Source organism: Tubulanus polymorphus, chromosome 2 (genome assembly GCF_964204645.1).
Source record: "Tubulanus polymorphus chromosome 2, tnTubPoly1.2, whole genome shotgun sequence".
In the NCBI taxonomy this organism is placed as follows: Eukaryota; Metazoa; Nemertea; class Palaeonemertea; order Tubulaniformes; family Tubulanidae; genus Tubulanus; species Tubulanus polymorphus.
Window position 1 is genome coordinate 25,206,518 of NC_134026.1, and position 72,089 is coordinate 25,278,606.

Below are 72,089 nucleotides of genomic sequence, written 5' to 3' on the forward strand. Positions count from 1 at the left end.
TGTAACTAATTACATTCACTCAATCGCAAGTACGCATTGTCTTTCATTCTAGAATTGCGGAATTGCTAACTTGAACATCTGTAACAAATTTTTCAAAGCGAATTAATCGGCACTGCATCGATTAATGCACTACTTCAGAAACTAAGAATGGAGAGAAATATATTCAACCCATAAAGTATTAAAACTGTCAAGAATTTGATGCCATATTACATCGTGGTTCCACATCTAGAATGTACCCAACGTTCACGGAATCTCGCCGAGACAACACAATTACAACAGTTTAAACAATAGTTAATTACTTCTACGTGTTTACTTGAAATATTGCACGCACAATAGGACGACTTGTGAATATCTCATGAATATTATATTTCATTGACATAGGCTTTACTATTAAACCCCAAATACACCATATCCGCATTCACAGTTTCCCCAGTCATATCGAATTCTCAGTCAAGATATGCAGCTTACCTTTCTACTACGTATGATTCCATTGTGGATGATGATTGGAAAATGTTTTTCGGCCACCACTTTTGTCGTCGTCCCTAACTTTCACTTGATTACCAGAAATGTTTCGTCCGATGGAACGTCACGGATACTGAGATGTGCAACTTTGTGTTCGATAAATGGAAAATGTAATTATTTTGCTGCCGATGAGGTGAATTCGTGTGGTGTACCTCATGAGAATTATAGGGATATCATTCTACTTCAAAAACAGCCCCTTTCCAATATGCATTCATTTATAGATGCTACTTTTCTACGAAGTAAGTTTTACATTCTTTAATTCCGGAATGGTAGTTAGTCTATACTGAGATATTGGTAAGAGAACCGCGATCTTAAATTTTTAGGTGCATGGATTCTCGTTTTCATATCAAGTACCGGTGGGCCCTGGTCACGGGTAGAGAATATATACGAAGCATGGTTGGGTCCAGTTTCTGGACAGGTACCACCTCAAGGGGGCGTTGCAAAAAGATGTTTGTGCACTTGGAAAAGTTCACTTATCGACCAATGGACCTCGCTTAATGTCAAACGAGTAAGTAGACCTAGATAGTTGTAGTCAGACCAGAATGTGAATATGACCTCGTTACATTTATCAATAACAATCTTTTTTGAAAAAGGTAAAGCTTAGTTTATTTGAAACTGATGCTGAGGTAGCCTACGTTGAGTTTGATGGATTAGGTTCGAATGAAACGAACTGGTTTACTAGCGATCGGTTGATGGCTTCATCTTGGGAAGATTTGACCAATTCGACCACCGACGTTTTTAGAATGGACGGGCCGTAAGTTGACCAATAATCGGTCGATATTTGTTCAATCATATCTTGAAAAATGTGATATTTCCTGAGAAAAACTAAAATATATATCTTTAGTTCATTCATTTTCTAGTTATCAACGCAATTTCGTTATTAGCCATTCGATGAGTGGCGATTGTATGTCTTCGACTGCCGTATGGATGATCGTCGCAGATTATGACAGTGACTTAACACGCATTGGACCATGTACATACGACAGAGCAATCTATGCTCCGCGTATTTACTATTCGCCTTCGACCAAGATGGGTAATTAGAATGTATTCTATAAGCTAATGAATGTTGAAACATTGTTAAAACTAAGTTTTCATCGTTTCAGATATATCAACATTACGATCAGCTCAACAGATGGCTATTTATGTTAAAATCTGAGATTCGAATACATAGAGCTAGAATCCCACACGGATATAACGAGGAAGATGAAGTCTGAAAGTTTTCATTAAAGCTAATAATCTATTGATGTTTCGACGTTTCGACTATATCTATAGTCATCTTCAGGAATCAATCAATGAATTATTCGAATCAATATTTTATTAGCTTAAAGGAACTTTTCGGACTTCATCTTTCTTTCTCGTTATATCAGTGTGGGATTCTCTTAATGGTTCGATTAGAATATCCAACAATAGATCTATGAATCGTTCACCTAAAGGTTTCTGGTTTCAAAGGGTCAATTCGTATTATCCACTCGAAACAGCATGGAACCCTCGATATATCGACATATGTTTTATTGCCTATAAGCTAGATATTCTTAATTGTCTAAGTATAGTTATAATTAATAAATCATGCTCTTTTTGCATCCTTGAAAAACGATGAAGTAGTTGATCAATTCCATCTGTCGTTTGGTTCGTGTGTATAAAACATTGGGAGTCTAACTTTGGGCCGTAGAATCCGCAGGTGAAGGCTCTGAAATAATTATTTAGAAAAAGTTCAGGAGTCACGATGCAGGGAAGTACTGTATCTTTATTTGCTTTAGTCATTATCGCAATAGGAATGACAGGTAAATAGGATATATAGGCATAGTTTCAATCTTTCATGAGAATGAACTGGGAATTGAATTCAAAGAATGAGCATTTTTCCTTTACGTAGGTGTTACAGCTCGCAGGAAAAGCAACAGTAAGTGATATTTGAAGGTATAAATTGGTGTTTTTTATATATACGTGCTGTATTTCATCTAAAACGATGGTTCACTATTACAATTTAGGGTGCTATTGTGGAGCGAGTGGTGATCCTCACTTCAGGTCATACGACGGATACGCCTTCACTTTCATGGGGGTTTGCAAGTATACGTTGTCAAGGTCACAATTGGAGGATGACGATACTTGTTCTTTTGAGACAGAAGTTAAGCTAGACAATGTACCGAATCCGAAAAAACGACCCATTGTAACCTTCGTTCGTTTGGTAGATATCAAAATGAAGAATATGTTTATTCGATTCGAGAGGAAGGGAAGAACATGGAAAAATCGCGGATTGAAAGCGTCGGTGAGTAAATCATGCTACTCATTATGGACTTCTGAAACAAGTACAAATTAACAAAATGACAGAATTTTGTCCCAATATAACCCGCTTATTTGGAATTTTCCCCTGAGTGAATCTAGGTTTTTTAGCATACATTTAATCTTTGAATCTTCGCACGTTATTACTCATTTCACAGAATAATGAACCCATGTTTGATGCTACCGCTTTTAATATATTATTAGAGAATTATACACGTTCGTATCATTAAAGTACAAATCATATTTATTGCCCAGCGTCTGAGAAACTAATGGCCCATCTATGAGAATCTAATTTTCCAGGTAGATGGAAAACCGATACGGTTTCGGTATACCGATCGTCCGAAGCACATTCGAATCAGATATGCTGGTTCGAGATTTATATTTGACGACTACGAATGTGGTGTACACGTCAAATACGACGGCTGGACTAAAGTGTCCATATCTGTACCGAAGCAGAAATATGGTGGCAAGTTGTCCGGTTTATGTTTCGATTGCAACGGCGATAGAAAAAATGACGGGTTGTTGTTGAATGGTGAAAAGCCACCGAGGAACATGAATTCACGACAGAAAGCGGAGTTCATGGCTGATAGCTACCGAGTAACTGATGATTCTGGATACAAAGTGTAGGCTATACCGTTGGAACAATTGGTGCAGTCGTAATTGTATTTGTGCTCTAAAATTATGCAACTGAAATTTTTCAGGTGTAAAACTTCAGTGCATCCGAGTAAAACTTCAGCTATGAAAGTGGAAACACCAAAGCTCACTGGCAATAACAAAGTACCTTTGTATCCAATGTTGACCGATGAGGAATTCACGTGTAAGAACCGCATGAAGCTAGCATTTTTCGCGGGCAAATCTCTATGCGGCATGCTCACACATCCGACGGGTGTATTCGCCGAATGCAGCGCAAAATTAGGGGAAACCATGATCGGAAAATTCTTCAAGAGCTGTGTTTTTGACGCTTGCTCCAGGGAAAATGAGTTAGTTGAAGCTAAGGAAGCTGCGTGTACGATTCTTACTAGCATGGTCGTGAAATGCTCGAAACTTGACGTGAAGATAAAGCCATGGCGAAAAAGTTACCTCTGCCGTAAGTAGCCCAAAAATAAATAAGGAAATTGGTAGACAGGATTGTATTTTTCTTTATTTGCAAATACAGCTGTCGATTGTGGGGAGAATTCTGAAGTATCAGAGGAAGCTAATCCCTGTCCTGCAACATGTGAAGACCAGAATCCAAATCAGGAATGTGATATGATGCCAACTGAAGGCTGCCAATGCAAATCAGGCTACGTTCTGCATGAAGATGTTTGCATAAGTCCCTCAAGCTGTCGTAAGTATCAATATATTGAAATCAGGAAAATAACTATACCAAAGTCTATACTAATAGCAAACTAACTGTTTCTCATGAATCTTTTTTGATTTATCTTAACCCTATGATTATTTTTGAAGCACCCCTGAAATGTGATGCCGGATTCAAATTACAAGGAAAACGATGCGTTTGTACGTAAATATGATGGAAATTACATCATTACACATATATATCGTTAACATGTATGAATTCATCAATTTTTCCGTGCGATTTTAGCAATATGTGACACGTCCATGGGTTTGGACTATAATCCAAAAACCAACAAGTGCGAATGTAAGACAACTTCTCAGTCTAAACCTGATTCAAATTCAAATCGAGAATAGATATTACCTGAATTATATTTCTTAATGTAGCATCATGCAAAGCTGGCTTTGTCTGGAAATCTGGAGAATGTTCACGTAATTAACTGCCCTTTCTTGATTATCATTACTACCGGTATTTTGATATAATATGATATTAAAATCATTTCATTCGATTTATCATTTAAAGCTAAATGCAAGCACCCTTATGTCTGGAATGATCAAAAAGGAGAATGTAGACGTACGTATAGTGTGTAAACTCTCAAAGTATCACTATGAGTGATAATTTAAGTGTTGGGTCGTAATACTGTACCTAAATTTTCAGCGTATAATGAATGTCACTCACCATTAATATGGAATGATCATGCGAAACAATGCTTAAAACGTAAGTGACGAACTTTTTTGTATAAAGGCCATAGAAAGCTAATCAGCGATAATTTGGTTCGATTTTAATTCTTTTAGCTACTCAACTTCAGCCCCAGTCACCACAGAATCCAAATGATGTAAATCCCCAAATTGTCAACATTAAAGAGAAGCAATCTACAGTAGAAATTCCTTCTGGAACAGGTGATCACAAGTTGCATTCCTCTGCAGTATAAAAGTATAAATACGATAGTGACTTACACCAAAAATTCATAAAGACTAAGTCTTTATGAATTTTTGCTTACATGTACAATATGCTTGGATTTTTAGGATGCCTATGCGTAGTTGAAGGTGATCCGCATTACCATACCTTCGATCACGAACGCATCGTATTCCAAGGTACGTGTAGATACCTACTGACTCAAAGTCGTTTGTCATCCGATGAGTGTGGTTTCGCCGTTGAGGGAAAGAATGCCGCCCGATGGGGAACGAAGGTTTCCTTCTTAGAGACTGCTTATGTCAAACTATTTGGCGTGACAATCACACTTTTGAAAGATAAATCGTTCAAAATAGACGAAGGACCTACGCACGATCAAGGCTCATACCATGATCCACAAAAGCGATTCAAGGTATTCATATATCGTCACTAACATATATTTTAGATATTTGCAATATTCCTTATCCATTTTTCGTTTTACCTTTCACTGTAGATTCGACCCAGCGGAAAATATATTCTAGTGGACGCCCTTGATACGTGCGGTGTCTATGTAGAGTGGGATGGCGATGCAGAGCTGAGAATCCGCTTGGCTGATAAGTATAAAACACATCTGAAAGGGGTATGCGGGAACTGTAATGGTGACCCAAGCGACGACTTCACGACAGCTCTAGGCAAGGACGTCAGTAATCAAAAGGAAACCCGTGATGACTCAGTTCTCAACAGCTTCATGGTTAATGACGAAGAATCAAAAGATGAAAAGTAAGCATTTTTTTGGTGTGTAGATAGTAAGTATGGAGAGCCAATATATTAGTCTAGTTCTTATTAATTTCAGATGCGTGGTACCCAAAGCAGAAACTCAAATTAAATGCCAGGACCAGGCAAAGAATAATTTTGTCAGGAGCACTTCGCTTTGTGGTATCATCATTGATAAATATGGCCCATTGAAATCGTGCATGGAAGTCGCGGATGAAGCGCAAGATTATTTCGACAGTTGTTACTACGATAGTTGTGCGTTTGAAAATGACATGGCAAAACTCGTTGAAACCGCTTGCAAATCTGTACAAGCATACGTTGATAATTGTGAAACTAAAGAAATCCAATATACTGCATGGAGAAATGTTGATCTATGCCGTAAGTATTGTATCATAGGTGTATCAATTACCTCAATGACTTCGTTTTTCACAAGTAAATGACATTCCAATCTTGACTGATGCTCTATTAAGGATCACAATTATTCTCTATACCCGATAGCCATCACATGCCCTCCAAATTCCACTTTGGTAAAAAATGCGAGTGGCTGCCCAGCAACATGTCAAGACCGACAACTAAGTCCGGCTGCTTGCGACGTCGAATCCAAGGACACGTGTGACTGTAACGAGGGATATGTGCTACACAAGGGGAAATGCATCAAACCTCAAGATTGTAAGTATGCTCTTCTTCCAGGCACATTAATTTTATCGTGTTTCGCCACTTATTACTAGCAGGAGACAACAGGCTTACGATATCCTTAATAGTGATATTGTTTACAATGAACAATATATGTTTTCTATTTTGCATTCCAGGTCCCAATCGTTAGGATGTGATGGAAAATCCAACATTACACGTTCAAGTTAGATCGATGCTGTATTTCGATTCAAATGATTCATTTACAAGCGAAGCGAATACAATATATCTTTATCGGAACTTTTAAAGATTATGTATAATTATATTTTGATGCCTTTTTCGAATTCCAGTTTCTCTTGTAGCTATGTAGCCATTTTGATCATTTACATCATGTCTGCGTGTACACAAATCTATGGTGAAATCATTGCGAAGAAACACGAAGAAACGAAGGTTCATTTCTGCGCTCCTTTTGGCGCGTTTCTGCGCGGTAATTTTCGTATCTTCGGATGCAGAAACGAAGCAATATATCTTTGCATGGCGTATTGCATAGAATATTTTTCGTCTTAACTTGGCCCGATTCAGCCACCATACAAATCATCTAATTCTTGAATTAATGTATGTACTATTATCTAGAATTTCATTTGGGATCGATTTTTGCGATATTTCGCCTAATCTTTTGAACACATACCTCGATTTGGTCATAATACGACCATTTATAATGATCGTGTGTAAAACGGATAGATATTTAACGATTGAACGAAGGTTTATTCAGATTGCGTAGTTTCACTGGTCGTATTAATTCGTGTTCAAACCGTCAAGCGAAATATGCCAAGAGAAATGCTCGTGAAATCACGGGCCCAAAACTCTGGAGAGACGAAATTTGTTGTGTAATGCCCATGGGCAGATGTGTCATGAGCGTGATGTAGATAAAATTGTACATTGCATGTCAAATATCAATACAAATTTCTGTTTTTCCGGAGATTGCCAATATGGACTAACTCTTATTTCAACATTCACTAAATGAAATATTCATACAACTCATTGGCAATGACAATAGTCATTTCAACCATAGTTTTAGATGTCACCGCAATATTTAATGATTTATGGCTCGCCTCGCGTTACAAAACTTGAAGCTTGCCGATATTTCTGCAACGAAATGGATATGGATTTTAATTTGTACCGTGCATATCCTTTTGAACAGAGTGCAGTGCGCGTGATGGCTAAAGCGCATTTTCAAATATAGGCCTGGTGTTGATGACAGTGAAACGATTAACAACTATGTATAAGATGTACAAATTCATTTCAATTTTGGTACTTTACACTTGTTTCATGGCGAGCATACCGACTCTTCAGATATCTACATATTTCGCCAGTGATCATAGATTCAGTTTAGTGACCAAAAATCTTCCGATAGCAGAAAAGAACGTTTTTCGATGCGCTACCATATGTCTACTTAAAGGAAGGAACTGTATTTATTTCACATACGATGAGGTCTCCGGATCGTGTGGAATTCCATTCGTTAATTACACGAATGCTATTTTAGCTCAGCAAGCATCCGTCCCTAGTACAGTTTTCAATTACGTTGATATAGCACTTCGCAAAGGTACGTGAAATGATCCTAATAATTCATGTTGACCACAGTAATATTAGGTACAAATAGATGGGTGTATTAAACGGTTTCAGATTCTTGGTTCGTTGTATTCATGGCAAGTTCTGGGATCGGGGAAAGTGTTTACAAGGCTTGGTTAGAACCAGCTACTGGCTCTGTTCCACCAGCAGGGGGCGTGGAAAATAACTGTTCGTGTATTTGGAAAAGTTCTTTAATCGATCGTTGGACTTCGCTCCCCATAAAACAAGTACGTTTTTTACCGCGTGCAAATTATAATAGTATGATATCAATGATGATAATGATAATGAAATAAGTCTTATTTGATGTCAACTTTATATTACCAGGCAAAACTAAGTTTTTACAAAGATCAAAAAGAAGTTGCCTTCCTTGAATTCAATGCTACTAGTTCGGATAATATCAACTGGTTCGCCAAGAACAGACTTATGAATTCATCATGGACTGATTTAAGTCGGACGGCAACGACTAATGTTTTCTCAATCGAAGGAGGGTAAAGAATCATTATCTTATCTGACATATAAACATTCAGTTCTCGACACTATGTGGTAAAATGATCTCAAAACACCTTAATCTTTCCTTCAGTGCATTTCTTTTTGGGTAGGAATGATTTTTTTTATAATGATAGTAATCTACGTAAAAATGATGATGATTTATGTAGAAATATAACACCTAAAAACTAGCAAGTGCGTTTTCATTTAAACTTCTTGATTGTTTGATGTTATACTAGAACAACTGCAATAATACTGGAACTGAATATAAGATGCATACAAATCCTCATCGATAAAATCCAGGAAAAAAAAGTTTCCAAACTTATATCATCTCTTTTAGCATATTTGGTCAAGATGTTCAACGCAGATTCTATATTAGTTCATCCTATTACGGATGTGCCGGTGATAAGATGTGGATTCTAGTAGAAGACCCCATAGTCCCTGGCCCATATACCTGCAGTTACGACAACGGTCCAGAATTCCCTATGTTACTCTACTCACCGCAGTCTTCTATGTCAAGTGAGTAAAAAACTATGGGTATGAATTAAAGAGATGATAATAACTTTCCATTCGAATCCATTCATATTTCAGATGGACCATCACTGAAGCACGCCGATCAAATGGCGGTCTACATTCGAATGTAATACAAATGACTTGATTAATTGATAAACTGGGGGATGCTTGTTCTGAAATGTATTAGTGGATATTTACAGGATAGCGACAGTACAATATTAGGAGATTACAGGATATTGGCATAGCATTTCGAAATTCATTTGAATACATGGCTCCAGTTTGTTGTGAATGAAAGAACATTACGCTAGAAAATGGTTTTTATACATTGCTTAATACATGCGTTATTTATCGGGAGTGTGTTCGTCGATATGAACTACGGCATCAATATTAGTGTCTATTAGTGTCTATATATATATATATATCCATGATTCAAGTCGATATGTTAAAATTCATATTCAAATTAACTAATGCACCACATTATCATAGTATAATATTCGTTAAATTTGTTTCATTGACGACAATATAAGCAATACATATGTATAAAATTAAGTTTTCTTGACTTTTTTGGTCTGACCGTGTTTGTTATCAGGTTTTGAAAAGTTAGAACATGAGTGACATGTGTTAGAAAATGTTTAAATGGAAATATATCGGAAGTCGGTTTACCAGTCTGTAGGTACTTGTCTACTCAAAATATACACCGGTGTCCTATAAACATAAATAGAAAATGAATAAACGATGTTTCTGAGGGCTACAAAAAATGAAATCGTCGTCAGAATGATGCCGTAAAGAACGAATTGTTCATCCAATTTTCGATCCATTTCAAAACGAGAAAAGGTTGTGGTGAAAAAGGTGTGGTTAGGTACTCATCACGTTTTAAATCTTCCGTCTGTGAACAATTTCTTTATAAATTGAAGTCCACATTTCATCTATTCAAAAACATTTGCAGCAGGAAAAATAAGAAAAAACCGAGTATGAGATGTGATTTGGTAGGCCTATTGATTACCAATATACATAACCCAATTCAATAAATGTGTTAAGTACATTTTATGAAATCGGAGATTTCAACGAGAATTACAGTATGTTAGATACGGTACACACATTGATTGAATTGATAAGAACTGCCTTAATGAATTACGCAGGCGCATTTACTTTGCAGGCCTATAGCCAATTATCAGAATCAAATATTTAAATTTCCAGTTATCGAACGTATCAAATCAGCTGATAGCTGATGATAAACCAATTTAATAAAAGCAGAATTTCGATTCTGGTCCATACCTCTCCGAGACTCTAGTGAAAACACAATGAAATCCTTTATCATACTAGCATTTTTGACGACAGCTGTATACGCAGGTTCGTGAATTTCTCAAATTCATGAAACCCTAGCTCCCAATCACTTGATTTTCAGCACGAATATTGATTTTCAGAATCGAAGTGTGAAAAGGAAAGAAGAGTTAAATTGCAGCTCATCAATAATGGCCAACGCTACGGAGGTATAGGAGGTGTCCCCGCGTGTAAGGACGATGGTACCTACTTCCGTGTACAGTGTGTGGGACCTAGGTATCAATCTCACTTCTCAATAGATAAATATTCTCTTTCAGTAAAGAAGACAATTCCGGATTGTAACAAAACACTCGATACGCCTTCGACAAGATGGACGTTTTACTTTTGTTTCAATGCTTTTTGATTTTCTCTTTAGTGGTTGTCGTTGTGTGACTAAGGATGGGGAACAAATCGATAGATATCATGTCAGCATAGTTCATATGATGGATATGAATTGCAGTAAGTAGCCTCAGAAGAGAGGTCTTTATAACACTTGACGAAATATATCCACCAGATTTCTATTAGAATGGTTACATCAATTATATAACAACACTTTTAGATTGTGCTCGAGACAAATTCGAAAACCAAAAACTAGGTTTATTAGGAAAAACATTCCGATGCAACCAGATGGGTAACTATGAGAGTGTACAATGTCACGGTTCTCGGTGTTTCTGCGTCGACAGACTCGGTGATCAGATGCCTAATACCAAAGTAGTACATGTAGGTGAAATTGAAACTTTAGAATGTCTTTTATGAAATTATGAAGTTCAATAAAGAAAAAGTTATTGTCATTTTGAATACACACTCAGTTTTCCATTATATGTTTGCGTTAACACAATATTCCCAAAGGTGCTAATGAGACATCCCAACACCGAGACGCAAAAAACCGGTTTAACACGTTTTTCGATGTATCGAGACATACGATTGATACCAAACAATAGCCTTTTTGAATGCATGTATTTTCATGGATAATTCTCATGTACCGTGTGTATGGCAGACTTATTTACTACATGTAACATCTGTCGGATTGAATCGATGTTCAGCTCGTGTATGTATGATTTCTCTAGCGTGCATTCGAGCCAAGAATATACGATAAACAACAGCAATCAACGGTGACGGTGTATTTCGAATCCGTGTTCACTTTCTATCGGGAAGTTCAGTGTTGGCAAATCCTATGCATCAAATTTCAGAATAAGCGAGTAACTTCGTCGACAGTTCTCGCCCACTGGAAGTTTCGTAACGGCTTCATATTGATCGCAGGCTTATTTGGAATCGATGACACGCAGAAAGAGAAGCTGCATTCGCATGTTTATACTGATGGTGTTATTTGGAGTAGTGCTCATTTATTGGTTTTCGACCGATGCAATGCATGAATTATTCAACCCGCTAAAAATTAACCAAATTAGATACGGACGTGTTTTCGAATATATTCATAAATTGCAAAATAGTTCGTTACGATGGACAAACAATGCAAGTGAGGGACAATTGGTGGACAAGCTCTCCTGAATGATACATAACGTGCCTGTTAATCCGAGTGATAATTCAAATGTGGAAACGGGGAAAATGTTTACTTCATCGACATTTTTTTCAAATGGTAAACATTTCACAAGCTTTCGAAATACTTAGTTCAAGATGAACAAATCCGTTTGAGAAATTAGCCTATAGTTCACATAGGCTCATGTACACAAAAATAAAAAATCTGAAAATTTATGTAACATTTAATCCTAGTTTTAGTTAGCTTGAAATGGTTTTTATCCTTATAGTAGTGACGATTAACCTAGTCGCCTGATTCATCCGGTGAAACGGCGCTTAAGATCCGATGAATTACGCAGGCTAGTTGATATGTGTATTTTGATTTCCGTTATTCATGCATACTTTTTTCGATGATCAATATATATATATATATATATATATATATATATATATATATATATATATATATATATATATATATATATATATATATATATATATATATATATATATATATATATATATATATATATATATATATATATATATATATATATATATATATATATATATATGTATATCTTTGATATTTATTTATGATTGACCTTGTAAGCTTATCGTGACAATATGGGCAGACATTTTTGTCAGTATTCATGATCAAGCACACAAAGATTGAATTGTACGTGTACTGACGTGTGTCAAGCCCGTCCAGTACAAGGTAGGTGGTACCCACTGAGATATCATCTTCCATAACAGAATTGCGACTACATTACGTAACAAAATACTTCGTGACTGTTTGCAGTACTAATTGCTGCTACTTAATTAGAATGGAGCAGGCTAGTCATCGTTAGCAATGCCACTTCTACAATGTTAGATAGTAACTAATTGAACATTTCAGTCATTTTTTTGTAGTACAGGTACTTTGCATAAACAAGTTATACGATAAATTGCAGAGTCTGAAATACACATTAGAATACCTGTGTTGTACGTTAGTTTTTAATTATCTAAATCAGTTTGAAGGGTGGGTTTATTAATTGGTATTTGAAACAATGATTGGATATTTAAACTTTCCTCTTTTAGATGAAATTGAAAATGCTTATTCGTAAAAACAGTTGGATAATTTCTAAATATATGCACTTTTCATTCATGATAGAAAGGTGAAAGGTAACAGGTAAAAGCATATAGGCAGAGAGATGACCGCCATGGATGTTTGGCGTATGGTATTGTTGATAGTAATCTGCATTTTAGCATCTTCAAGAGGTAATCTTAGAAATACTATTTCTATTCTATTTCATTTCAATATCTATTATACCCTCTTCTAGCTCCATCTTTAACGTCTTTTAACTAGCATCTATCAACTCTTTCTGTACATTTTGGGTTTATCCAACCCACTTTCATTAGGGGCCAACGGTGCATGTTCTCCGGAATGCGTTCACGGTATATGTTTAGTGAACGAGTGTCACTGCCAGCCTGGGTTTGAAGGACAACTCTGTCAATCTCCAAGTAATGGGAACTTTATCATAACTTGTTTCTATTCTTTTGAATCTTGACATTCGTTTGTCTCTAAAGCTAAAGAGTGAAACAAAACCAACAACGACAACAATTAGGTGTTCACGATTTTCTTTTTAGTAACAGCGGGTGTTCAACATGATCTGAAATTCTTGTACGCAGCATCCCAAAATGTTATAGACACCCCTAGTGGTAATTTCACGGTAAACGATGGCTTTGTATTGGTACCAGGCATATCCGGGAAAACCCTTCGGTTTACTGCGGCGCAATTTGTTAATATCACCGGGTTGAAATCAGCATGCTTGGAAACACTGGACTCTTGTGCAAACGGTCTAACAATAAGGTTTGCCATAATTTTCAAATCATTGATGTCTGATGCTATGGTCCTGCAGTTTAGCGGTTCAACTGGAATCGAAATAAGGCTCGTTTCGAGAAAGATGCACTTCTTGGCAAGAACACAAGCAAATGAATGGTCTATGTCGTCACAGCCTGTCCAAACTAACGTTTGGTACAACGTAGAACTTGGATGGACATACAATGCATCGCTGACACTGTCTATTAATAAGGGCCAAGACGTTGTTTCATCGACTCCAAAAACGATCAGTGCCACAGCGGTTACACCCGGAAGTTATTTGATCGGAAATGCAAACTCCACTAATACTAATTCGACAGTGTTGTACGAGTTAGAAGGCATGATAATATACGAAAACGACCTTGCTCATCTTCGGGATATGAACCTTTCAACTTGTAAGTTGAATTTCATAATTAATAACATGGCATTAATTGACGTCCTAATTAGCTGATTTATTAGTGCGAATTATTTTCATGTATACCTGAAGATTTTCCTGCCATTGTCGAACATCGAATTGTTGTGGGAAATAATGTCTCGTTTATCTGTACTGTAACCGTCGCTGAGCGTAATGTGGTGCTAAGCCTGGATTGGCTAATAGGTTCACGTGTTTTAAAATCGACGAATACTACCTTAAGCTCAGTGACATCGTACCTAACGGAAAATGAATTACAGGGTGCAACGACATCAATGACACACGTATGTTTTCAAACAACAACGAAGCAACTGCCTCAGATATTGAAAAACAATAAAATGGTTTCATTTAGTATGCTATTTATCACAGGGTGTTATATGTCAAGTGGCAGCATGTTATGCTAATTTGTGCGTAAACTCATCATTGTCAACTCTTTCTAAAACCGAGTACAGACCGTCTATCACGGTAAGATAGCGCTCAAAGCGCACATTCTGAATGTGAATGTGAATATATGATACATTCATTGATTGCATTTCACACAAAATAGATACGGAAGACTTCCCAAACAGTTATGTTAGACGAAGGGAAGGGTGCGGCATCGTTCGATCTATCTTCTACATTGCCATTGAGATTCCTATGCGATTGTAGCCCAACCGACATATGTTCAGTCCACATATCTGTCGCTACGTCTTCGACAAGTAAACCACCTCTGCAATGTCGATCGAAGACGGTAAGTAGTTCTGATCAGCACCTCTCTCTACACTGATCAGCACCTTTCTAGACTGAAACACTATTTATCTGATAAGAACATGCGATCAATTTATCAGTAGAGGACTTCTTCAAGATTTTCTCAAATTTTTTTCTGAAGATAATCCCACAAGTCGTGCTCGTTACAAGTAGATCATCGTGTGTCGTTAATATGGCTAACCTTTACCAGACGATTTCTATAAAGGCGAAATTAGATGGAAAATTCGATGGATCACGGCAAGGCAATATTCGGTTGCAAGCTAAATGTTTCGTTAATAACACTTACGGGATAGGCAGAATCATTGGAAACGTACCAGTATGTATGAATATCATTTTGAAAAATTAACTATCGAAAAAGTCATTCGAGATATAGATTGGCATATATTGCACGCAGGTCAATGTCAGTGACAAACGGGTGTCAGATTTAGCAAACTACTTTTTTCTTTCGAGTACAAAATTGATGGCTTTCGATAAGATAATGCAAACTGCAAACTATTCTGTTTACTCAAATTTCAGTACATAGTTAAAGATATGGATCAAGCGAGTACGTGTAAATCTATAAATGATCCACATATAACGACATTCGACGGCTGGTAAGTATAAGACCTTAAGATTTAATCAATAATTTTGTAATCTACTGTGGCCTAGTGGTTAAAATCAGGTATGAATTATCGATATAGATAAAATGAAAAATAAAAGAGATTCTTGATTTAATAAAAGAAAACTTGTATTTGCATTTGTATTTTTTCATGAACTAAATGTAGATAATCTTATATCGCTATATTTAGGACCTTCGATAACTATTTTGAGGGCGAGTTCTTGCTTTACAGACACACGAACTATCCAATTCAGGTACAGCTGAACATGTTTTTTAAGGTTCTTCTAGTCTATTTCATTTCAAAGAACCAAATGAATAGATTTTGATCAAGTCCATTTCCTGGATCCAATATATAACCTTGATGAACGCAGTTAAGCGTGCTTTTTTCACCCTCGCATTACTCGTAGGATTCATTTCTTATCTTTGATTATTCTAGGTTAATTCGTTTTATCGTGCTTGTGGTTCCGCGACTTGCAATTGCGCCGTGGCTGTTCAGTCTGGCGATGACGTCATCGTTTTGGACCGCTGTGATGACGCAACAGTGGGTGTTAACCTGCAACGACACTTCTTGGTAAAACTATACAAAAATGGCAATTTATCTGCAGGAACTCGTATCAAGAGATTTGATGGTGGATTGAAATATGAGGTAAAGATATTTCAAGCTTGCATTCACTATCAGTGTTGAGTGGCAAGCGGGTTCGAGTCCTGCTGTCTGCTTACCGTGTGAGGGCAACACTTCAAAGGCTTCCCCGTCGTGAGGTTTAATGAACTAAGATCCAAACGACGTAAAGCAAAAGAAACAAACAAATTCTGGTTGAAATGAATTACTTATTAAAAGTTACTTATTATGATACGAGAACAAATATTTTACAACGTGCAGATAATTCTACCTACGGGAATGATAGTTACGGCCAGTGCAAGCTATCAACGATTGATTAACATCTGGATCACACCATCATCACTAGACTTTAATAACACAGAAGGTACATTTCACGCCAACGGTATTCGTTTTTTTGAAATATGTGAATTATATTAAATTCGAGAAAATACAACGAACGACATTGGTCAGAACGCTGAGTACTTGATTTCGATATTATTCAACAGGACTGTGCGGGGATTTTGATAGCGATCCGACAAACGATGCAATTATGCTTAACGGTACGCTTGCTACAATCACTGGGAGAAGAGCTGATAGTTTTGCATTATCATGGAGGTTTGTGAGAACTTTCATACTTTCATGGATATCCATTTACTTTTTCAAATGAACTGATATTAATTGATCCATTTGATATTATCAGAGTGACTGGTAGGAATAGTCTCTACCAAGGTATATGTCCTGATGGTAACCTGACATTTCCAGACAGTCAAACCACGTATTGCGAATGTATCGCTGGACAGACCGCTTCATGTGGAAAGCATTACGATGCATTGGTTTGCCCGACTGATACCACACATGGAACGGGTAAGAAACTGCCATTAGGAGTCATAACCATTTATCTTATAGAACGGATAAATATAAATTTGAAAGTCTTAATAGAGATCAATGCGACGACAAAGAGAAAGTGACAAGAAATTGCACAAAATAACGTTCATTTTGGAACACAATAAGGTTTTGAATTTTCAACAATTCTCTAAATCGGCAGATGATTGAGCCCTGTATTCAAATCTAAGTCAAAATTTCAGATATAACTGCAGATCTGATTAAGTATACGATAGATCGGCCGAAGTGCACTGGAACTGGAACCGGGAATGTGTTCACCTATAATTCTACATTAGCTCCCATTGTAAGTCGACTTGTATACCTGAAATTTAGGTCTTATCTTAAATAAGAAAAATATTAATGCATTTTTTCTCAGGTCACAACATGGCCGACAGCATCTGGACAAACTCAGGTAGCAGTCACAAACATATGTGTCAATACTATCAATGGATCTACCGCAGCGAGTCAGTGTAATCTAGTTAAGGGAATAAACGCTTCAACTGATATTGCCAATTGTATAGAAGATATTAAGGTAAACAATGAAGAAAAATGGTGTCCATGGTGTCAGAATCAATTTCACGAAATCGTCTTATATATATCTGAAAAAACGTAGGTAACGGATGATATACAGTGGAGTAATGTCGCTCTTGCATCATATCAAGAACTGTGTCGGCTGTATGCGGACAGAGACTTGGGACTTGGCCCATCTAGTGCGATCTTGAATACACTATGTGTTGGAAACTGCAACAACGGAACGTGTGTTGCCGGTAAGTAACACTAACAATTGAACAGAATTTATTACTCCAATACGCTTAAGTATAACCTATCTTTGTTTTACAGGCGCATGTAAATGTAAACAAAATTTCACTGGTGGCGATTGTCAAATAGATCTGAAAGCAGTTCCTCAAATTACACGACTCGGTTATGATGGATTTTGTGAACTACCCACGTGTAACCCAAAACAAATTCACATATATGGCGGTCAATTCGTCGAAAAAGTTACCGTTTGTGTATCAACAGTGGTAAATATTTACTTTATTTTTTCGTCGCTTTATTTTGATTACTATGATCTTTTTTTCATTATGTCGTTTGATTTCAGTATATTCCGTCAGTTCACAGTTACTCGCGCACGGCATCGTTCATCAATATGAATGAAGTAGTGTGCGATATCTCCACGATACCATTAGCTCCAAGGATGACCATCGCCGCTAGTAATAACGAGTCAATAGGTTCGAGTCAGTCGTTTGAGTGGCTTATTTGTAATCGACTGTGTCAGATATGCGATAAATTGAACCGGGCTGTTACAACAAAGGTAAGTAGCCTAGGAAAACATTGGTATATTCGAAAAATTGCCATTGATCGCACAATTTGATTCCTCTCGACCAATATGATGATAATCTTCATAATGTATCAAAATACATTTCGTTTTAGCGGTGCAATTGTTTCATTAATGGTAAATGCTTTAATAACCTTGATGTACAATCGAACAAAATCTGTTATGTTCCAATATCGCAGACTCAATTGACAAAAGTCATAGGTATTTATACAGTTCCGAAAGAAAATTATAATGAAGATTCCTGTTTCTTGAAGACAAGATGCACGATGGCTCATTGAATTTACATATTTCAGATGCTTTCATGGACATTTATCTTTCATTTGACGCTATTGCTCTAAGAACGAATGGCACGATATCTGGTAAATACTGGGCTGCTATTTTAGAAGGCTCAGTACAATCCGTAACGGGAATAAATGGAACTGGATTACTGTTAATGGGAGACGCTAGTTGCATAAATTTAGGCAAGGTTGGTGCGGATCCATGTGTGAATGATTTGAGTAAATGTCAAAATGGAATCACAGTTTCATTCTGGTCAAGTTTTAACAGACTAAAAGAGAACACGTACATATTTTCAAGCGGTGGTGAATCGATGTACAGCCCCGGGTTTCTAATGGTTTACAAATTCGGCCGTGTTCAAATATCTGCCAGGACAGTCAATCGCGCCTGGTTCACATCTATAGATAAACCACAACTAAATACATGGGCCGAATACTGGATCAGTTTGGATATCAAGACAGGCGTTCTAGAAGTTTACGTCAACAAAAGCCTTGTCGCCAAAGATACTTTACCAAATCAAGAAGTTATAAAAAATAAAATTGTCGCAGATTTTAAATTCGGTTGTGTCAGCACCATCGGATGGAATGAAGCGCTTAAAGCCGTTATGGTGGTTGATGATATTCATATATGGACTGCGGGTATCCAACTTCTAACAAATAGGACTATACTTCAGCCCTTGATATGTAAGTGTTACAGAATTCAAAAATTAAGGTGCTTCCTTACGTGAATATGAATTGTTCAAGTGGAAGTTCTTGCTTTTGCAGCCACAACTACAACAACTGTACCACCTACAACAACGGCGCATTGTCCACCTGGCTGCTCTGGTAAGATTAAGATGTTTGGGGAGGGACTAAGCCTTCATAAAAATAACCTATCTTATTCATTCCATTAGGCTCACCAACCGTTATTACAAACGCTTATTTGACATCAAAGAACAATGGTAAATCGATAGAGTTTACCTGCCACATGCCTCAGGTATTGGAACCGAACGTGAGATACAAAGTGCAATGGATGTCAGGTTCTGCGGTGTTACTGACCAGTAACATGGCCCAAGGTGCTACAAAATCCATCATATCATCCGATATGATAATCCAATCAAAAGGACTAACCGATAAGGTGATAATAATGTGAATATACAATGATATATCGATGAAAAAACATTTAATCAGAAGTCGATATGATTGCTTATTGAAATTTGTATGTATGTGATGCCACGTCTCGTACTTTGTAGCTGTTTTGTCGAGTATATGCTAGTTTCACTGGACCATGCAGTGGTTCAGCTGCTACCGTTAATAGCAATCAATTCGTGGCCAAAATTAAGGTAAATATTTTTCGATGCATTTGTCATTATTATAACATTAATCCCTCAGCTAGCATTTTTGCGGTCTTACAAGGTCGTTACGGCAGGAACAAATCTCGTTGTTTCTGAATGCGGAAATATGACGGAGATCCACTTCTCCAGCAACGCCCCTGCTGCATTCTTTTGTGGCGTGGCAAAAAGAAATTGTTCCATACGCATCCGCGCACTTTTTGTGGAGGCCCTTTATGAAGTGAAATGCCGTAATGGAAAAAAGATCGTCCAGGCCGTCATCGGTTGGGATAAACAAAACAACAGCAACTCGTTTTGCGGTACAGAAATAAATAACGTCAACTGGAACCGTATTCATATCATCTACGTCAAAGCTAAGATCGACAGTAAACTAGACGGCACGAAAGTAAGATACCTGGACATTCACAGAGTTGTTGTGCAAAATATGACGATAATAGTAAGGGAGTCATTACTAAGAAGATTCCAAGTATGTATATTTGACGTATCACATTCTAGACGGATTAGTGTGAATAACTTCATATTGACGTGAAAATGCTTTCATCAATATTTTTTAGGTGACTATCAAAGATTGCGATACAGCAGATTCCACATGTAGTTCAGTCAATGATCCTCATATAACAACCTTTGATAGAAAGTGCGTTTTGATTGCGTCCAATTCGTTAAAAATTTACCAAACAAGATGGTTTGAGTTAATATTGTCATTTTCCTTTACAGGCGATATGACAACTTTCTGTCTGGTGAGTTCGTGCTCTATAAACACAAGACCATGGATTTCGCTGTGAGTACCTGGAAGACAAGATAGAAACATATTTGACAGGAAAATAGTGACATATTATAATGAATTTTCATTTTCAATGCAATGCGCATGATTTCAGGTACACGGGATGTATGTTCAATGTCGAGGTGGGGGTAGGAGAAATGCACGAGCTACGTGCAACTGCGGCGCAGCGGTTTTGTCCGGTGATGACGTTATCGTTCTAAATAAATGCCCGCGTAAATCTTCATCCCGTGGAAATGCTTGGGGAAGATATAAGAAAATCAACCCAATGACTGTGACGATTTTCAGAAATGGAAAACTTACGCCCGGAACTCGTATAGAAAAGATGAGCGGTGGACGAAAATATAGGGTTTGTATTTTTCTTTGATTCGTTAGAAGTTACCTATGGGCCTATATAAGTTAGTATTTTATTTCGTTTCGTTCATGAAAATTCTTTGTCCTTATTTCTTTGTCAACCATAGATTTATTTACCGACTGGAACTTATGTAACTGTCCAAGAGCATCATCAATACATAAATATCTGGGTGACAGCCTCTACTTGGGATTTCAATCAAACATTAGGTCAGTTTATACTATATTGAGGTAACCATGTGATTCCGATGCAAGCCTGTCTTTATCGTAAGGCTTTTTCTTTTGATCGTATTGTTAGGGTTGTGTGGTAATTTTGACGGAAAATCTTATAATGACCTTATGTTTCCGGATGGTACTTGGCTGCGATACAATGGTCGTCGGCCTGATGCGTTCTCCGACAGCTGGAGGTGTGTAGAAAACAGACACAAGCGTGTGTGTGCGTCTGTGCGTGCGTGCGGTTTTGCCATCGACCCAATGACTCTTAGATAATTTTGTCATCTTCCTCAACGATTATGAGTTTGGTTTTCTATCTTTAGGGTAAGTCGTTTCAATACCATCTTCTTTGGAGTAGCGCCTTTGTCCACGACAGTCACATCGCCGGGGCCTCTTGGGGACAATAAAATCTGGTGTGATTGTGTCTCGCGGAAAGTTGGAACCAACACTCAGGTTTGTGCAAGAGGACTTGACGTTGAAAGATGTGACCAACAGCTTCAACCTGGTGGTAAGATACGGACTTACAGATATTTCGAATAAACGGAATTTTTTTTCTGCCAAATTCTATGGAACATACGATGCTATTCCATTCTACAGGAGTTGAAGTGACAATTCAGATTTACATTGAAGCGAGACTTTCTATCAAGTGGGGAAATCGTTTCCGTAGAGCCACGAATCCGCCTACCATAGCAGACGAGGCTTTTGCGCCATTTGCGGACAACCTTAATTACGTCGCACCGGTAATTTTCAATTCCATTCATATAAAGAAACACCAATCACGATTAGATTGGATTGAATTTTCTATTGATATCTCATTTTTCAGAATGCCTCATGGCCTACACCAGGAGGATGGTATAAGTCGAACGCCACTAATTTCTGTGATAATTACATCAAAACTACGAACATGTACAAGAGCTGTGGCGCAGCTCTTAACCAAACGATGTTTGACGGAGATATTAATGCTTGTGTTTTAGATATTCAGGTATATGATAAGAGAGAGGAGTCGATGATTTGTAAATTTTGCGATTCATTACACACGGGTTGATAGTTACACGGGATGATATCTTGATTTGTTACAGGTCAGTGATAGTACTGATTGGGCGAATGCTGCATTAGAAGCAATTGCAGAATCTTGTATAACAGTCGCTTCCAAATATGTCATAGCTGATAATGCTACTGCTGCTGCTGGGATGGTAACTATGCCTGCGAACCTCATACTTGATATCCAAGATTCAACATGTCCAAGCAACTGTTCTGCTAGAGGAAATTGTGCGCAAGGTAATAACCGTCATACACCTCTCAAAAATATCATCACAATAAAATTCAATCAAATAACATGTTAGAATTTTCTTGCCAGGGGTGTGTCAATGCGATCCTGGTTTCGTTGGAGAAGATTGTTCAGTGGTATTAGGGGATCCTCCTGTTTTGTCTCACATGCCCAACGGAGGACTGTGCGACGTTCGTAAAATTGTCAGTTGCAAAGAAGCGACAATTTACGGTCAAAACTTTGCCACGGGACAAAATGTGACCTGCGTGATTCAGAAATTTGATGTAAGAACACTTCTACTGCCAATTCCAGTCATAGGAGTTCTACTAATGATAAATCGTAAATCTCTTTCAGTTAGCGGCGAATATGACTACTGGAAATACATCAACAACGAAAGCGACATTTGTCGGGCCAAATCAGGTGAAATGTCCTCTCCTGTCAAACCAGCCGGTCATTCTAGCAGTGAGTAACGATGGAGCAAAGCAGAGCAACGAAACCGTTCTTTATCTACCTTTTGACTCTGCTTGTTTTTACTGTAATATCGATCCAAATGTCAAACTTGGAAGTTGCGTCCGACAAAACCTGGTAATGTAGTTGTGAACAATTTTAATTCGAACATCAGAATTCTGCACTTTATAATAATTGATTGATTTCATTTGTACGTCTCATGAATATTTCCTAGGGCGGTTCCTGTATTATAAATGGTATATGTTACGCGGTAGGTGAACAGAACCCGAATAACAAATGCCTGGTATGCACTCCTTCATCGACAGATACGAGTTGGACTAAAAATATCAATTGTAAGTACAGAAACCGCAACTATTAGGCTAACCTGCCGTAATATTTTTCCTGAAAAATATTCATATCTCTGTTGTTGTGTGTATGTTACAGACAAAACATTTCTTATATTATTATTCAGTATCTGGTTGCGTTACACCCAGTCCACAGGGCGGACTCAGTGATACCGATATCATCATTATTTGTGTTGTCATCGCCGTTTTCGTCGCACTTCTTATCATTTTAGTGATTTATATTTATCAACGGAACAATAGGTAACAATATCAATACTGTATTCAGAGGTGATCTCTTTCGGTGAGGGCTAGATATTTATATTCAAGGTATTCTACTACATAAAATGTACGACGAAGGAGAATTTTGATATTATATCTTATGTATTCTATATAGCAGGTCAGGTCAGGGATCAAAACCCGATGAAGAACCAAAACCTACCGTACCACCAGTAAGAATGATATCCAACAGACCGAGATATTCGACTTCTAGCCCAGAATACGATAACCCAGCTTACGATACAACATCGGATTTTGAACGCACCCAGCGGTTTGATCAGTCACAGTTACATATCTTGGAGGACGACGACGAATACCAGCCGAGCGTACAAATAGCCAATTCCCAAGATGCGAATACGCGAATGTAGAAAATAATTACCGTTAGTTGAATCATGTATTCAAAATATACCTATCTTCATGAAAAGTATTGGTTTCGATAATGCCATTAGTTCATGTTTATAAAGTGTTTTTAGGTATCATATTCATTATAATAACTATATGGGATATAATGTATTCGACAATACTCTTCCGGCAGCGTGCTAACGACTGTTCAACAATGCTCCATCCATATTATTCATACATTATATACCAGTCGTTTGTCAATAATGTTGTGATACGTTCCAAAATTGAGAAAATACAGTTTAAGTTAAAAGTTATACTCATGGAAGTTTGTACTTAAACCCCTAACTTATTAGTTATTTAGCGGGCGATCGGGACTTTTATTACATTTTTATGAAAAACAACTTTAACGGACGTTAACTTATATTTTTCAATTATTCATTCAGCTCTAATTATGTTCAATCGTGCATGCACGTACGTACGTGGTTTATAATAAACATTTGTTAAAGCAGATACATCACAATTAAGTCGTTCAATTTTTTCAAAGAGTTCAAGCCGACCTATTGTTTTGTGTTACTCCTTTTACACCACACGTGTACTTCGCATTCTTAAACGAAAGTATGTATTCAAACTAGACTAAAGAAAATACATCAACATTTGATACATTTTTCTTTTTCCATCGCTTGTGCATTATTACTCTTGTATGCTGTCTATACTCTTCTGGTTGCTAAAAGATTAGGTCAAAAAAAGCTTTGCGGACCTGAGAGATACTTATCTCTCGAGCTGTCCGATCATGATCGCACGATCAGCCAATCACGTGGAAAATGTCTGATATTTCCTCCGTTCAAGATGAAGTGGTCGTCGTCGTTGTGTCTGCATCAGGCAAATGTCCGCGGCAGGTGCGCGAGTTGATATTCACTGAACGTCTTTACGACATGATTGGTTCCACCATGACCTTGTATCTGCAAATATTTACTATTCAACCAACGACAGTTGACGACAAATAACACCAACCCAATCACTAAGATAGACCACTAAAACATTCGTTTTTCGCCGATTCTTTCAAAGAAAATAAGCAAATAAGGTTGATTTCTAGAAATTATTGTCACAAAATACACCAATTGTTGAGTATTGGACGTATTCCGGCCACGCTACCTTTTCATTAGATATTGCAATTTTCCGTCTCATTTCCGAATGCCATTATGATCTTAATAACTACAACATATCATGTGGAGTTGAATGCAAATATGGCTGCTAACGATCGAATAATGCCGTCAATTGCCGTCAGAAGCAAGCCCTTTGCAGGCACTTCTACGATGACACAATTATGCAATTACCTTGAAAGTAGTTCCTCGAACACGACTCTGGAGTAACAGGTTATTCACGATTTGCGAAAATTTCATCGTTAGGTTTTGAATTACCGCGTTCCTCAAAATACGTCATTTTGCATCAGTAGTTATGGTATATATTGGTAAACTCAAAAGTTTCTACCAGATTTATGACGAGAACTTTGTGGATTTTTTCAAGCAAGGTCGTCGCTTTTTTCATAGAATTATCTCCTTATAGGAAATCAACTTTATTACATCGTCGCATCAAATGATTAATGCATGGCACGACGCGGTTTTTCGTTTAATATTGATTAATGTCTTTTTGCGACGATTCATATGTCAGAATATGAGGCATCAGTCTCAGCTCTGAGAAATGGCATTCATTTTCTGAAATTAGGCAAACAATTCTTCATTAATTCCTGTTTATCTGACATTTCATCTCATCGAGAAGCCATTTATTTCCACGGGATAAAGCGCTCTTTTTACCAGGATACGTCCAACCTGATGCTCTAAGATTAATGGAAATTGAATATTAATGGTTATTCTAGCAGTTTTGATGATACGTGTAGTTATATATATATCTATGAATGATTAAATATTTTCTTTACTGACTGTCGGTACCGAATATGATTGTTATTTGAGACGGAGAAGTATTTCAATAACAACCGCAAAAAGACAGTGCTGAGATGATGATTGATATAACATTATTTCGGCTAGTTTACAAAATCGTAGCATCCGAATATTGTCGCTACATGCATGCACTGATTGCAATAAGCTTCTACAGACTCATTCGTTATTTTGTTGACAAGCTCATTAATTACTCGGTTGTTGAACGGCGGGGGTAATCTGGCACCGGCGGCCAGCAGCTCGACAGTAATGTAGAGAGGAATCACGTGGAAGCGCTGTTCTTTGGTGCAAAGACTCTGAAAAGTCCAGACCTGATGTGTTATTAGTGATTTCGGATCGTACGCCAACGTATTCTGCACGTATGCTTTACTAAGGAAGTTATTATGAGGCATTTTCTGAGGCGTGAAGTCACACCACATTGCGTTCTTTCTATTCTCGCTTAAGTTGATTTGATACTTTTTAATTTCATATAGTAACACCATTCCTGTAATGACACGGTCGCTAGAAAGGTGAGGATTTCTGCAGCGATCAACGTGGACTTTAGTTAACGCCTACGGGGTTCGGATATGGTTTAAGTTTGCTTAATTGAATCTCCATCACATATTAAGGTTGATACCAGTTTGACAATGCCGACACTCTGCCAGCACACAATGTTGCGTGACTCGATTTTCGACAGAATAAAGCTCGCATTTCCAGCCTTATCTCGCATAGGACGACTGTGGGTAACCCTAGATGACTTTGATGATATGGTGATCTATGAGCGCAGCTATGTCCGACGTAATTGCGTTAGCCTAAACACTAGCGGCAAAATTACCTTCCTATTAGTTGTTTCTCCGTTCACCAAATGGCGAATAAGCGGTCCCTGGCAATTTTTAGTGGCGTTGGCAAGTTAATAGTTAATCCATCGGCAAACTAGGGAGTTGGGGTGTTTAAGTCAGCAGTATATTTCTTCGATTAGCTCTATAAATTCTACGTGGACAATTGGTAAATCATGTATATGATGGTTTTGTTGAGGTAGTGAAGATAATAATACCGAACCACTGTTCGTTATACAGAAGAAAAACACAAATTTTCTCCTTGTCCTTTTGTTTTTTATCCATACAAAATGTCATCGAATATAACATTGACAGTAAGTGTGTATATGATTGCCAGGCAGATTCGAACCCCACTTGTCTTGTCACTTTTCCGCCTGTTGCGTCATTGAATCTCTTCACACGAATGTATATGTCAAAATATCCATTATCGTACTTGATCTCTTTATGATGATTTGAGAAGTCCGTGATGGGAAGGTTTACGCTGATTAAAACATTTATAGTGGAGAAAGTATCGCTTAAGCCAATTGGATCTCTGGACATGATAAGCACTGACATATGCAACTAGAGGATCATTGATTATCATTAACAACAAAAGCTGTCAGTGAATAATAAATACTCAACTAGGTTATTTTGGTACATATCTCCCATAATGTTGCGATCGCATAAAGTACCGAAGGGAAAGACTGTTTTGATATCTTCATTTCGTAGATTTCACATTACTATGTACACTCGTAGTCGAAACCTAAAACCTTTCATTTTTGACGACGTTCAATCTTAGCCATCTTTAAGAATTGTTAATCAACTATCAAATATCTAACTTCAATCAGACGTATTTCATCGTAGCAAAACAGTCTGCATTTCGTTTGATCGATCGAAACATCCGATTTGAATTCAAATTTCCGCGATTGTCGTGTTGTCGAAAGAGCAGACCGAACTACTGTGTTAGTCAGCGAAACGGCAGCGGTGATCAGTAACCAATCCAATCATAAAATAATGCTTTAGATATCACGCTGAGATACCATTTCCAATGACAGTTACTTAAGCCGAAAGCGAATCTTCCATGGACTTCATCTTCAGTAAAGCCCGTGTGTTGCTGCATTTTGACAAAGCAATATTGTGATACTGAATAAATAACTCGGCTGGTCGCTGCTAGTTAGACTGAAATATTCAATTGATTGGAGTGGTTTTGCCACAGGGTCATAGAACGGAAGAATCGCAGCCACCAGTTGCTCATCTTAAAGATCATCAGACGTCGACGCAAGAAGCATCAAAGCACCCTTTGCCAGTTTAATCAGTGCAACACAGTGCGAATCACCTATTGCCTACGTTAAGTGGCATAGCACACCTTCGTGCGGAGGCCTGGTAATATCCATCCACATATTGATTTACCTTAAGACATAGAGGCGACAGACGATAAGGAGATAAGTCAACCGGCCTTTAGTACCGCAATTGTAAGTGTGGGACAGATCGCAAGAGAGTAGTAGTGTCGCAGTGAATCGTTTTCAATCGTTGCAAGCGCCAATAGAACGAGAGACTGGCGAGGCGTAATAATTTCATTTGGTATATTTTTGATGTTTCCGTATAGAAGTTCGGTCCAGAAATGGTCTTTCTACGTGGCAAAGTGAATCGCAAATACAAAAGAAACAGAATCAGCAATTCGTGATGGACGGATTTTAATCTTCTCGGAGGGAATCGCATTATCATCGACAGTAATAGCGTGCGGAATACCTTCAGTAAGACCGACTCATTCTGCCTTCGCTTAAAAAAAGGATGGACGCCAGCGGTATTTCGACATTTTCCATTGATGATAAGATATGGAGGTAAGGAGTTTTTGACTGTGAATAGAACCTTAATTCGGAATCTTGAATACGTTATACCTGTATCTACGAAAATTTACGATGATAATTGATTTAATACTGCAATTACTTGAAAACGTACGGCCTTGTTTCGATAGCTATCATTTCATATTTGGTTATTATAAAGTTTTGTTCTTGAAGAAAACATTTAACATTTCGTCTGTGATAATAGTAAGAAATACATTGACGTTTACCCAAATCTCATAGTTTTTATTCCAACCCTTCATTTAGAAATGAAAGCGGTTTCAACAATTTGACATCATTTATTATTTACGTAAAAGTTTTCTTTGTTTCCCTTGAACGATACAACTACTATTTTGGTTTGTAATCGGGTGATTTGATGGCATATGTAAATATTCATAGGTCTGGGAATGCGACTTTATCTGATAGTAGTTTACGTTCCATGGGAAATGACTACGCCTACACAACTAACCAGGGAAATCATAGTCACTGGAGTTCGAGTACTGTATATCGAGCATCATCTCTGCAGGTTTCTCAAGCATGCGTATCATTTGTCACTCAATTTTGCTATCTAAATTCATTAGAAAATATTACGATTTTAGACAAAAGCGCAGTCCGTCGATGAGTTTTCGCAATTTGTGTTATTCTGAAGAATCTTTAACATTGGTAGCTTAAGATAGTTATACTCCACGCCCCTTTGGATACCCATGAATTCTAGAAGGGTCAATATTGATATTTGTTCTGCTAATAAAAGCTCACTCTTGTCACAGTGAGCTCTCGGCTGGCAGTCGTAAGAAGGCAGCCGATTTAACTGAAAATGAAATATACGTGTACATAGGGTCCCCCTGGAAATCAGATGTTAATGGACGCCAAACCGATCCAATAAATAGCAGGTCTAGGGCTCTCCAACTTCGTTTATATAATATAGAGAAAATAAACTCAAATGGAATTGTTGCTCCAGGCCCAGAGAATATATCCACATGATTCTAATCTATACCAATGAGCGGTATAAACCTTTTTGAAACGTCACTGTGTGCTTGTGCTTGCTTGAGGGGGCTTCAAACGCCAGTGTAGACAGGTGACAATAATCCTTGCATAGATAACCCGAGTACTATGTTCATTACGGCATAAATCTTAAGCAATATCACAGAACAAACAAATTCATGACTGGTTGATTGAACAGTTCATTAAATCCATACCGACAGGACTGAGGAGATACGCGTTCACGCGACCACTTAGCGGAAACCAAAAACAAACAACCCATCCATCGATCCAACCAGTCACACTAGAATTAATGAAATGATCAAACTTGATTTAGAATTTTGATCAGGGTCAGCTCGTGAAAGAAGCTGAAATTTTGAGAATATTCTCTTCCAGATCAAAACCCTCTAGTTTATTTCTAGTGCTCGCCGAGACCATCGTTATATCTTGTCTTGTATCGTACTTTCGAAACCGTACAATATTCAGCTTTCGCCAGTTCTCTTAAGATATCTGTTTCTGTCGGATCACGATGAAAAAGCTTAAGAATCTTAAATAACAGGTTTCCCTGAACATCGTTAATCAGCTTGTAAAAATCGCCATCTCCGGGCGAGACTTAAATCGAAATCGTACAACAACCCGAAACGGTCGTGCAGCACGCGATTATTGAACTTCTAAGATTTAAACTTCATTAATGTAACATAATGAAGAAATATTTTTCTCTTCACAAAGATACAGCATTGCAGAACACTTCATCGTAAAACTGGAATATTCACATCACAGTAATTGGTCCTCAATACATGGCCCACGTGTCTTTCACACGATTTTCGTGGGATTTTTTTCTGATTGAACTGATACGAATTGCATAGAAGCGTTCATAATCTAGTCACACTCGTATCTCGTGGTAATCTAGTCGTGAATATATAATGTACGTCCACTTAACTGGATAATAGCGCAGATCAGATTGATGCAAACTGACGCACTTGGGACACACGGTATATTGGCCATTTGTCAACCAATTGCAGTTCCTTGGGACTCCTGATCATGGATCAAGCGGGTGATGGCTCCAGTACCACCAATGATTCAAAGTGGAAGTAGCTTGCTCGACAATTTGATCGCGTTTTAGCCTTCACTGACCATGTTTACCCATAATCATGTTGTCGGTTGTACCCTCGGTGGCCATTGGGCTGTTTTCATTTTTCTTAAATAACAATAACGGTACAATATTATTTATCAAAGTACTTATAGGCGAGGATATGTGTTCCCTCTCGGCTATATGATGTTGTCATCTACCACTTAATAACAGCAAAAGCACGATGTCGCTTGCAGCAATATCAGCAGAACAGTCGAACAAAATATCTATATACTTCGATCATCTTTTTATATTAGTCCAATTTCATGTTCGTTATTACAGCTAAACCGTCGGCATTTTTATGTGTTGAGTAGTATGAGAAACGCCTTTGCCATGCGTTGACATTTTCCCCCACGCGGTGCGGGCGACGCGCCACGAAATCTATAGTAATGACCACGTCTGACACCGTGTAATTGTGTATCCGGATGTCATTTCAAGCCGTAAATCACTCCATACCGCTGTTCACATCGAGTTTCACTCAAACCCATCAACTTGTCACTGTCCATACATTACACGCAAATAGCAGTTATGGCTTCTAATTCATAGTTATTTCTAGATTTATGTGTCCAGCGTCTCAAATACGGTGTTTTTCATTACGACAAGAGAGCTTCTTACAAAATATTAGCCGACCGAAAACTACATGTTCCAGCTGAGCGTATTTATCAGAGAAACTACAGATTCCCAAACGCATAATTATGGCTGGTATTTGCAGCCATTATCAAATAGTACGTGGTTTGTAAGTATACGCCGAGTGCAAGATTTGCAATGCTGTTGAATTAATCTTCGGATGCATCGTTTCATAAGTTTTCATTCATCCAGTGATAACTTAATTGTTCAACGAGAACGTCTTGTGATAAAGATGAGTTATTTTAGACGCATGTCCATATATACAACTCAGTTATTCTTCACGATTAAGTGAGTCGGTTTTCCGTGTAAGCTTTTCGTCCCAGAGAAAGAACTAATTCGGATAGTCTCAGATAATCCTTGAAATATATATACATATAACTAATTATTGAATTTCCGTGAGTCCTGTGAGAGAAGGGAAAGCTAGGGCAGATCATTTCATTGTCTGTAGTGTTGCATAAAAAGCTTAACATCGTTTGGCCACATTGTCAGCATCGAATTGGAAATCGAAAGCAATGTTACCCGAAGAGATACCACCATGTTCCTATTGACGTCCCTGCAGAACTAGTTACCCGTAACATATTGCCTGCTTTATTGGAGTCCAATAGATGATATTCATCAACCGAATAATGGTTTCTTTTTCATGGCTAATTTGTTATCCTTTGAACGTTAATTCATAGCACGGTCTTTTTGGTCTTTCAAATATTGGCGATAAAAAATGAGTCTGTGAATAAATTGCATATGGTCTAATGTCGAAATGGTATCAATTGATATGGATAAGTAATATTGATTTTGGAGACCATTTGATTCTATTTGGACTGCAGGTCGGTTTTTGATGATAGAGTATGTGGACGGAAGCTATCGTTGATTCCGATTCATCTGGTATGTCACATAACGAATGAGAGTACGCAATATCTGATATATCCGAATTCTTCCAACATTAAACACAGAAGCGGCGCTACTAAAGGTCATTAATCACTAAACACGTCACGAATCCGTCATGTTGACTAGTTTTTACCATCGACGCGGGCGATAGGTAGAATATCAGACACTTTCGAAGATGCTTTTAATCTATTTGTCATCGGTGGCATCATCTTACGTCTCGACTTTGACAAATGTTTTCTACGCGCGCACAAATGATCAACTCGGTAGCGAAGAGATAAATTCTGCGCGCAGACATAGATATAACAGACCAAAATGGCGACACGTATATGGAGATTCATTTTCACGATGAATAATGAATGGCGGCATAGACTTGAAAAAATCAAATCTTCATTAATTTATATTCAGTGTACCTATTCATCTATTTTCTCGTGTAATCCGAAATGGGTCTAGACTGAAATTAAATATTTTTTCTTCGATATAATGGAGGTCTTATCAAACATGAATATTCTCACTAAGTCCCGTTGAGATTATGTCTACGTTCGCAGCGGCGAAGAAAACCTTAATAAAACGTTGCAAGGTTGGTTAAATGAAACCCTGAGTAGAGCTTCTTTTGATTGACAGACTCCTCTGACACATTGTTCCATCATTTCATATTGAATCGATCGATCAAATTCAACCATCATTCAAAATTATTCAAAGCATCATCGATAACCGTGCATATCAATATTGATATATACGGCCCTGTCTCGGAACCGACCAGTATCTGATCATCATGCAATGGAGGTGTCTCGGTAACTGAATATCTATGTTGGTTGACAACTTCTGCCATTTTTGAGTTGCAGAATACTTTCTCGGGATTTCTCGATGATTTACGATCATACATATACATACAAATTGATGAGCATATGCATTTTATCTTCTCGATCTGTCGGTTATTGCGAGTCTAAATACTAAAATACTGAAATAAAATTTATCTTTATATTTTCCGCTACTCTGTGGTATATCGAGTTGATATTTCAGTGTAAGCATCCACATTGCGATAAAGATAAATTACATTTGATTCGTTTTGCTGATGTGATTACGGTAATAATGATTACATCTTCGGAAAAAGCCTTCGAAGATTGAACCTGGCAATGCCAGTGCACACCCGGTCGTGAAATGCATATTTTTCGCTTCACTTAAATCTCCAATTCCACCCTTATGTTACCATAGAGAATGACAATGCACAGTGATATGTTACGACTTGTTGAAAGCGTTACAAATTGAAGCGAAAAATTGAAAACCAAGACTAGATTTCAAGCTATTATTTCAATCAATTGTTCGCTATGGAAATATAAATGATGACAACCTTTTTGGTAAATCGGACGAAAAATGCTTCGTAATTTAATTCAGAGGTTTGAAGTGGCGTAACCATGATGCATTTTAGGCAGAACAAGCATCAAAGATCAAAGCTATGGACCCTTGATAGTTTGCTTGGATGAGAGTGCTGCACGAAGACAATATTCGTAATCTGGCCTCAAAGCGTAGATACGTGAACTAATGGTTTCTACAATGAATGAAAAATTGGAAGTCTAGAAAGCATCGGTGCCACAAACCGCAGTCGATTCCACATGTTTCCAAATTGAGACAAATGACAAACATACTTCGCAAAACAAGCAGGCCCCTTGTCATTGATAAATCGCATTTTTCCTTGCACACTAATTTATACGCATTTATTGCGAGGTACTTTGATATTTCCGTCAGATTCGTCTGAACTGCGCCGTGTAACTGGAAATGAGAATGCATTTGCAGACAACAAGTTGGTATCCGTGCGTGGATTTCTGTAAGGGCCATTATAATAATTCTCGAATGTCGTTCGCCTTCAAATGTATAAGTCATAATACCGAGTCCGCGGTACTCCATTGTCAGCATTCTCAGAAGCTCGTAAAATAACGATAAATTCGTATGCATTACGTTCCGAGGAATCCTTAGTCAAAACATTATGTTTCGTCGATGACACATTATCTGGTAAAATCTCCCTATGGTTCCATTAATTGCATCGTTCAATCAAATCCGAGACTGGTCTTGCAACAAATCTTGTATTTGACAACGAGACTGGCTCTGCGGGAACCAGTCCAATATATACTTCAGCGGCCACTTTTTCGAATAACGTTGACAGCATGCTTAATGATACAGGTCTAGTGTAAAATCATTACATTTCATCATCTCAATGTGTAAAGCTTAGGGAAAAGCAAAGCTTTCGAAAAAAGAACTACAGGCTGAATGAACAGAAGTCTCGATGAGGCACTACTCCAAGCACTAATGAAGGGTGTTATTACTAAAATGTGCCAACGTATAGAACTGATCAGGGACTGGTTTCTGATCAAGACTCAACTCATTTTCGGTTTCGTGTAGTATTCTGCTCAGAAACAAAAACAACCCAAACGATTTATCTAAATAAGAGACACACTAATGGATAAATGTTAATTACCATCGCGTCAAAAGAAACTTCTTTGACTTGACAATTGTTATTGTAAACGTCGTGTTTAGTATGTCTATCTTGTCTGACGAATGGCATCATTTTCTGTTCGTACACCGCTCCTAGTTAAAGCAATATCACCATGTAATGGTGTTCACAGCTGAAAGAACGGATATAACTAATGTTGCTGCTAATGCAGCTACATTAAGAATACGGTGACTGTGGCCGTGTCATCGCAACTTTAATCAGTCGCTAAAGAATACTTTCACGGTTGTATCGATTAATCACATGAAAATAGGACAAAAACTTACACGGTTGGATAAATTGCCCATGACCTGTTTTCATAATTTCTAACTTAAGAACAAATCATTTTTGGCGGGTGTAGCGTAGGGCGTGTGGGAGGGGGTTTGAATGTATCCATTTCATTTTCGTCACGATTGAACACGACACAATAATGCTGCAAAGGATTCTCATTATAGCCACGATCACACGCAGACGATTTGGTTCGGATCAGGTCCGAGTCAAATTCGTCCGAGCCTAATTACAGAGCGCGTACACACGCAAATCACTCATTCAATAATAAACAATACTTAAATAAAACTGAGTCACTTTCGGGACCAGTTGCAATTCACTTGCAACAATTTGACCAGTGCTAAAATTTGGTTCGGGCCTGGTCCGATATTTTTGGTCGGACCATGGGCCAAATTTGGCACCCGATGTGAACGGTTGTTCCGGGCCTAATTTGCCACTGGTCAAAAACGCTCTTGTGATCGCGGCGCATATGGCCGCAACGCTAGGACTTATTAAGTTTCATAATACCTAATACGTTTACGTGACTCTTTTAGCCTATTTCAGAAGAAACGCGTCATTCCAATCATAGTAATAGTAGCGCGCTATTTCGTGATGCGGAACGAAACGTCCTTACGTAAGTAAGATTAACCATCGGGGCGAATGCTTTGGCAGCCGATTGAACCAGTATCTGATGTGACGTAAAAAAAAATCCAGGAAAACCTTTAACGAGTGATCACTTCAGAATGAAGGGTAAATACACGTTGCAAGAAAGATGTTGATTCAACTCATTTGGTAAATTGAAAAATATGTGGGTTGTGACAGAACTTTCTAGAGTGTCAACGCGACCTTTATAAGGGTACATTTAGATAACTCGTGTGTAATCGATGAATATCAATCTTGGAATATGACTTATAGAAAAGGATAACATGCGTAATCAGCGGTACCAATAATACGTTTATTTGTTTGACTTCATCGGCGTTGAAACCCGCTATCGGCTTTATGAAATATTCAGTTCGAACAAATTTGCCATTGAGTGATAATGTTGCCTGAAGGCCTTGCAGCGTAATCAGAATTTCGATAAAAATGTCCGCCCGGTGTGATTTCTCATTTTACACACTGCTTCTTTCATTTAAGTACTTCCTTTGAAAAAAATATGTTCAGCGATGATCCGATGGCAATCCTCCCCTCCCCATATACCGCATAAACCGAATTTATAACCGAGACAGCTATGTCCGCGGCGTTTAACCTCTCCCGACAAACACAGAACAAAGGCCTGGGTATTTGCCATATCAGCGATTTATTGCGAGGTGTTTATGCGAATCTTTTTACGACCAACTTTTCAGAATGGAACGCTAGTTTCTAGCTCAAAAGTGCGTAGTAAATGATGATAAATTGCTTTTTCAGCTTAGTTTGTCCGAACTGTAGACATGTTTGCCAATTGACATTCTCTTGTTATTGTTATTTATAGACTTCGTGTTGTGGGTATTTGCCGAGAGGAATCTATTCTAGGAGTGCTATTTATTCTAGAAGAAAATGTGGATTTCTCGATTTTGACCAGTATCAAATACTGGAGGTAGTTTGCGATAAATCTATTCCTGATCCGGTTCCTTATTCATTACCTATTAATTTCCATCTCTATCGAACGACTGGAAAGATCTTTTTGCTGGCTCCAATTTCTTACTGGATAAGACGTTTCTTCTTTCTTATATAAGACCTTCAACATTTAGCAAAAATTGCATAGAATAATTCGCAAAAGCTTCTTACATGTCCCATTTCCATTCCTTTTGCTGGTGCGATTAGATAAAGCGGTTTTACCGTGAAGTGCTGCGTGCGCGTTAGTTTTGTTCCCTTGCGTGTCAATTTATAGATGGCATTGGATCAGAAGCAGTCTAAATCTTACTTTCCCTGAGGCCGAACTACTGTCGGATTGTTTTTGATGTAGGAAAATATAAAACAACATATTAGTTGATCAGTTTTCAGTCATAGACAAAAAATCTCTTCCCTGCGATATTAGTTTGCTAGTTTTTTTAGTATCTATCCATCGAGTAATCGCTTACTCGTCGAGAGAATACTCTAGAATACAGGAAAATGTATGAGATAAAAACGCCTTCAACAAAATGCGACATCGGTTTTAGCTAGCAATTTTTGAATTGTGAATACGCTTATCAAAAATTAATTTCAAATCCAGATTAAACGTATCATATGCAAACAAAATGAACAAAATACAAAAAGCAAAATGATTGATGGATGTCGAAATTAACAATTGGTTAAAAATGCTGAAACCAATTGTGATATGAGCAAAATATCAAAATCCGCTTTTCGTGTTTGCTGTTAGTATTCTGGTTGAGATGGGATAGCTTTTCTGAATTCAATTCAATAACTACAGCAGGGAATACATCGAGGAAATATAGGCCGGTGGCGGTTTTGCAATCGACGCAAGTGTGTGAGAATATCTTAAAAGAATGATCCATTATCCTGAAACAGCTGTCTGCCCTTGTTCACTCCAAACTTAATATGAATGTCACAGATGCGTCGTCGATTACGAGTGGACTGGAATTTGTTTTTAAACGCGCTAATGGTGGAGATAACAACATAACGATATTCATTGATTAGAACAAAAATCTAAGTAAACGAATATAAATGAAATATCGTCTACCCACACATCAGCCTTGCCTTTATAATAACCGATTCGACCTTCACTCAATTTATGAAGCTGGTATTAGGTCTACGTCGTTGAATTGCAGGTAAGACAGGCGAGAAGTGGAAAAGAGCTTTAAAAGACCTATAATGTTGCGCAAAAGTTTACGTACGTTCCAAATAATTCATTTCTTAAAATCTTCATATCCCATTACATTATCTTGAGTAACCTTGTGCTGGGTATTAGGAATGTAGAAGCCCGTGATCTCCATAAATCCGTATAAATCGAAATTTTTGCCGCAGTCGTGCTTACCAGTGATAAGCCTTCATTTAACGCATGTTTAACGGATTTAATGAGATTTCATTCCATGCACCGTTAAGATAGCGCCTTTTATAGCTCCATGGCTTGAAACAAAATCGACTTTATTCCTAACGTAATGGGAGTTGAATTAATTCCTTGCCTACCGATGGATTATGTTTTAGAGAACCAGTTATTTTCTAAATCGGGGCACGTTTTAAAGCTTCAAATTACGTAATTTCTTTCGGACATTTACTGAGAAAGGTTTTGATTGAAAATGTTTAGCTTCTAGTTTCGACGTAATCTTGTCAAAGTTTAATCGGAATGAGAGAAACTGCTATTCTCATCTGGAAAAATTAGAATCATTAGATTCCTCTCCCGAAAAAAGGGATTGATAGTGAACGGAAAAATTGTCACAGATATTTGAGTTCAACGACTTTTCGTTACGTTTAACGTTTGATGCTCGTCAACTAAATTCCCTTCATGAATATTCTCACTCGTCATTTCACCCTCTTTTCGAAAGCCGCCCGCCGTATACGTTGACATTAAATTAACCCCAATCTTTTATTTCGATCGCTACGAAAATAAGATATTCCTACGTCGTTACCGCACGATGCGATACAGCGTGACTTTTCTGTCGGTTCCGGGAAACAGTATCCGATGTGCTGAGCATCAAAGATTGTTCTTGGAGTTCATCGCTTCGTAGATACGAACAATAATCCCGAAGATAACCTGGAGCGTGTTAGTATAAGTGACAATTTGTAATATCCCGTGTCTGTTATCTATATGTAGCAACCTAATATATGATATAATCCAGAGAATAATAGTGATTACAACAGTTCCGCTGGTTGATGTGAAACTTACACCGAGCCAGTCATTATTTAGTATCGGTTAAGGTTTTGTTAATATAAGCCTTGTATCATTGACAATTCGTGGAATAATTATCGGATTGAGATGAATATTTCATCCGTCATACACCTCGATAATGTTATCCTTGTTGGCCTTACGTGTTGCGGGATCGAATGGAATAAAAATCACGCATTGTTTGAAGGATGGGACTGCGTGTGAATGGAATTCGACTTGAACTACGAGTGCGACTCCCCCTGTGCCTGCTGGAACGTACAGATAGTTCTTCAGTTCCTTCATGTTGATGGAGTTACCTCGGTGCAAACTACGCGCTAATCGCTAGAGCATGACATCGGACGAGCGAACGTCGTGTTTTCCCGTCTGCTCTACAGTACAGCAAAAAGATCTTCGTTTTAGATAAAACAGTTTCAAGAAGGATTATTTGTGTAAAGACGTCTTATTTCGAAAACAGAACAAAAGAGGTTTGCGGTGAACGTGTAGCTCTGGTTGCATAGACGATGCGCGTAGATTTCTTATCACGTCAGTGTTTCATTCTTATCTCGTTTCAAAGCAACTGAAGAGACAAAGGGATAGTATAATAGGTATTAAACTATACTGAAAGGTATTTGTTGCAAGTTAGAGACAAACTGGATCTAGCTGAAGCGACGTGTTCGATTTCATGCTTTGCAGTTGCTGAAATACTAACAATTAATAACAGAAGAATCCATTTGGCAATGACAATTATGAAAGGTGAGAGAAAATGTAAATATCAAACAGAAAAATGTTTTTGTTTTTTGCCAGTAGTCGAATACATCAAGCATATTTCCGGACTAATCAATTAGTGCTCATTCACGGGGATTAATTTCATCTCATTAACGATTGAAAATAATTGGTTGAAAATATTTTTTAAGTGTACGACGTCGCATTTTTGAATAATTCATGCCGCGTTCGGCATTTCAACTGTTGTTTGTCGTTCGTGTTAAGCCATTCGTTGTGTAAATTTCAAATTACAGCAGTGCAGGAAATTCTGCTCGTACGCTACGACGACGTTTCTCCGAGCATAACATCTCGCGATCACCGGGCCCTCGCGTGACGGCTACCAATATCGAATTCCCGTGTTACTCGTCAAATATGATGACTGTATCAACTTTGACAAACACAAACCTTCATCGGCATGGAAACTGATCAAAACCACGACGTAGCATAGTTTACATCACTTTAGACATGGCACTCTGCTCCCTTGTACTAGAGAAAGATCAACCCCAATTTGCCATCGGGACGAAAGACTGTTTTGCCGTCATAACAAAGATGGCTTCCATATACTTATCATTTGGAACAAATATCGTCATCTGTCATTATTGACTGAAATGCGATTATTTTGTTTGATTTGTTGAGAGGCTTTATATTTGATTTGTGTCAACTTTGCTTCTTATACGAGATGTGAAAGACAGGACTCGCTACCATAATCGAGGAAATCGTAACATACGACGTTGTCTTCGTTCCACGAGCATCTTAATCCCGTATGAAATTAATTCCCGGAGACATTAATCTAATGAAATAATTTCTTAGAATTTGGCGTAATCTTATCCTGCAGCGTGGATTATCTATAAAATCTATGTCACGAGCTGATATCTGAATCGGGGTTGAAATTCAACTCTATGCAGCTTAATCTTTTTAAAAAAGTTAATAAGAAACTTTAATTTGTTTTCGATAATAGACAGACGATGGTATATACACAAACTTCCCAATTACCTTATATATTAAGAATTGGTGTCACAGCTGGTCCCTAATGTCATTTCCCTAGGCATTTTGTTTTTTCCACACAGATTCGGAACTACCCCTTTAAGTCTGTCAGATGACAAGATAGACGCTGGAGATTTTTAAAACTAATGATAGCAATTCCTGGCATGTTCCGATCTATCTAAGTGGGAAAATTGTTTGCGCTTTCATTTGCAGACCATCGCTATTTCTTTTTTTTACTGACCGTACGACTGGATAACATTATTGTATCGCCATAGCTCACAGGAAGCGGTCGTATTTCGATCACGGTAAGAATAGCCCGAGGCCCCACGAACACCTTGTGATCGGAAAAATCCAAATATGCGTCAATAGCCTTGATGTGATGATAGGATTGCATCCTGTAATGCGATATACCGCTACTGCCGTAAAATACGATGATGCGTCACAGTAAATATTCGGTAGAGAGTCCATTGTTTTAAATAGCCACAACGACACAAACTACGATGAAATTCATCTTTAATTCGATCGATTTATTTCGGGATTAGTCAATCCCCTTTTTCAAGAATAATATAACGGGAAGTATATACGTGGATTGTTAAGCACGGAAAACAAAAAAAAATGAGAACAATTTTATGGGGTATGAACGACACCAAAATAAAGTAAACGGGTAGAATGACAAATCTATATTTTTGTTGATCTTGACACTTAACCCCATACTCCCAAGTAAGAAAGAACGGTGCGGTGCCCCCTTGTTTCTAAAAAGGTAATTGCTGTTTCCTAATCGATGAAGTCAACTCGCCAAAATATGATTGATGATATCTGTTAAATAGCCAACTGGGAGTATCATTCGCGTGGTTGATTTTTTATTTGAGTAGTCATCGCTATCACACATAGGGCCGCATTGTGAGACACCATATTCCAGATCCAGTGTTCTAAAGGCTTAGACGACCTTGACGATTCTGGGCGTCGTTTAATTAAAACGAGTATAGTAAAGAAGTTTAAATCGTAATTGATCGTATGTGAACATGACGTTTAAGCACCGGTTTTTCTAAACCTTACACCGGAATGTAAAGCCTCTTCTACTGTGTTCATTTCGTTCGTATTTTATGACAAAGTAAACTGTACGGCGAAGCAATCAATCACTGCAACCTAGCTACGGAGGACGCTAACCTTCTTTAAATGCCGTCTAAGCAGCAGAGATTACTGGGCATCTAGTTTCCCACCTTAGTACGTAATATTTACATTGAAGCTGTAATGCAAATTCGACGTGGAGTAATAGGAAAATCAAAACTCACAGATTACCGTTGTCAAAGGCAGAATCTAGGCAATGTGATTAATGTTCCCCGGCAAATCCGTGACAACCGTTTCACAAAAATGGGTCTAATATACAGTATTGATGTGTGTTTAGAAATTAGACTGAACAAAAAAAATTCAGTTTCAATCAGGACTTCATCATCATTTTATATGCTTTTATGAAACCCATGTTCTTCAAACAAATACAAAACGTATCCTAATATAATCTACATGATAAAGCAGTCGAACCATAAAGCCATTCATCAAAATTGACAGGATCTTTATTAAATATAGTTTTATTACGTAGATGTTGGTCTATCTATCGAGTCGGACTATATTATATCTCTTTGGACACCGGTTATGTATCATATCATATCAGTATCCAAAGCAAGAAAGATAATAAGACTATTTTATAAACTTACTTCATCTTTACGACTATACGTAGGTAATTTAATTGATAAGAAGCGTTTTGTCCATAAATAGGACAAAGCAATGTGAGCATTTTGAACGAAAAATCAATGCTCATAGATATAATATGATTGATTCCTTGCCAGGCAATACAACACTATATCGATTACTTGGTACATCGGACTACATGTTATTTCAATTAACGCGTTTTACCTGTAGTGTAAAAGGAATATACGGGTAAGAGGAGAAATTTCGATACGCCGATGGTCTCCGTATTTTCTGCTTCATAGATCGATGACAATAGTATGTGTGACTTCAGAATAGGCTGTTTGTTATTATTGCAGCTAACCGTCTGGCCTTCCAATCGTGTCTGGCTTCTGGATTCAACACGTGGCCAATTAAACATGTGTGACGTAGTAGACTGATCTGTGCTATCTAGAATATTGGATTCTGAAACGAAGAGAACGTTTTAAAGTCCATGCTAAAATGAAGGTTTATTTGTTTTTGAAACAGGCATGTCAAAGTCTTTTAGATGATTAAAATGAAACGACACATGGAAGGGGAGAGTGGAAGCTGTCACATAAATATTTCTTCTTGATTAGCATGGAGCTAGGAGGCTAGAATGTTAATCGCCAGGCAAGATTTCATTCTCGTCACAAATTACAACTGATGGGACTTTGATTTCGTAGATACGATGGTGGAGAGTCTATCTGCGCAGATCCCATTTATAATTGAAGTGGTCATCATTGATAGGGCTGCGTTTGGTTGATTCGTCATGATCGGCTTTTGAATAGCCTGGGGTCAGAGAAAGTGGAGTAGCGGATAATCTATTCCAAGCCTAGTCACTGAACCTTCAGTAAGCCGGCAGTTGTGTGCACCCACCCTTGTCGTCGATGTACGACGCGCGATTTTCGATTAATTTGTCTACGAACCGGATATTGCAAGATTTTGTTGCCGATATCAATCAAATGCAGTCGCAATGAACAGATTTGACTTGAAGCAAATGTAAACAATAGTTTTACTACCTATACCGCAAATTTAGACATGTCAGAAATAAAAGACCTTTTCAGAGTGGTTGTTAATTTGACTTGGTAAGTCGGAAAAATACAAAAAGATGTACATGCTGGTCCAAATATGATGTCAAACAAATTCATGCAGCTTAATGCATGAATTTAATCAATCAGAAACCAAAGCAGTTCTATTTACGGAGAAATCTCCCAAACGCGTTTAGAATTCCTGTGAAGAATTGCGCGTAATCTAATGTACCCTCACTATCTCAGAATTATCGAAAAGATTAAAGATATTGAGCATTAAAGAAAAAAGGTAGATTTGAAGCAATTTACTGATTGATTGCTCTCTCTTCTTTTTAAATTGTGAATAAAAGATCATGATGTTCATGTAATTTTCCATATGCTGTTGGTATCGGATACATACCATGTATCTGCCAGGGAGGAACGCGAAACAAACCCTAGTTTTTCACCCCGATATACAAACTTATATCCAACTGACAAAATATTTTCTTAAGATTAATAAAAAATTATGATCTACATGTGCTCCAGAAGCGAATCGAGTAAGTAACTATATCTCTGTTAGTTAATTCCCATTCTTGTTTCGCGTCCAATGAAATGCATTATTGTAGATATGTGCTCCTTTGCAATTATTGGTTATGTTGTACATAGTTTTCATCGTCTGATCTGATCAACGCCTTTGTTTTTACTTTGGCGTCTCGGCTTTGCCAATCTAATTATTTGTTGTCATTACGTCTGTTTGATTCAACCGAGAATGGAGAAGCCTTCGACGAAATAGGTGCTAATTATTGACATCGAGCTTTTCCAGCGAATAAAACAAATAAAAAACAACACAACTCATCGGCCAAGTGTGCTTGCAATTGGATCGATCAAAACCCCCGAGATTGGATGAACGTCTATTGATGATGAGAAATGTGAGAATTTGTATTTCGTTAACGATTGACTCATTACGCGTATAACTCGCAGTGTTTTTAGAGAAAAACCTGAACAGCCATATTGCATACCAAAACGATTCCAATATGTAGTGTAGCGGGAAGTTTCGCCTTTAATTCAACCCAGCGGAGACAAAAGCATTACTATGCAATATTTATCCGACGGATATGGTCGATCTCATGATATCCATCACTCTATTAGATGATTCAGTGTGGGCGATTGCTCGAGATGGTTTTCTGGTATTGGACACGCGAGGATGAGATTCGACTGTTCAGTCGTGTGTCCAACTGATCAAATCGATATCTCTAATATTCTTGTTTCCAGATGACCACCAATGATGCAGTCATTGAGAGGCCACGGAGTAAACAAAATCTGCGTCTACTTCGTGCGCAAGTAAACAATCATGTCGTATCATTAATTAATTTCTAGTCGTGTGTTACAAGACTAGGCAAATCCTGCCGTAATATTTTACTTTTGGCGACACAACTTCTTTCACTATGATGTAATTAATGAATACTTCTGTTGTTGGTTACGACATGATTTCGTTCATTTATTGCAATACAACACAGGGGTAATATTGATACTTTGATAGAAGTATATATATATATATATATATATTCATTCATATTCGTAGACACTCGAGTAGGATACACAAGTTGCTTAAATTATATTAATGTTTACTGTCATTAAACATCAACGATGAAGACACTGAATACTTCAGTCGGTTAATATATACACATTTTCCGTGCAAAGACTGGTGACCGGGGTCGTTGCCCATAAACAGTTCAGGCTAGTCAATTTACAAATATACGCTATTTGGTAAGTGGTTTGTGTAAATACTACAGTGCTTAATTTATGCACATGTGTGAATCCAGTCTCAAACACACCTAATACGTACTCTTAAATTGTATCGCTAATAATCGAGTCCAGTCTAAATAATTAGCAAGTAGTGAGTATGCATTTCTGAATCATTCCTTACTGGGAAAAAAAATTGTGTTATCTTCTAAGACAATGACTGGGTAATTTTCATTATATCCAAACATACATATCTATGTTTTCACGGTGAAATGCCGATAATGGCTTTTATAGATGTAATCAGTTTAGTGTTGATGTGGCGATTATGATGTAATTCGTTTTGTAACTAGCGATATGGACTTTTTTCGCAGGTATAATAGATTTATAACGGATGTATAACCCGGATGATGAATGATGATGTGCTTATATCAATAAAAATGACCATTTGTCTTAATTAGAGATTTATACGCTCGAGTTTTCGTCCGATGTAGGAAAACAAATGGCTGAGAATTCGTACAACGATCAGTCATTTTTGGCTTTTATCATACGCAAGTATATGTAACTGATCGGTCTTATTGATATGTCATGCTTGTAAAAAGCCATTGCAGTATACCGGTACGTAATATCATGCATTTTTCACACAAAGCTTGCGGGGTTTGCATCCTGAAGTCAAACGCACACGACGGAAACAGGAGACAGAAACATGTTCCCGAGCGGGTTTCCCTGTGTCGTGTGCGTTTACGAGAAACGAGAAACACCGTTTCGGGAAACAATATTTCCATGATTAAACATAGGCGTTTCCGTACTTCTCTGCATCGAGTGCGTTGGGCTTTAGAAATCGTAGTTTACAGCGTTCTTGTGTGTCGCAATATACATATGAGCAAAATATATGAAAGATGATGTATTTATGATATGAGTTACCGGAAAAATCTTGATCGCACATCATATTTTTATCGTTTTCATTCCTCATTTACTGATAGTAATGTAACATATGTTCACGGGTAAATCTTTCTCAGGAGACTGTCCGCATCGTCGCTCCCGCGCGTACTTTCAGTAAAAAATGTCGTGTCCTGTGTTTATTAAAATTTCCGATTGAAGGCATGGCGTCTAAAGCGTAAAGGGGACAGACAGATCGCATTCCTTTTGATCACGCAGCGTCCCGTATGGGGTGAAGACGAATGAAATGTCAATGGACGGTTCAATTTGTCTGTATCAATCATACAATATCCGCCAATATCATATTCGCTTACTGCTTCTTTAATACGAATTGCCGTTGACATTTTTATCGCGATATTCGCATCAATCATCCTAAGTGCTGGTGGTAGGTTTATTTTTCACCGTAGATATATCTCGGTTCTCCAACTTCGTGTTGCGCATCCTTCGTACATCTTGAACTTTGTACTTCGTGAACTTTCGACGAGAAGTGTCTGTAGTAGGCTGAAAAACAAGCTTTATCAGCACAAATTCAAGTCGGAAAAATATCTCATGGTTATCATAACTGTTTGCATTGGCGATACGCGGGTAGTTTGTAAAGAATTTAGAAATTCATTGCAGAGCATTCTATTTCGCCAATCGAAATGTCCGATGAAAATCTAATCTCAAGATTTTTTAAGATCGGAAAATCGAATTAGGGCGTTCGGTAAAGACCAAACGCACGCCGGAGGTTTCATTACTTTTATTCAATTCACTTAATGAATAAAACTTTTCGACCTTTGATCCTTAACTCAATCGGGCTCTTCCGCAGATTGAATTATCGGTTGAAACTGCTTGTGTCTGAACAACAGTTATATAAACTCCTCTACTGTTACTGCACTGCATTGGTAAATCGTCTTGCGCGTTTTAATCCGACGGAACTGTCACATAGATGGCTGACGAGTCGGGAATGTTCGATTCGTAGCTGAAATCGTCCGTGATGTTGATTGTGATCAGAATTAATTTGACCGACAGCAACAAATATTAATCCATTCGCGCTATGCGGGAAAATGGAACGGCGGGCGTTTAGTGCACCAGTATTGCAGACAGAGGTTCTAATTCATTGATAGTTAATTGTTATGACGTTGAATTGACATGTTGACTAAATAATCGACTTCATATAACAGAAACACTAATTGTTGCGTAATACTGAATAAGTTTCAAGATAAAGATATATATTCTTGCCGTGTCTACGTATATCATAGAGTTTTCTTCGGAACTCAATTAAGAAAATCACTAATTCTGAAGATAATTCCTACATAAAGCTGGATTTTTTTAAACAATGTTTTTCCTAATGTGCAGCATTTTTCATACCTCTTACCATAACAATTGATTTTGAATGTAAAATGCAATTTTGTAACTAGAAGTCAATTTCAAAACCTACAGATGAAGTGCAGGATTTTAATTGACAATTTGCGGAAGAGACGCCCGCTGATGCGAACTGTTGACAAAACGAGAACCAACGCTAACAAAAGCAGACGCGCAGGTCTGTTAGACGCGGCCTCGTCTCGCTGTTAGACCCTATCATGTGGATAATTGGAATTTAAACGATGGGATACGGCATCCACGCTGTTTCCACTCGAGTCAATCCCTTCCATTCTTATCTTTCCAATTACTCAAATTGGTAACTTTTTTATCGTTTCACTGCCACAAAAATTGCATGCGTCGAAGTCTCTTCGAGTTTTCACGATGAAGGGACGCTTTTCATTAGAAAACAAAAACTGAATTGCGGCTTCGTACAACTTATTTACACGAGAAAGCCGTTCGACTTTCGAGACTTCGAATCACGCTAAACCCTATAAAAGATGTGTTATCCTAACCATGCAATTATTGAAAGCGGCTTCCGTGTTTCCATTTCCCATAAGCCTAGACATCGGTGCATTCTACCAGATCGCGATGATGAAGTCTCGTTGCAAAGTCCAGGAAACCCGAAAATTCAATTAGACCTTTTATACAACGTTGCGTTAAAAATCCATACAAACGAAATTATAGGCCTTATTGCGTTACACGAGGATTTAATGTCACCAGAGGTTTATTGAATTGTGGACGACGAGTTCTCCAACCAATTTGAGGGGTTGATAAAGAGACAGGATTGGTATCTATCCGTAGTATACTCTATGGTCGTAGAATATTTGCGGAAATAGAATTGAAATAAGAAACGTGAATCGAGCGGTATATGTTCGGTCGCTTGATGTAGGCTACGTTATAAAAACTGCAACAAATCAAAACGTATTTGATTCTGTCGTTGATTTATAATGCCGGGGAACGCTAAAAACACAATGCATTCATATTTCTGTTTGACGTGATTGAAATAGTTCCATGATTTATAAAACATACTGACTGTTTTTGGAGTCACGCACGAAAATGCTTTTCGACTAAATTGCCTTTCTCGCGACAAGGTCACGGGCGCCAATGTATTGGCGGAAATTTGATTTCGAATTGACTCCAAAATGCCGAACGAAACTTTTTATTATACGATATATACGCAATGACTGACGTAAATTTGAAGTAACGTTCAATTTACTTAAAAAGGTTTAACTGAATTTATTGGATTGCACTATGTATGTCTTAACGACCGGGATATCTGAATCAATGAAGTCAATCGGACACCCAATCGCATTCATCACTCAATATCGCTGATATCATTTTAATTAAAAAAATACATCGTAGCCTAGCCATCGTGATTAGATATCTGTAATTCGATAGTTTAAATTGATTTACTTCGCTCCACGTCGCCTTAGAAATCGCGGAGTTATATCAACCAAATGCAATTATCGTTGCCTCCATACGAGCGCTCTTTCATAATGTGAAATTAGCGTCAACAAACAGATATCTGAAAGCATTTCGAGATTATAAGTTGTTTTTGCCTATTGGGATGTTAGGATTTGATAGAATTTCATTATCTTAGATAATGAGATACAGAGAAAACTAATAATGGACGCGTTATAAGCGAGGAAATGGATTGAGAGAACTGAATTTTTTACTGCCCGGACTGGTGAATACTTCGTACGATTGGCACGATAATCTTATATCGAGCAACCTTTCGAATAAGCTCGCGTTGAAGGAAAACACAAAATATGATTTTTCTAAGAAACACGTGCATATCCAATCGAAAATTAATGATACGTACGTATAGGGTTTATTTTGAAAGATTAGTTTAGGCGGATAGGAAAAAAGGTAATCTCGGCGTTAAAGCTGTCAGTTCATTACTTTTTTTTTCTCTCACGTGTATCCTATTGCCTTTACATAGTGAGTCAATTATTGTTATAAACTGCCTTCACGAAACTTTATTGCGCATGTCATACGAAACCTACGACAAGGAAACGTGCTTCCCCTTCTGTGGTAAAATCGAGTGTTGGGATTATTTATATCAAGACCGCCTCCACGTGAGCCGAGATTAATTCGGCGGAATTATGACCAACGTTTTGCTGAAAAAAATGTTTGCAAGGTGTCCATCTTTTCTTTCGTATGGAAAAAAAGAGTAGCTGGATGACGTACGTTGTTTATAGTTTGATTCAGTCATGAAGAAAACGCTAAACGGTTAAACACTAAATCTTTCGACGAGAGCCATTTCCTAAAAAGTCAAAACAAATTAATCGTGCCCGATAATTATAGCAAGTTGAATCAAGTGCGTGTTGATTAGTTTGAAGCGATGAAGAATTCAATTAGCTGAAATCAATGACGCAGCATGGCCATAAACGTGTCGCTACATCAAAATAAAGAACGTCGACTGACACTTCGACTATTGTCTGACTTTTTCGACAAGTGGGCCATAGCTTCCGATGTGAAGGCGTCAAGCTGACAGTTAATTCTTCGTTGATGAGGAGGCCATTTAATTAAACGCCGAGGCGTTTATCGGTTTTCCCAGTATTTCAATCGGTTTTTCGTCAGAATTTGGACAGTTGTGCGTCGTAGGGCTTAATTCAAGTCAGCGTAATTACTACTTTCAGGCAAAGAGAAAACAACGATTTTGTGTGTAGAAATGTATATACATGATTTTTGTAATTAAACTGTAAACACAAGTTGTGTAGTTTGTAAAATTGTAGTTTATACGGCTGGCGTAACTTGTTGATTCGGCGATGCCTTTACGATTCCTGTAAGCATGACCATCGTTGTTTACTATGAGGGCGACCGCCTCGGTGACGAAGGTCGGGTAACGGTTGCCACCAACCAAGGCATCGCCAGATCACATAGCGCCATTACAGCCGTATTTATTGAGACGTTGCCAGTAATAAGGCGACAAACCGCCTGTTTACGACCGCCTTGACGCTCGTATATTGCCCTGAAACATATTTTATACATGCTCTTTTGGACTGGCTCTTTCGACAGCTCGTCAATACAGCGTCCGCCGGCGCTATACAATGAACGCGGTCGTCGGTCATCAAGTGTCGTCCGTAACAAAATTACACGGTGTATTTTGCCGAACGTACGACTTGAAAGGTATTAACGATGCGCCTTCGACTTGTGATGATTACCGTTCGATACAAGTCAGTTATCTACGTATTAATGACCATGCAAGATGAACCTTGTGTTATATGGTAATCCAGAGTGCCGCCGTACACAGACCATAAACAATACGCTCGGCTGCACTGCCACTTCGGATCAAGTCATAAACACAAGAATCATAGTTTGATGATCAATGTTCCCATTTTCACTAGCATAAATGTTGCGTAGTTAATTCCGTCGCTGTTGCGTAAATAACGACCGACAGCCGAGATTAAATTTGATGCCATTGGCCCAGTACGCGCAGTAAACAGTCAGGATTAGTCCAGTTCTATTTTTGACGCGATGGAATTTCCGTGAAATGACAGCCACCGTGATAACAAAGACACGACTCCTTACCAACTGCCTTAACGTGGGTGTTACTTCAAATGTTCTTAGCCTTTAAAAAACCCTCACAAGACAGGACTGTCAACAGAAAAAATAGCGCATTTTGTTAATCGATTTTTTCACTTTTTTCATATACAGGTCCTTGATGTTTGAATAGACCCCATAATCCCATTCTTGCTCAAATGTCAATGTACGATAATGATTATATTTCTAATAATAAACCAATATATTTCAATCTTACTTATACTTTATTTCTATATAGAAGCTAGTGCTATACTATAGTGATTGATGAGAGGCGCTCGAATTTTGATAAATACCTAGAATAAATCTCTGTTTGACTTTCGCCTTTATTTCTTATCTAATAAAACTAGCGATTTTTTTTCATGCATATACATATAGTTTCATTAGAGGGCTCATAAATCTAATTTTATATCGGATTACTTTTATTAATGGTTTATTGATCGGTATTCAATCGGTTCAAGAATTGCTCCATGTTCGACCGAAGTTTTGATTAAAAGTTCTCCGTTTTAGTATGAGCAGGATGCGCCGTGTGAAATATTATCGAGGTAATTGCCTTCGAAAATTGCGGAATTGCAGATAGGGTATTCCGAGAAGCATCTCTTAACTGAGGTATCTAGTATGTACTACTGACTAGTATGTTTGTCTGTTGAAACCCGTTTTGGTATTTCGTGATAAAACTCATATAAACAAAGGGATAACGAATGCCTCAGAATACGTTACATCGTCTTTTATGTCAGACAACTCAAAGAAACGTATTTTCCTAAAGAAAAGGCCCAATCTTATTACCTTTTACTCAAAGACATCACCATGTATTTCGTGTTATTCGGTTCAGTCGTATTGGAGGCTATTGGTTGATACGGACAGTACGCGTAAAGGAAAGCTTCTTTTAATGTAAAGACCCACAATAACGATGATAATCCAGATTTCTGGAAATGAGTAATATTGTTACTTCAAAACCTTTAGGGCTAGTGCACACAGCAAGACAAAGACCCGAGACCGATTTGTGTTGATGTGTTTTGATGATTCGGTTCTTCCGCCACACAACGTCGCCATTTGATGAGTCATACGACCATCGTATACAGTCACCAAAACAAGTGGTTCGTTCGGGTTTCGCATATTTGTTCCTCGAAAATATTTGTTCCCCTATTTGTTTCGGTAAACTGTCTTTCAAGCTAGACAATCGCAAGGCTTTAGTATACACATTGTAAATAAGCGTTTTCCCATCGACCGATATTATCCTTCGGTAAAAATCGCATTAGCTTCGATAAACAAACTGCACTTTCGATGTATGATAAGAGTGATTCGAGAATTTGGGAAATCCATCACTCGGCAAGTGTACATCACACAAACTGTCGCTATTCTCCTAAACAGCTATTCTTACCATACAGCAGTATCCCGGAAAAATTATTGAAATTGAAGGTAGACGCCGAAATTTTTACTGTATACGTGTTGGTTATTCGTTTACGATATAGAAATACTTTGAAATGGCATATTCTTTAAATGTTGCTGGGATGTTTTGCTCTCTTTTCGTCGTCTTCGTTCTTTAATAATTTGATTTAAGTTAAAAGCAGTTGAATCGTCGATTAAGTCAAAATGAATCATCGTTTTAACTATCAATGGAATATTGAATACTCCTTGAGCGAAACTTTGGTAGATTTATTTTTTCTCGTTGCAAAGTAGACACCGAGTAATGATAAAAAATGTAAAACGCAGCCCATTAAGAATCCCCAATGACACTGCGAGAAAGACACTTGTGCATTTTACGGTGGTTGTGATAGGTCTCAGAAACCCTTAAGCGTCGCAGAGAAACAACTTACAGATGCTTTACATCCTCGCAAGGTGTATATGTGTATATAGCTGATAAATTATCCCGGAAAATATGATTCATTATGGTCACGCTCCCCACGGATCACATTGTCACCGCGAGTTATACGCGACGTGTTAGCATCGCGATAATGATCGAAAGGAATTCAATTTAGCTCGTCTCTCGTTTACTCGCTGCGTATGAATATTTTCCCTGTAAACGAAATTCGTCCAGATGATCACCAATTTCTACGTGACAATAGCAAATGGTGCATCTCGCACCGAATATTCACCGCGCTACGATCCAACTGCCGGTGTGGACTTGAGGCATTTAAGTCGTATCGTTTGTGGTTGAATGAACAGCAACCTGTGGTTCATTCTAGTGCGTCATTTACCGCCAATATAACATCAGAGATCCGCTATGAATGATCTTCGAATCGACCCAACGCGATGACCTATTCCATAAATATGTAGTCACCCGTATCTTCTTTTCAGTTCTGCACGTAATGAACTATGTTCAATAATTCCCAGTGTTCGATGTTTTCCTCGAGTAATGAATGTATTCAGAAAATTTAGATCAAACATTTTTCTTGGCCTTTCGAAATCTCTTGCATTTTTTAGTTGGTGCAGTTTCGTGTTGATAATGCTACGAAGAGAAAATTGTCACTGAAATACGCTACTTGTTTGTTTTCGATTAATTGCGGAACGTCAGGACTGTCTATAGATTACGCTGTCACTGAGTCGTTGTCATCGATAGATGTGTTTTTGCTCTATTCAGTCTAGAAAGTCGACAGCCTACGGTTGGATTTCATTCGTTACAAATGAATCTCCTTAAATAAGGGTAATAGCGGTTCTTCGGATTTAATTGGCAATTTCTGGTGGCTTGCATGCTGCGAATAACGTTACCATCGCGTTCCAACGTCTTCATCAAAAATATATAATCACACACTTGAATATATGGATGTCAAAAAGCCCTTAAGTGATCTGAATTACTTCGAAAACACTCAGCAAATACTCGCTAGATGACGGTTTGAGAATCCATAGTATGTCTATAACTTTGGCTAAGGCTTCATGCAATGTCATACGTAGAAAGGTTGCTTGTCGTTCGGTGGACGAGATCATGGCTGTGTCAATACGTCCTGCATCTAAATCACATAAGCGTTCTAACGATTTATCCACGGTGTCAGTATCATGTTATTATGTAGAATGTTTATGATTCAATTAAGACCGATTATCGAATTCGAAGAATTGTACATCGAAGAAATGTTACATTATCTCTTGCGTCGCACGTCATATATACACATATACAACTCGCTTGGATAGAAACATTTCATTGATATCAAAAGGAAGCAGTATTTTCAAAATATTGACCCCTTTCGATGTAAGCACACCGTAAGCGATGCATTTAACACCATAGGCTACATTTGATCCAATAATGTCATTGACCCATCGTCTATATTTGTGCAGTGAGTAAGTGTGGGTGGCAGTATCCAGTTTTCTTTCAAATGAATGAATATTTGTGCCATGGATATCCTCAATGCTGTGAGTATTTACCCAAGAGATCCCGTTTAGTTAACCCGGTGATGTTGTCAACGAGATGCACGCAAGACGACGTGATTAAGTCGGCAAAAACAATGATCCATCACGTATGATAGATGAGCTGATACCGAAATGTTAAACTCCGGTTTCAAAATCTGTTCATGCGAAATCCGTAGCAGCCGATCGGAAATTACTTTTCTGCAGGGAAATCCGTACCATCAACCGAATCACATAAAACCCATAACGTCAGCGAATATAATGATTCTATATCACTAGCACATACTGTTTTGGTACAGTGTTGAAAATAATGACACCTATAATGCGTTAGTATACTAGATATTTTGCAAAAGATATCATCAGTGAATTTGCACTCAACCCCCTCGAAAGCTATTCCCAGATGTCTCATCTTTTTAAACTTCCTTCGAAGAAAAAGAAAAATGCACGAATTGATCCAGTCATTCGTTTAATCTGAAAGGAGATGACAGCAGTACATCGTCAATTCTGGCCATTTCGTCAGCGTGGCGCTTCCATTTGGAAACCTGAAGGCGCTACGTGACTCCACGAAAAACACGGGTATTTTAGCCAGAACGGTGATTACAGATTCCCGCAGGACGTGCCAAAACCATATTGAGATGTCGTACGGTTGAAGCTTGGTTGACAATGAAACTAATTAGTTGTTCAGAATTAAGCTTATTGAAGCCTGGTATTTGTTAATCAGTCAGCTTTAGTTAACTACGACAGCAGTCTTTGTCTTACACATGACAGTTACCAAAGTGTCGGTGACGCGATGAGCTGCACGTATAAGTATTTTCGTGGTTATACAGACTTGTTCGTTTAATTAATTGCCAAAAAATATCACGAGAAAGATTCGGTTGGGTTTCGTCAGAAATAGCCACTGATCGTTATGTAAGACATTATAGGCATCTTCATCAAACAGTCAGTATTCAAAACTCGAATTCGTGGTTTTTAGAGTAAACATTGACGAGCACAGTAGAAAAAAGTCTGTACCATACGTGCCTATTAGGTAGAGTTTCCCCCTAACCTCCTATCAAAGGAACTTCTACAGTATACTGTAATACTACATTTGGAAATAATGGAAGGGCATTAGCAGATTGATGGTATGATATTCGAGGCCGCACGTTTTCCGTAATCTTTAGAAGATTGTAGGCAAGATCCTGTTGAACATTCCTTATTTTCGGGGAAATAATAACCCCTCGGTGTATCTTATATCAATTTTGACTCGACACGAAATTATTGATAAAAAGCATGATGGTTCTACCTGTTCTACCTGTAACCAATTTGATTGAAGCCCACTTCAAGTTTAGAACTGGAGTGTGAAATAATTGATTCGCGGTGCAAGTATAATGCACAGTAATAAATGCATCCACGGTCCGTGAGATAATTGTCATTATATTGCCTTCAATTCAATGCCCACTCCAACATATAAAGGTCTACGTTACATTTGCCGAGAGTGAACTTTGCGTTACCCGTTTGGTGAACCTTCATCATCGACGGTGTTGCGATGAATATTATATTTCAGTCGTCAGTCTCTTATCGACGTATCTCAGCGATCAACGATCGGCGGTGAACATTTCCCGTCTGCCACGACCACCGAGGGGAAGTGTCTCTATAATTAGGCTCTCTGCGGATACGTCCGGACGTACTTCACGTATCGAGTTAATTAATTCATTCATCATCCCATGTCAAAGTCACGCAAGGATCAGAATGAGTGTTGTATTATGACGGGAGTCTGGGTCATCTTTAGGAGATCCTTTCGTCTTTCTCTCCTGTCGCGTGCATGCTTAAGGTCCTCCGATCAAAGTACAGCATTAAATCACGGAGTTTTTCTACCAGAAAATCTCCGTACATAATCGCGTTAACGTGTTTCTTAATGGGTTTGTTTTTGGACGACCAAAGCGAAGCCCGTATACATAAAATTTATCGCCCGTTTTAATGGAGTTAGTTTTGCGCTGACGAATCTTCGCGCTTATCCGGTTTCATTTGTTTAACAGACATTAACTACCGCCGTTGTCTTTGATTGCTTCGAGGGAAAATGGCGCCTAGAAACGAGATAGGAATGGAATATTCTTAGGTTTAAAAAAACTATCGATTTGCTAGTTTGGTTTTTATCCAGTGCCCTTTCACAACTGAGAGATTTCTGCATATATCACAGCTTTCAATCTTCAAATAGTTTTATTCTTTGTCTCTACACCTAATCTCAAATGCTCTTCACCTCTCCAAATGCTTGCAGCTGAGAGTTATGCACAAGTGGTGTCCATTATGGCAACGCGTAACAGGTGGTATGCGCGTCTCTACCAGCTAGTAAATGACTGCGCACAACCTAAACGGCTTGAGTGGAACGAAAAGCAGAAAAACGGCGCAGATTTTATTGTCTTTCATAAATGTTGTAAATATCGCTAATCTACAAAAGGAGCCAAGCTTTTGTAACTGCGTGAAATTTGTGGAAATTTCAAGATCAAGATGCACATGTCACCGTATCTTGGTAATAGGAATATGAGGTTTGCCATACGCAGGCCTCCATGACAGACAGGCCCACGAAAAAAGTGACATACATATGTATAATCATTTCAATGATACCTCCACACGGCGCGATCAATATGCGTGGGCCTTGGTGGATATATAGAAACTATGTAAATCCATTGATTGGCACTCTGTGATGGATTGATAGAACCCACCTTTGACATGATGTCTAAAATCCAATCAAGGCTATCTATATCCAGAGCCACGAACCAAAATGAATGATATATCTTTATCTCTCTGATTCTTTCTAGTTGACGACCCAAACAGTCAGGGATACATGTCTATTGTCGCATTTCCTCATTATTATTTTCAATAATCGAATCGATATTTCAGATGAAACAACCGATCATCGTATGTGGAAGTGCGAATAACAACAACAAATCGTGTGTTTTTCAAAAGTTTTTTTTATACACTATTTTATTGTCTTTATGTGGAGTTCATAGCGGTGTAATAGCTAAAATGCGTGTCTGTAGCTAGTGTAAAAGGATGCAGGGCATAAAACGGCGGTAACTCGACGAACTATAGTTTATGCTACCATTGGCACCTTCCGCCATTTGGTAGTTTTCTTGGCAGACGATGTCGATCTCCCCGGACGAAACTAACCAATTCGGCATAAAACCATGTTGTCGTTACAGCAGGTAATCATGATTGATATTATTCGCGTCGCAAGTAAACATTTCCGACAGTAATTTCTGACGCATTTTAGTATGACTGCAACTTCTAAAAGATGTAGCTTAAACGGTGTCTTGGGATCACTGTCAAGCTTGGGTTTTTTGCTGATAGTTGCGCATTGTATTTTACCTAGAAGCGGGAAACATCTGCGCATTCCGTAGAAGAACGTAGTTTTCCCAATGTGAATGGAAACAACGGGTACGAAAACACAGGTTTCCACTTATTCGCTTTATACCGTGCAATAGGCTCAATAATCATGCGATAATTCTGTTATAAATATTTGATTAAGATTGACGGTTTAAAGGTTCAGAACCTGCTAAAATGACTCGACTTACGTACATCGTAGCAATCTATTTGATCGAGTACGTGGGGATAGAAATGATCCATGCACCTAAATAGGTTTCTAATATCCATCCTGCGATTTTATGATATTGTTTATTGAGTCAAAGTTTTACATAACTTATGTGACATATGTTATTGGACGGATCAATGATCATTATTGATTCAGTATATCGAAATCCATTTTAACTTTTATGTGAAATGATACGGATTGAATATCACTCTTGTTGACCTCCAAGCTGCCTTGAAAAGTATTGTATATAATTGGTAATAGAAGACAATTTGAACTGCGTATCATATATTGATCTATTGATAGTATATATCCGACACTTTGTATAATGGGCTAATCGATTATAATGGACTATGACGAAATTACAGCGAGTTACATATGCTACTTTCGCATTGCAAATGGATAACGATGGCTTGCAGCTGTATGATTTGTGACTATGTGTCCCATATTACATTAGACTAGGTCCTGAAAAGTCTATTATTGATACTTATCCATCTAATGCTCCTCTACAACGTAAAGGAGATGACAGCGAAGCAAATTATAGTTATAACATTTGTAATTACGATAATATTACTACGATCATTATTTTGGCTGTTGATTACATGGCTAATCCACTGACAGATTCTAATTTTTCGCTACGGATCACCTACTTACAATAACGAAGGTTCGCTATTTATTTTATACCTCATTTATGTCTCATTAATACCATGCGATTATAATTGCTCATAAATACAAAAGCTATTCAATGCTACCTCTTGTCAGATACAATGTCACATCGTAACATATTTAGCCGTCATATCATATCTACTTATCCCCTTGATAGGAGCTGCTTTTGATAATTGAAACTCTCGCCGAGACGGAAGGAGAGACAGGAAAATCTGGTTGATCCTGTATGTGCCGTTGAAAGAAATCCAATAAGGCTTCCGTATCGTTCATATTTCAATCTGATCGTTTTAATTTTAACAACACGTTAAAACACATCAAAAACATTTTGAAATAGCTCTACACTAAGTTAAATCTAGCCAATCCTACGGTGCACGCCAAAAAGGACAAATGATTTGTTATTTCAGCGCGGTCGCTAGAGCGGAATTCCGTTTTGATTACCACAACCATTTTTTTATTTGAGCTGGATTTTTGGGCTCTATAGCACCCTCATTTACTTATGGGAAATTAGAAATTGTAGCCCGGTCAGCTACCATACGATCCAATCACATCACATCAAGCAGAGGAATATTCATGCAGATTTTTTTTTGATTCGTAATTCACATTCTAAATTACACTGGAGCAGTGTTGTGTCGTGTACTGAGTATGCATTGATTGAATGGCTGCCTTTGAAGTCCCCATGCAAATAAATCGAGAGTAATTATGCAAAGGAAAATCGTCTAATTCAATGGATCCAGTCGTCTGTGGATGCTCTCTTATGGAAAATAATTGTTTGTTTTCAGCTTCCATATTTGCATGAAATGACTTTCGTTGTCACCTCGCTTTCTTTGAACTGTAACGGCTCATGAATTTACATTGAAAAACAAAAGAAACTCGAAATCTCATTACGCAACTTTTTGAAATACTGGAATACGGCCAGGATTTTATCATGAAGCGTTTACATGTTGGATGGAATAAGCTTCTTAAAGCCTAACGAACTGGACGAATTGGTTGGTCACTACTTGAACTCGTTATTGCTCAAAGTTTTATTTTTCGCGTAATCCTATATTCTCAATACGCACATATTGGTATGTTTGAACGCTTTACCCCAAACGTAACGCATCATTAATTTCCCGCGAGAAACGTCCATTAAATATCCTGCAATAATTAATGATAGAAATGTTGATCTCAGTGGTATTCTAAGCACTATTGGGTATTCGGTGTTTAATTGAAACGATACATTTAAACTGGTGGGACGGGTTCTAAATGGCGCGCAAAATTGCAACGGTAATGGGCGTGTCGAATCTGAAAAAATTGCCATGTACTTCTACGGTCGATTGTCCATACCAATATAGGAGGTTGAAAAACGTTCCGGGGAGTTCGGTCTTTGATTTGCTTCATTAAAGGCTCAACCGTGCACGGGAAATTATGAATAAAAGCAATTAACCTGCATGGTGACGAAACAGAAATAAACAACGAGCATAAAGATTAGGTCACTTCGACTTGCATTTATTTGCCAAGTCGAATGGACCTATCCTGCAAAGTGATACGGACCCGAATCTTCAGTTTTAGGCCTTTACCTGCAAATTATCCATTCACCTATAAGACACGTTACATCGAGAATGTCGACAAGATAACATGCAAATAACATGGAATCTAGCGAAACTACTTCCTGTAATCTGTCCAAGGGGCAGGATATTGTCAGCGTTTTAAACACTAGTCATGGATGAAGACGTGAGTGATGATAGTAGCTGAGAATCAATGAAATTTCATGTGGGAAAATCGTATATCGGCTTTGCATATCTCTATGAAATGATATATGAACCAATATCGAGAAACTTGAAGAATCGGGCGTTTTAGCACGCACATCGCCAGTAAAGTCAATTTCAGTTGATAATTAGTTTTGCTACGATAGCAATTATTCTATCACCCCGTTACGACAATGATCTTACGGGACGGTTAATTCTTTGCAACGGGTTTTTTTTTCTTAAAATGAGGGCGTTTGCGATATTTCCCATTAATAATCAAATCAGCATTCTAAGGGATGCAATTTCACTATCTCGCAGCTGCAACTGTGAGGATTATTTCGTTTACATTTCTTTCAGTGATAAGCAACTCGTAGTTTCGGTTAAGTTAAGCGAAAGCTTACCAGAAAAACACAACTTTTGCTGCGGATTATGTTCCAATGTTTGAGATTCTTAAACAGGCCATTTCTTTTGAATGTCACCGATTACTTCCACTCAGTGGATTCGTCATTTTCAGATATTCTCTCTTGAATCGATTCTGTAATCAGTCCTATAGCGATGGCTGATTTTTGGAAGGTTGTTGCACGAATCGCGTTCATGTTTATGTGATGGATTACGGATTTTTATGTATACAAACTAATAACCGATATCAACGTTAAGTGATATTTGAACGAGTAGTTCATTTCGGTTAGCAACGACAAGTTGTGACATTCATAAATTCAATTTCCTGTCAACGATGGTTACATAGTGTAGAAGGTTATGTTTAGGAAACGTAAGATTATGAAGTTATTGTAATCAATCAAACACGCGTTGCTATATTCTGTTAATGGTCTTCTCCGAGATAACCATAACCGCCTTCCAATTAGATAGATAGATGCAACAGACGCCAGGAGTAAAATAGATGTAACTAGAAGCGAAGGAGAAAGGATATACCTAACGTTGCAGGGAACCGGAAGTGACATCAATATTCTATCATCTACAGTGAGAAAATGGAAATCGATCGCACCGTTCTGCATCAACTAGAGTAACTTAAAATGCACATTTAGTGAAACTTCTCTCGGAGAAACACTTATTATGCAACCGGTTTGAAGTATATGTCGTAAGTGTGCTACAGCGTTGCATAACCGTTAGTGAACAAAACTGAAGAACACGCAAAAACCGAAGGCAAACACTTTTAACGGCATTGACGTTCTACGTAAAGTTATCTCTTAAATCGTGTTCATGTAAATTCATGAAAAACGACGTTTTTATTTATGACACATTAAGAGAGGTTGAGAGGTGTATATTTTAGTAGTGAAATAGAAGATGTCGAAGAAAAACACTGAAACATACAGAAACGAAACATGATAAAATAAATGGAATGTTTTCAGTAGAACTAAATTCATTTTGGCGCAGACACCAGACATTCTATGTAAATTTTCTGTATTATAATTCATCTAGAGGGATTGATGATTAAACATTTGCCCCTCGAGGTATCTTAACTCATGTAGTTTGTAACCTGCGGAAAACACTTCTAGTATCGTCTTGGGCAAATAACAGCCGGGTGCAAGAATTCGGTAAATGCTAATAATAAAGAAAGTTCGGTCCCTCGGAAGGAATTAGTTGGCGACGACTGAAGAATTTCTACATTAGTACGACGCGTTTCGCCGTCGTAATATACGAATTACACAGCCACGTAACTGGTAAATAAATTTACACCAGAAAATGGAGATTCGATTATGTAAGCCGAAAGTCGATCATAATTTTTTCTATGTCTGCTCATCGTATTTGAGGAGGTTTTTCAGGACGACAGGAAAGATTTTCACTTCTTTTGCACACTTTTGAATCTAATTATACGGGGAATTTGGAACAATCGATTCAATCGAGGAACAGCTTCTAAACCCCTGTCTACTCCTTGTAAGATTTACGCCGTGACTACCCGAAACAGCGCCGCCCATTTCATTTCTCGCTTCTTGATTAATCACGGGAGGTCGAATAAAATTTCCAGAGACATGAGAAATTCGTGTAACGCATGATGAGACAGAACAGATATGTTTCTCGTTCAATGTAGATTTCTATAAATCCTTGACTGAATGTCAAATCTAATATGATTAATCCAAATAAAACTTACGATCCAATGTCTAGAGAATACACACAATTTCGTCACAATTTCTATTCATTTATAAGTTCTGTTTTTGCGCACGCATTAGAACCACCTGTTTAGACCTTGCAAGAAAGAAGTAGGAAATTCACAAGGGTAACTTGTTTTTTAGTTAATCGTTGCGACATTGAGCCTCTTTCGTTGATCTCACGTCAGACGCTAACGGCAGACTGCAAATTAAACGAATATGCGATTTCCCGAATGAAATATTGCCACTTGGGAATCTCAGGTAGAAACATTAAACGTGGTATAACCGCGGCTTTGTTCCGATTATAAATGCATTATCACATAAATCTTCCACACATAGCGCAGTTAGAGTGTGATTCGTGACTATCAAGAATTCTACGATCTAGTTAGCAAACTAAAAGATAAACCAATTGATATCCTTATTGGGCATGGACGCTGTTCTAGAAATTTATACTTTCGGAATTTTCTTTTAAATATTATGTCGTGTTAACACAGCAGGTCTGATGGGTCGTCATCGTGATCGTTTGTCTTCATAAATGAAACATTAAACTATGTTGCACGTTAACTACTTGGATTTAAATGATAATAGTCCCGGCAGAGATTAGTCGCTTACGAAGTGAATATTTAGTTTAAAAAAACAAATTGCTACGTGAAGTTCCTCTCATCAGGAATCTGTCGGGATGTTAATGCGTTTTAAAGCACGTCAGGCAGCTAGTAAAGAATGCATTAACACTTACTCTTGATAAGAGGCAATGGACAGAGAACATCGGTATCGGCATTCTTTGGGCATTCCCCTCGATGTAATTAGATTTAGCTCAGAGCCACGAGGGAAAATTAAGAAGCGTTAATTGCCTGGCGGCAGACTTTTTGGCACGAAGTTCCCGTCACGCGTCTTCTGTACCTCAAACGAGAGAAATGTCTTTGAAAGGGACTTCTCCTTAGATGTACTAGAAAAATAGCCCCGAAATGACGCAACACTTTGTGCTAACACGGGATAATTGAGTCGTAGCGTAGTATAGTAGTGATTGGCTTAAAGAATCACAGATGTAGTATAGCTTTAAAGGAAGCGTCATGGATATAGGACCAAGAAATCTAATCCTGATCGCTTATTGAATGCATGAAAAATAGCATATATTGCTTGATATTGTCGACAATGAATAACTACGGGGGCGTCTTAGGGACATGATTCGAAATTTTTTTAAACCATTCTGTCTGCGATTTTGTCTTCCTCCTGGATTCATCATTTTTCGAAACGGTTTTTCTGCGATTTTATTTTTGATAACGATTTTATCGTGTGAGCCCTTACCAATGCGCATTAAGAAAGAAATGACCATTTTCAATTTTTGTTCTTATTCGTGTCTATGAAAAAAAAGAATTCAATTGAGCTCATCGTTTTTGACTTCCAAATGTGTATAGATTAAGTATGAAATGTCACGGAAGAATTGACGATAAAATTGTATTTGATTAATTTGTTCATACAAAAATTTCGATAATTTTCGTTTCGAAATATCGAATTAAGGCGCCACTAGTTGAGGATAAAAATACACATATATATAGGTCACCAAGACTGAAAGACAAAAGTGAGTTGTCATATCATATTATCATGTCGTCTCTCTGGAAGTTTACACATTTAAACTAATGTAATTACTGAGCAGTATTGGGAGATACATTTATGGCATAGCTGTGGTAAGGCTAATTCCTCTGGTAGGAGATAAGTATTAAGGCAAACAGTCGTCTTTATGGTAGGGAATAATTCAATACTTGATGTGAAGACGTTCTATGAAGTGATACGAGTCCAAATCTCTCTGACAGCAAATCCCTACTGATGACACTCAAGTGTTTCAAACCCCCAAGGTTGTCCAATCATAAATCCGACATAACGCTTATTTCAGCCAACGCAGGATTTCGTATTATAAGTGTTACAACTTGTAACTGAAATACCATAAGCATTCCTAGAATTTGCCTTATTGTCTATATATACATTATAGATATTGATACACACATTAAAAAATCGAAGCGTACCCTGGAAACATATTTTTATCTGTGTTCGATGAATAGACAATTAGTCGTTTTGATTTTCTTTCGTTCGATGCGCCATGCGAATACATCCACTATATTATTAACCGTTATTTCATGTGCGAGGTGCACACTTCAAACTGGGCGAACTGACAAGTAATTCCAGCTGACAGCGCTGAGATATATTGGGAATATTCAATCGAACGATTGACAACTGAAAAGATTGCTTTAATAATAATAATCCAGACCTAGGCAACAAGGCGCATAAATGTGGCAGCGGGAAAGATGCGTGTGAAAATCGTACTTCGTTCGTAATAATAAGATTAAGCAAATGTGGGACACGGTATAGAACATCACGCCGATCCGAGGTTGCCCGAGACCAAACGTTGGTGTAAGATTATCAAAAAAAGATCCTTTGATCTATGCGATGATAATATTTCTTTCGTTAGGGACGACATTTCCGTTGCGTGTAATTTGAGTAATGGTTCAGCGGTAATGTGGCATTGATTTAAAGCTTAGAGTATACTTTGCGAGTTTTAAGTTGAAAACGTATTTTGACACTAATGATGACGAGTCGTATCAAACTGCAATTTATTTTACTTGTAAGATCGATGGCATGCAATGTTTAAAATCGACAGTTATTTAAAAACAGTTTAAATACCTCGTGTTTTTTTTTGTCATGAGTAGACAATTCACCAATTTCCAGGTTTCCTCGTTTTTAAGATAAGCCTTATATCGGCTTAAAACGAGTCTTCTACGAATCTTTAACAAACCTCGTTTTATTTCACCATAAAGATAATATTCTCAACTACGCCGTTCAGAGTTGATATAAGCTTTGAAAAATAGCGGAAGTAATCTTACAAAGAAATACTGATAAAGCAATTGGAAAGATAATTTGTTTTCAAAGTTCATTTCACTTTTTGTTTCAGACGTTAGGATGATTCGTAATCGACTTAGCACACAACTTGGAAGACTCGAAAGGGAGACTTGTTAAGTAATTCAAGCTGCAACAAAGTTCCCGAGTGAGGCTGGATGTCGGCAGACGAGCCGTTGAACAATTATCGAACGAGCAGCGCCACGACGCGCATTCTGCTCTGGAACGTTTCCATTGGCGAAATCTCATTCCGTTTCGAACAGTCCAGCCAGAGCATCGTCAAACAAGTAGTCAAGATTCTAATGTCGAGGCAACCAAACAACTTCGAGGATAAAAACGAAGTCGCATCGGAACAAACTGATAAGAATCTTCTTCGGCGGTAATTATTTCAAGTCGAACGCAGAATTATCAGGCGATATCGAATATACGCTTGTTATTTTCTCGTAGGAGGTAAAACTGTGATTTTCTCCTATAAAGTAATCAGCGCTCAATTACGCTTATCTTCAACGCGTAGTCTGAAAGGAAAGTTTACATCTCACGCGGTCAGATACGTTCTAAGTTTGAAGAGGGAAACGCAGATATAAGGCAATGGTCCAGTGACTATCCAGATGTGTTTCAAAGTAATATCAGGTATGTTTATCGGTGTTTATCATCGTTTATCATCGTGTACACTCACCTCCGCGTTAAACCAGGTAAAATGCACTCAAGACTGAGGAGAGTGGTCATCGTATAGCACGATTATAAAGGTTATTCTATTTTCACTGCTTCGAAATATTTTGATTGATTAACTAGGGCTTTTTTAAGTTAACTGTAAGTTTTGATCTAAGATTAAATGTATACCGGGATGGTCAACAGATAAGTTTGAATTTTTTTCTTGTGTCTTAAAAGGCGAAAATATATCATACACCCGATTACGTAGCAGGAAATTTAATTCAATTCTCAACGCCGTACGCCACAAGGGAAAAGGATTTAAACGAGAATGCTTGGAAGAGATTAGTTTTATATCGACTCGCAAATGAAATGAGACGTGTACCACGCCTTAGGATATCATGATCTAAATTTTCACATCATACGAAAACTTTTCACTTGTAGACGTAAAACTTCATTGTAGATTTGATTACTGCAATCGTATATAATACATAATGTCTGTATTCCATGTGAACAAACATTTCAGAACTCATATCATCGTTGGCTTTTTATCAAGTTTGTACAAAATAGTTCAGATATAATCATATTTATTCCAGGTAATATCTAGAAAACAATAAGAATACTATGTTTACTGTTTTTATCACGTATTTGCGACATTTATCGAGTTTTTACGACAATTTTCATTCAATGTCAAGCGTGTTGACACAACACTGGATTACTGGTCGAAGATGATAATAATTTTTTCAACTTAGACATTTCATCTATCATTTGTGTAGCTAACGTAAAAATGCATTGATTCGTTTTTACTCTTGGGTGGCAGGGAAGTAATGGATATACTCTGCACTACGATATCGATATTCGAGCCTAGGGAATGACTTATCTCACGCTGATCCCTGAGATCATTGATGCAAGAGTCCTTTCCATAGAATAATTAGACTGGAAACATCTTCTTTGACATTGCGAATCTATATCATTTATGACGTTGAGTCTGTACAGAATCTAATGTCCCTTAAACGTTTGAACCTTGATATATCCTGACAGACAATGCGGTTTCACGTTTGTATCGTCGTATCTAGGAAATTAAATATGGTTACCTATCGATAAGTCGATCGGAATAGGCATTATCTACTCCAGTTGCCAGTAGTATTACCCACTAGCCTACACAGAACATAATGGTTTTGTCATATCGCTAGCAGATAGTGGAAATGATTCTGCAAGGTTCGGCTCCTTTGAGCTGACAATTTTCACTAGTAGCGCGCGTAGCCTCGAGTGCTTGCGAAAGTTCGAATACTATCTTTATTTGCTTACACGTGACGTTTCCTTTATTATTGGTTTTAGAGAGGTTTTACCATTCAGCAACAAATCCACCAAGTTCTGGGATGTGAAAGGTACCTGACATTTAAAATCGTGACTGTTGTATTTTCAAATCGATCAATTTCTATTTTGCGCTGCATTTTGTAATCTGTTTTGTAAATCTATTGTTCTCTATACTGTATAAATAGCTTGAGGCAATCTTCGATTACACTTTGCTTCGAATTGGTATTTAAGAACGTTTCATTTTTAGGTGTTGTTCTTAAGTTAATTGTCGAATATCCTCGGCCGATGCCGGGACAGTATAATGTTAGAGCATGATTCTAAAACGCTTTAGAGTGCATGATAAGAGAGATCTGAAAACCTCAGTGGTACCGGTGTAAATAAGACAAGAAATTCTCTTAGTTCATTACACCATCAACTCGACATTTGGTACAGCCTAATAGCAACTCAACGCGGTGTCGAGTACTCCTATTAAAAGGAGAAGAGATCAATTAAGCTTAGATGTCACTAGCCATTAAAATCACCTTCCCTATCACCTGCGCTGAGATTGAATCTAAGGCATTAAAGGTCCACGTATCTTCCGTTTGAATTGATAGTTCGAAGTGGATACCTTAAGTAGAAGATATACTTGCAAATCCAATAGAGCACATCTATGGTAAAAATCAGTAAGAAGAAAAATCACAAAAAGGAACCGTGGATCTTAATGGGGTTATCAATTTAATGTCCGTACCGATAGAGCCATTTAAGCTGTGTCCTTTGCGGCAGAAGAACTGTGAATCGCTACGAGAATGTATATCAGCAACAGAAAAATGATATATGGAGAAGTCTAGTCTTCCTAATAGGGTCGTAATTATAGCGATATATCGAGTGGTCTGGGTAAACAGCTTAGTTTCGGTTGTCGAAAAGTATGAGAAATATGGTTTCTACAGCATATCATTCGATGAAAGGGAATACCCGATGATATTAGTGACGATATTCAGAGGCGGTATAAATCCCAGTTGCTTCGTTCATCACGACAAGGGTGCGCGCTAAATTACTTGGGCTTATATAAATATTACTTAATATATGACGGTATTCGGTGCAAGCTGCGACCATGGTGCTTAGAGTTGACCAAAGATATTAAATCACAGTAAATGTTAACTTGATAGGATGTCCCTGCAACATCTGCTTCATTCACCACCTAAATTATTGGTACTCTTTTGTCTCACATCTGTGAAAAGCAGCATTGTTTCAAATGCATTTTATATCTTATACTGTCAAGTGTCACCTGGCTCGTAAATAAAGTATAATCTTTCCCATTCCCCATATATCACATCCTTACAAATAATCATATTTATCGCCGTATTTTTCACTTTTATCGTGATGTTTATGGCATAATCATCTGCAAATCTCGGATTTCTAGAGGCGGTCATGTTGGTAGGAATATTTGCCAGCGATATAAAAGCCGCATAGTTCATTCAAATTAATAGGCGAGTGATTGTATAGACGAAGACATGTATGTAATGAGATGAATTTCCTTTGCAATCTTGGCAGCTACATTACACGTTGTTTCGTCATGGAGCCGGATGGCAGCTAAAGAAATTGAAACCAGAAATCAGGAGCAGTCGGACAGTCATGTAGAGTTAAATGACAAATTACCAATTACATTTTTTTCGGGAAGCTTTATCTAGTCGTTCCTCTTTAAAAGAAAAGACATCTGTCTGTTCTCAGACTATTGATTATCTTATTATATCTTATTCCTATTCGTTATATAGCCCAATTTTATTACCTTTCGTAAATCATGTGAGGTGAAATAACGTGTAGGTGTTCTATCATGTCTGAGAAAAGACAAGAAAATAGCTAAGAAAATAATTACATTGCTGTAAGGAATTCCTCTCAGTTAGTCATTTCATTTTACCGCAAAATTACGCATTCGGATGATAAAAGTTCTCCTTTACTTTTAATGACAACATATTTCTCATCATGTGTTCGGGTGAGACAAAAACGGGCCTTTGTGATTGGTAATATCACATCTCAGAATGTCAATAAAGGACGCAAATCTAAGGCTGTTGAATGTAATAGGAAATAATGTGCAACACACCACGTCGTCAGTAATCTGTTTACATTTGAAACTATCGGATTCAAAATATAGAAGAGTTCGATACTGATGAAAGAATGATGACGAAAGGTTCTCTTAAATGCAGTGAGAAGTCAACCTTATTACGCGATGGGTGTTTCTTCGGTTTGTGACGACTTAGATTATTGGGACAGCGATGATGCGCGCTAAAGGTTTCACCGCAGTGCCCCCGGAAATGACGCGCCAATTTGTGTCGTGATCATCGAGTTTCAGTTCAAGAAGGTATGAAAAAGCTTTGTTTATTATAGCTGACAAGAAATTGAATAACTGCTTTTTCAACCGAGAGACAAATTCTTCTAAAAATATAATCGAAACCATTCCATTATGTATAATTGAAATGAAAAAAAAACACTACCAAAGTTTCAAGAGAAATTGAGGGTGTATTGATCCGTCGAGATGATGACGTTGTAGTTGTTCAGATAAAATGAAAACAGAAAGGTTTGCCCAACAGCTCATCAGTGTTAATTATTGACCTGAGGGGAATTTGCCGTTGCGAATAAGTAAATTGTCGTTTGTTGTTTCTTTTTTCAGGAAGCTTGTGACATACTAAAAATAAACGAATATACTTAGTACGCAAGTAAACAATAGCTATATGCATATTTCAGTTATTCCACGTCCTCCAAAATGTTCTTTTGAACATGTTATCGTATAGCAGGTGTATATACTTATCTATCGACGGTTTATAACTTTCCTTTCGTAATTGATATTCGATGTTCTTACTGCACCACGGAATAAAAATGTCATGGCTGGCGTCATTAACGTGTGTGAGTCTTTCCACAGCCCCGGTGCAGTTTACCTCTGATTTGATTTACATTTGTAAATTCGTAATTAAATCCCTCTCATTCCGTTTGATTTATCGTCGAAATTGCAACATCTCATCAACGATCACTGGAGAAATGCCGCAATGAACATCGTTGTCGTGTGTTTGGCGATCAGTTTATCTTGATAGCGAAGTTTGCGTCTAAAATATAACGTACTTACAAGATTCCCGATTGCGGTGGATCGGGTGTGTTAAATGTGTTAAGTTTGTAAGGTTGAAGTTTACGCAGCAGGTAGTTAATTTAAAATAGCGTTCATAAATCACTGTTCGGTTGTTTGTACGGGGTGCGCATGGCTATCGTTAACTGCATGGAATGGCTTCAGATTCAGAGCAGATCGTTAATCATGAAATTTCAATAGTTTACGCATCGGTGCGGTCCGTCGAACCATTTCAATACGTATTGAAAGATTGAGCACTGCACCTGAACCATCCTCACAAACTTAGCTTCGACATCTTTTCACAAAACGACACATCTCCAGCCTGTATCCCCAGTCGATTTCACGTTTGACTTTCTACGGAAAAACAATCGATCAGCCGTAACAAATGGTTCGCTTCCAGTAGATCACCGGCTGTCGACGAAACGAGTTCTGTGGTATCGGTATCTTGATTCAATCGTTTCACCTCATCTTCTAGCGATTTTTAGATTGACACATGATTGGTTCTCAGACACGCCGGAGAGTCGGTTTAAGTCTTCTGACGCTAAAATGCGCGGGAAAGAAAAGTTTCGCGAATTCCGCCCGCCTACACACGAAATCAGTCGTGGTGTAACACGCTTACTGTGATCTCACTGCATCTTTAATGAAGGAAATTGAAACCGATTTAGATGTTTGATTCTGTGGCAGGTGCTAAAAAGCCGTAGATCTACCTGCATGAGATGATTGAAGTAAATATATCCTGAAGCGTATATGAAAATATTACGTTCTAACCTAGATGACTGCAGTTGTTGAAATTAGTATCAAAATGTCTCGACTGTTTAATGCCATTAGATAAAGTTTCAATACTTAATGGTTAAACTGATCTGGAATGAAATTTTCCCATCACCGAGCGTGACAGAAACAATGTGTGTGCGTATGTTTACATTTTGTGCTTTTATTGCCGGTCTACAATCGTGGATTATTTGATCCAACTCACTAATGATGTGCAAATTTGTCTGATGGAGCAATTTAACTGGATCGAACGGTAACGCAGTTGGCACATTGGTTTTTCTAGTTTGATTTCGAATTTCGTTGAAACCCAATTGGAGTATTAAAATACCGGAGCCTATAAATACTTCAATTGGGTATCGGTATATCATTCGGTTTGTAACATAATAGAAGCCAATTTGTCAGCGGTCTGAATTACGAGGCTATGTACGAAATGATGTATTGATGGCTTATCAGAGCGCACGATATAATAAATGATCCGTTTAAATACGCTCACTCTGAATTGAAGTCAACTTCACTGGTGCCGGTGAGATTCGCTTCTGAAATGGAGTCCGTTTTCGCCTGTCATTCGTAATTCCATAAGTATCAGTATTCAGTAACCATTTCACGTGGAGGGGATTTCTTGATGAAGAATTGGAAACTGTACTACGAATAGAAGCTGTTTATCCACGATAGCTGGGGTAAACGAGTGAGGAATATACGATGGATTAGAAAAAAGGGATCAAACTCAAAGTCAAAGAGTACATAAGACTACAAAAAGCTATAATCACAGTAAGATGCCTTTGCTATTTTAGATTTGGCTTTCGCATTTTTCCCGTAAGGCTTTTCTTTAATGCTAGACTGCTAATTCCAGCCTTCATGAGTTGAAGACACTTTGTGCCGTGAGATTACAATCTCAATGTTCTTTTCCTTTCGTCGACAAACTCTCCTAAATGCATCGCTTGCGTGCATTTTGACATCGGGTGATGAACGTCTACTCGTCGTGCAAGACTTTGATCTCCAGTTGAGCAAGGATGCATTGGATTTGCACCGGTTACAAAGCGAATTTATCTCGACTTAGAAACAAATTCCCGAATCTGGTGAAGCCGATAATGGCGTGGAAATATATCAATTTGATTTTCTTAGCCAATGAAACGAACAAGACGCACACATTTATATCACCTTTACGTAATTTTGTACCCGCAAAATGTTGTATGTCTGTCTCATATTGGTCTAAAGTTCCCATCTAAGACGGCCGACTGGTGGCCATCTTGGATTTTGTGTGAATAACTCCTTGGTTTCTCGTTGCATTTTGACGATACTCCATTGTTACTGATGGTAT

General features: G+C 37.9%; 1 protein-coding gene across 4 annotated transcripts; it reads left to right on the forward strand.

Annotated features, from left to right (window-relative positions):
• The first annotated feature begins 12,485 nt into the window (after positions 1–12,485).
• LOC141899868 (uncharacterized) lies at positions 12,486–24,506 on the forward strand. 4 transcript variants are annotated; one of them, XR_012618648.1, is made up of 39 exons: positions 12,486–12,566; positions 13,002–13,108; positions 13,250–13,351; positions 13,478–14,104; positions 14,197–14,405; positions 14,491–14,586; positions 14,669–14,851; positions 14,990–15,184; positions 15,385–15,461; positions 15,657–15,720; positions 15,903–16,112; positions 16,347–16,449; positions 16,571–16,679; positions 16,765–16,928; positions 17,150–17,250; positions 17,323–17,478; positions 17,560–17,713; positions 17,787–17,968; positions 18,046–18,258; positions 18,378–18,483; positions 18,576–19,241; positions 19,323–19,382; positions 19,451–19,674; positions 19,790–19,879; positions 19,953–20,354; positions 20,443–20,522; positions 20,603–20,666; positions 20,764–21,015; positions 21,128–21,227; positions 21,316–21,424; positions 21,554–21,738; positions 21,828–21,970; positions 22,054–22,212; positions 22,310–22,508; positions 22,588–22,781; positions 22,852–23,082; positions 23,180–23,297; positions 23,417–23,615; positions 23,683–23,813. XR_012618648.1 is itself a non-coding variant. In XM_074786457.1 (39 exons), exons 2-39 carry the CDS (start codon positions 13,042–13,044, stop codon positions 23,930–23,932), a joined length of 6,777 nt encoding a protein of 2,258 aa, XP_074642558.1. In that variant the 5' UTR covers positions 12,486–12,566; positions 13,002–13,041; the 3' UTR covers positions 23,933–24,506. The 4 variants fall into 4 exon arrangements, 3 of the variants coding, with proteins under 3 accessions (XP_074642558.1, XP_074642559.1, XP_074642560.1); XM_074786457.1 differs by having other exon boundaries at positions 23,417–23,549; positions 23,683–24,506; XM_074786458.1 differs by having other exon boundaries at positions 23,417–23,549; positions 23,686–24,506.
• Positions 24,507–72,089: the final 47,583 nt, after the last annotated feature.

Coding starts and splice junctions, on each gene's coding strand:
- LOC141899868 (XM_074786457.1), top strand. CDS start 13,042: ATGACCGCCATGGATGTTTGGCGTATGGTATTGTTGATAGTAATCTGC. Junction 15,721..15,902: donor ACACGAACTATCCAATTCAG/GTACAGCTGAAC, acceptor TGATTATTCTAG/GTTAATTCGTTTTATCGTGC. Junction 20,355..20,442: donor CATTACTAAGAAGATTCCAA/GTATGTATATTT, acceptor AATATTTTTTAG/GTGACTATCAAAGATTGCGA.